The 67962-nt window shown below is 40.8% G+C and overlaps 1 protein-coding gene across 1 annotated transcript; it reads right to left on the reverse strand.

Moving 5' to 3' along the window:
- Nucleotides 1–314: 314 nt before the first annotated feature.
- On the reverse strand, nt 315–44636 carry hsd17b2 (hydroxysteroid (17-beta) dehydrogenase 2). Its single transcript, XM_060837991.1, has 5 exons — nt 44280–44636; nt 20048–20260; nt 11058–11243; nt 9087–9224; nt 315–7610 (listed from the first exon to the last, which is right to left on the reverse strand). Exons 1-5 carry the CDS (start codon nt 44566–44568, stop codon nt 7267–7269), a joined length of 1170 nt encoding a protein of 389 aa, XP_060693974.1. The 5' UTR covers nt 44569–44636; the 3' UTR covers nt 315–7266.
- Nucleotides 44637–67962: the final 23326 nt, after the last annotated feature.

Here is a 67962-nt window from a genome sequence, read left to right on the forward strand (position 1 = left end):
GTTGAAGACAGTGATTAATTGGTTACTTCATTACCAATTACATCAAGGGATACAGAGATAGCATGGGAATATGGTGTTGAGGTTGATGATCAGCCATGATGCAGAATGGTGGGCAAGCTCAAAGAGCTGAATGGCCTTCCTCCATGACCCTATGCTGATCAATACTTACTATAGACCCAATGTTTGTAATAGCATGTTGATTTGTCTTTCATTGTTAAAGAACCAGGCAAAATAATAAACAGAAGTGTAAATTTATTTCGCACATCAAATCCAAGTTTCTTCAGCTACAAATTTGAAAGCAATTTTCTGTTCCAGTATTTTACACAAGCTTTATTAAAAGTGTTCCAAATCAAGTAACATCAATATGGCTTTTATTTTGTTACAAATAAGGTAGATCTGTGTCTGTTTAACAAAACTGAGAATTATTTACAGTAAACATCCACTTATTTACTAATTCAGCACTTCAAGGTTCTTTGAGCAAGTTGAACAATTTTTATTACCCTGCATTTTCAAAAATGTCACATGGCTGTAGATGTTTACGTACACAGCTCGCTTTAAAAACAAAGGATAATAAAAACCTGGCATGTGTGCCTTGGATGAAGAAAGTTCACATTTTAAGAAGTTTCTCAGATTTAATATTGAGGTTTTAGATCAAATATTTTTAATCCTGATTTTAAAAAACACAATTTAAAACAGATATTGTTTTATCTACAAAACATTTTTCATATGCATTATAATGCCTTATCTGGTTCAGCCATTGCCACTTTCCAAAGTGGCAATGGTTCAGTTCAGGGATACTAATAGCGTGGACACATATTTAAATGTAATGCAATGTAAATTGTGAAACATAGGTGAGACAAGATATCAGTTTAATTGGGTTGAAGAGGTATATATTGAAAAAGAGCAAATCACACAACAGTGTTGAGATGGCTTATTCTGTTTTGCCATTCCATTGATGTAACTAAGCAATGTTTCAATGCATGTAATTAAAGACTGTCCTATAGGTGAGGATAATACTTTACAGGTGACAGAGAGGTGTCATTCTTTCCAAACTGATTTACAGATATGCTCAAATGTTTAAGCACCAACAAGCTGTCTTGCCAGGTGAACAAATATCAAAGATTTCATGACCAACCACACAACAAATGAACGGATGAGGTTTTGCATATTATAATTTTTTTACAGCAATATAACTCACCTGATGAATGAGATGTAATGTATCTGCATGTTCAGCATGCCAATCCTTTAAAATTGTATCTCTATATATTTCATATGCAGATATTATTTAAACTTAAAGTATCTTTTAAAAAAAAGGAGCTTTACCTCAATATTTACAAATATAACTTGCCCTCTATGTATATTAGTTTAATTGTGTTTGCCTATACAAAGTAGAAGTAATCTGAATCAAGGAATAATAATTACCTAAGTATTATGTAATCTTAAAGATTCAGTGCTTACATCACCAAATAGTCTTGTATAATTGTATAACTGGTAGCATAGACACAATGGTAAACCAACAGGTTTAATATATCAAAACCTCCAGAAATCACAATGACAACATGTTAAAATAAAACCTGTAGGTAGTTACAGACACAATGAATGGTTTATATTTTGCTGGTCATTAAACTGAGCAATCTTGACTTAACTAGTGATCTGAAAAAGAAACGCCTTTAAAATGCAACAGCATAACAATGGAACATAAACAATGTACACAGTTAACAACGACTGTTCTACATTATACACTTGCAAGTTGTATCAGTGTCTGATCAGGCTGATCTATGTCATACTTGTAAATACAAGTAGACACAATTAACAACAATGCAGTGTAACTATTAACAACATGAAAGTCTGACCAGATAATTTCTTAGCAATTAAGGTTGCATACTCAGTGCCACTTTTGGCAATTTCAAACTGTGCATTGCATTGGCAAGAAAATGGCAGCACAATTCAAGAACCCGGTATGCAATCTGACACCTGAGCACATAAAATTCGACCCTTGGTAATCTGTCATCATTTGAAGTGATAACTTTAAATACTTAGATTGTAAAGAAAAATGCTTCTATTCACCCACAGCGTGACAACGCCATAATCAAAACATTAGAAGTAGAACAGTTTCATTATTTTCACATGCAGCTAGTTGTCATATGTCTCATATTTTTCAGTTGAAGAGGTCAAAAATGTTGCAATACATTTTGCTCTACAATAAAATTAGATAAATTTACTGTGAGGTTTCATTGTAATGCCACAGTAAAAACAGATTTAGTGTTCTCATTGCCGAATAAGTGATTGTAAATACCAGATTGTTCATTACCCCTCATTTAGAGAGAGATATGGAGAGTTATCAACTGAAAACAAGACAGAGATAAATCCACACAAACAAAATTCCAAGTCAATTTCAATTATATACCATTACACAAAATACAGTCAGCTAAAACAGTGAGATTTATCATAAATATTCTCCAGAACCAACTGAAAATTCATATAATACTTCAAAATAAAATACCAAATGATGCCCCCAAATGTCCTGAAAACAAAAGTTGCAAGTAATATACTCAATTTAAATTACAATGTTAATTCGTCCATCCATTTAAAGCAAGCATGAAGATTTTGACATTCCTTTAAAATTTTTGATGTTTGTTTTCTTATGGGTGACACAAACAAAAATTAAACCATAAATATGGTGGCTTTATAACCTACTAATGCCAAAATACTGGTGCAGTACTGTTTATTCAGATAGGCTTTATGTTTAAAAAAATTAGTAAGCAACACTTGCTGAAATTACAACCTTGCACAAGATGGAGATATAAAAGAGACAGTTATTGGGTTTGATTCACTCAGTGGAGTTTATCAATTTGGAATATTTTATGGTCGTGCACTAATCTATTATGTAGTGGTTTTATTATTGCTAAGTTTAAGACAGCAGCTGCACACCATTTATTTTCTCAAAAATATCACCTTTGAGACCTGAGATTTAGAACATTCAAAACACAAACATCTTTTATGAAAATTGAAAAAAGTTATATCCCATAGCTCCCTAACGCTAAATACAAATAATGTAAAATTGGATAGGTTTACAAGCTCAGAACATTCCATTACTTCACAGGAATCTTGGAGTTAACTGAGCACATGTCTGTGTTGCTCAATATGACTATTGATAAGCTCTTCAATATTCATTCCAAGCACTGGAATATCCACCATCACATAATTTCATATTCCATACAGCACTTTACAGCTTTGGTATAAATATTTTCTATTATGATTTATTCTTTTGTTATAAAAAGCTACATTTCTTGTGATTTTTGTTGTACAATTACCTTTTAAAAATGTCAGAATGATTGCTCCTAAGATTATTTGATTGTTGTAATGTGAATAAATGTGTAGAAAAGGTAGTGATCTGAAGCTGACCCAAGATAATGAATGAACTCTACTGGTAGGGATTGCAGTAGATATAACAGAATTTCACTTCAAGTTCCTGGATCAAGAGACTTGTTATAATAAAATATTTCCCTGAGCTCGAGATAAAAAAAATTCCCCTTAATTACAAAGTCTCATTTGTTGTAATAGCAGAGCCTGCACAGAATATGAGATATACAATTAGTTTAGTAATTGAACACTTGCCTAATCAAACACTTGCCTAATCAAAATGTGACTCCATCCTGGTTAAATATGTATATTGCATAGGAATATTTCACATTCTACTGAACAGTGCACAATGTTTGCGGAATGGAAATTGATATGTAGCACATTTTCTTCAGGCCATACAACAGGCAACATCATCACAATATTTGCAGCAGAATGTCCCATTTTGAACCTGTGTGAACATCTTGGCCATTACTAATTCCATTGTGCTTTTCATATGTAAGGCACCCACCCAAAACAGGTAGTAGGCCCCTTGCATTTGTTGATCAGAGGCCTAGCAACTATTTTATTGCCCTTCTGAGAAATTGGGTCATGATGAGTGGAACATGCTGGGCCGGCTTCACTTAGGCTTTTTAGGTGGTGATATGGTGGCTCAGTGGTTAGCACTGCTGCCTCACAGCACCAGTGGCCCAGATTTGATTCCACTCTCGGGCAACTGTTTGTGTGGAATTTGCACATTCTCCCTGGTCTGTGTGAGTTACCTCTGAGTGCTCTGGTTTCCTCCCACAGTCCAAGGTTATGCAGCTTAGGTGGATTGGCCATGCTAAATTATCCATAGTGTTGAGCGATGGGTCGGTTAGGTAGATTAGCCATGGCAAATGCAGGTTTACAGAAATAGAGTAGGAGGGTAAGTCTGGGTGGGATGCTCTTCAGAGAATTGGTGTGTACTTGTTTGACTGAATAGCCTGTTTCCACACTGAAAGGTTTACATGAGTAAGTGGCCACTGCAGCCTTAGCAGAGGTAATTTTTTTTAAAAAATGCTACACTAAACTTTGGCTGAGAGGCCTTCCCAATTCTGCAAAACACATAACTATTTTCCCACTCCTCTACACTAAGATTTGTTTTTGAGCTATTGCCAGTGAGGTAAGTGTTTCCTTCAAATGCAACAGCTAACTTCTGGAATCAATGACCATTCCAGGCAGCAAATCATAAATAATGTTAACTATGCCCAAGGTTGGGATGGTCTTGAGCCTCCCATTTACACAACTATTGATTATGTGACTGACAATCAGACATAAGAATAGAAGTTGGTTGTGTCCACCAGCCAATGTAATAAATAATTGTCCAGCTGGGACTCAGAAGACTCTTCTAGTCTATTTTAACTTTAACAATGATGATCATTTTACAAACAGCAACGATTCAGTGTGTGGTTTACAGCACCACCTTTACCTAATTACTGAAAACTGTTAGAAATAGACAGAAGGTCATTCAGCATGTGTAAATTGTTTAATGCACACCCTTTATCTTAACTAAAAAGATTATAAAGTGCCCAGAAGGTTGACTACCCTACTGTATTTCTAACAGTTTAATTTTTCAACCCATTTGATCGTTACAGAGCTTGAATATTGCTGAAAATTATTTTGTCTTGCACGCACCAGGATGTTTTTCAAGAGCACAAATAATGTGATAACTTAAGTTAAGCACTAGATAAGTGCTGATTAATTGCAAGTGGACATTGAATGGTAGAGGAAAAACCATGGAGAATGCAGCAGTCAATGATGGCTGACTGTTAACTGCCAGGCTTTGTTTAGATATCAAACCCTCTTAGCCCTGCACACGGATAAAAAAAAACACCAATTCTATCCTGGGACAACACATCTATCCTGGGACAGGCTAAGCAAAGACATGCCAGAGAATTCCTAGAGGCCTAGCATTCCAACCACAATGCATAAACAAACACATAGATCTAGATATCATCTATTAACCCCTCAGAAAATGAACAGGAAATGACATCACCACAAACCCCAGGAACCCCGTCCAGGACAAACATACAAATAGAAAGCAGGAGACAACAGCTTCGCTTCACTTGGAAGTTACCACTGATGATGTTACCTAGCCAGGTAATGAAACGTCTGGATATCAAACCTACAGCTTAGCGAGCACACCTACACCCTAGATATCAAACCAGTTAACTTGACTCTTACCGGTGAAGACATTATCTTGAGAAATGAACCAGAGTCAGGTTAACTTGGTTGATATCTAAACAAAGCCTGGCAGTTAACAGTCAGTCAATCATCAACTGCTACATTCTCGATGGTAATGCTATAACAATCAGAGTCCACTTGCTAACCTATTAACAATCTCCACTCAATATAAATATTGGATTTCCCTTTTAATTTGTAGTCTTGTGAATTGTCTTGAAGATTGCAAGATGTTAAACTTTGATAAATGTATCTTTTTTCAACATATTCAGCCTTTCTGCTTCAATTGCCCATTGTACTTCATGTTGTCATCAAATAATTATTGATTTCTCATCTGTGTTAGCAATTCCTATTGAATTGGATCTGCTTTTTTGTGTGTAATCAGACACAGCAATGGGTTCTGACGCTTGACAAGCAATGATAGGCTCTTCCAGCACCCCAGATGGCTGAGTTGACAGCAGCTGATCTAAAAGTCGGGACTGTGTGGGGCTGCTAAATGCAAGGGCACTTAAGTTCTAAAAAGCCAATCCCTCCAATGTACAGCCACTAAGCCCTGCTGGAGCTCAGCAAATATGACAAATAGGGTGGGGTCAGAATTGGTGGCTCATGTTTTACTCATCTTGCCCCTCACTCCTCCCAACTGCTACCCTGAGCTCACAACATTAGCCTGTATATGCCCATCAGGTAGCCAATGCAATCCCCAAAGTGTCCTCATGCAGATTGTTCAGGGTGGGGATGGTCGTGTCAAATTTGCATGGAAGCCAGCAGTGCCAAATTGTGTATGTACACATCTTCCGTCCATACTCTGACGCATTTTAAAAATCCACTCTCCTTAAGAATTAATACAGCTTGTAAAAACAATTGTTTTCACTCTATGCAATCTTCAATTCACACTGCACCACATGTTCAAAAGTGTGTTAAGTTGTTGTACATTTATAGTTGTCATTTAGTATATATTACAAAATTAAAAAGTCATTTGCCAGTACAGAATTTCAGCATTGCTGAAAAATAGGATATATTTAGTCTAAGCTTTTCATCTTGCACGGATGAGGCCAATTTGCAAGAAATACACAGGAAAGGGAAAAAAAGACCACAGGATATAGGAGAGAATTAGGCCATTCAGCCTATTGAATTTGCTCCACCATTCGATCATGGCTGATATGTTTCTCAACCCCATTCTCCTGCCTTCTCCCCATAACCCTTTATCAACTTTCTCATCACAATTCTATCTATCTATCATTCTGCATAATGATGCATTTAGCCACTCCTTTTATTAAATGTCTCGAGCAGTCACAATAACTCATGTGACACTATGGCACAGTGAAACAGTGTTAAAAGAATAACTGAAGCCATTAAATGAAGTGGTATCTTAATAGATCTCAATGAAGGATTCTTACACTGTGAAAGAATTTCCTTTCTTTGTGCTGTGTCAACTGGAGTTGTTCTTTTGATTATAAATAGTTCATTCTATTGAGTGCAAAAATTTGCAATATTGCTGCTGAATGATTCTGGAAAATAAATGCTCACTCAGACATCAAGCTTTACAAGTGTACAATGCTTATTCTCAGATCAATACAGAAAACCTTACCTCTGAATATTTGTGCATCTGAGTAATCAATATAAAAAGTTTTCAAGATAGAATTTGTTAGTTGTTAGTAAATAGCCTGTACAAATTAGCTGTCAGTGCCAACTCAGAATGGCTTACTATCCAATTTCTTTTACTCCATCTGGTACATCCTGACCTGATTTGAGTAAGTGATGAAAAATAAAATCAGACAAGTGGGTGGGAAGGTAGCGATAGATGAATGGAAGAAAGTTAGCTGCTTTTCCAGGGGAGTAGTGGCTCTTGGGGTTTTTTGCTATCAGTGCAGTGGAGATATCATTAAGAACAGGTTGTAGTTCATCTTGCAAACCAGCCTGCCATTTACCATACGTTCCTCTAAATGCAATTATGTAGTTTTCACCATAATCTTTTTTAACATCAGGAGAGAGCTGCTGCACAATTTGTGTGTGTTGGTTGCTCCACTGATCTGTGGTACCAAATATACCTATGGAAATAAAAAAAGTTTAAAACTTTAAGTAATACATTCTTCGTAGGCATTAGCAAGAGAATGAGAGAGGCAAGCTGCAGCATTAGAAAATAAATATGTATTCTTGGTACTAAAGAGATATAATAGAAGGCGATTCAACCAATACATTTCAACAGCATGAAATCTCAAGGAAATTGAAGATCAGTGGAAGTGTTAGCCAAAGAATGAATCAAGTTTGATAATGAGTCAGAACAGAGAGAATTGAGTACAGAGCAAAATATCACCAGACAAATGTGAAAATCAGACAGATAAACATTGGAAAATATAATATTTCTGTTATTTGTTTTCAAATGTTATATCCTGATGGACCTGAGCCTGTTGGTCAATCTGTTAGCTACTTAATTTCAGCACCAAACCAATTTCTCAGCAGTTTCAAACAATCAATCTCCTATCCCAATACTTTGGCAAACATTAAGTTGCAGGCTCAATATGGTCTGGCAGTTCTGGATATATAAAAGTACTGAGGGAAATTTGGCCTGATAGAAATAGGTACAAAAAGGCAGAACGCATGTAAAAGTGTTCCAAATTGCTGAACAAATATTGCTTTTTTACTCTTCATGCTAGGTTCTTATTGTCAATTAACAACAAAACTCCTCAATTACCAAAATCCAACATTACACTCCAATGCCCAGTGTTAATTGTTCAGATATCCAAGAGCAGCTTCCCTTTTCCTTCCACATGTTTTCCTAATCAAATTAGAATGTAAAACACCCCCAAATTTTCACAAGAGATCTTCAACCTCACTTGCTCAGACTCATCATCATTCTAGCTATCCTAAAGTTACCTGAAGCTTAATATTAAACACTAGAGGTCATCCTCATACTGCTACAGACAGGGTGGGATCAAGGCAGTTAGCACTCATTGTATATAAATACTCAAAGTAATCATTCATTGTCAGTGATCCCAAGAGACATGATCTGTGCTACCAGTTTTTTTCCCCCACAACCATTAAATAATTATTTCCCAATAAATAATAAATTGATTTTTGATTTACAAAACAATGCATCACTTAATCACAGGTGATCAATGTACAACTGAAACTGGCTATTTTTTAAGCATGTCAGAATTCAATAAAGTGTGTTTTCAGATGGACTGAGCATTGACTTGAGGAGCCCATAAAAATCCATTCCAGATAGAATTCATAATTAAATTCAAAGCAATACGTGATTTCAATCAGGATTATTATATTGGCCTAATTGTATTCTCAGAAAGGCAATTCATTTATTTATCTGATTTAAACCTTCAATTCCTTGTGCTCACTACTCACATTATATAATGTATTTTACACACACATACATACACACAAATTTTAGCATTTGATTTGCACTCTCTTCCATTTAGGGAATGTCAGATGATGAAAAGAGAATAGTGAGGCTTGTGAAAATTGTCCAGTAGCTCCAAGGCTGGGGAATATCTTCCTTTGCAGATACACACCTGTTTTGAAAGCACTAGGCTGGATGGTAGCCACTTTGACTCCCCAGATGGCAAGTTCTTGTCTCAAAATATTGGAAAACATAGAAAGTGCAGCTTTTGAGGCAGCATATGCTGCAAACCCTACCATTGGTGTAGTTCCTGTAATAGAACAGATTTATAAAAGCATGAATAAAATCCTGGTCAGGCATACTTGACTACACCATGAATGTCATTTTGGGCTTTTGTACAAACTGAATTTGAAGTTTTAAGTTATGTACATATTAAAATAGTAAACTAGGAAATTCTGCCCAGAAACGTAAAAACCAAACAATTATTTAATGCTCTGAAAATCTAAAGTGTTGGATATACCATTCCCAATCCAGTTTTCCAATATGTAATCAATAGTAAAGCTGAGGGGCAAAACCCTAAGGGTGAATTTCAGCTCCCTTAAGGAGAATTAAGGGATTTGGAATTGTGGGACAAAAACCGACAGCTGACCCCAACTTAGCCAATTACAATTATAATGGTGTTTAATTGAAGCTGAAAAAAAACTGAAAACAAAAAAAATGCTGGAAATCACAATGGGTCGGGCAGCATCCAAGAGAGAGAGCAAGTGCAGTACAAATTCCAGCATCTGCAGTAATTTGCTCTTGCACTATGCTTATTTTTGAAGGAATTTGGAGCATTGAACATTTCTAAGCTGCAGGTGTTACATTCACACCTTTCCTCAGCATCTTTTCCAGTAATCTGTAATGAAAATCCAAGGTGATGTTTATAGACGAACCTTTTCCAAAAGATATGTGCACATGCATCTTTACTCTCTGGCCTCCCCAGCTGACAAACCTGGGGCATGGAAAGGTTAAGTTTGTACAATATTATCTTTACCTGGACTGATTATTCATAATGAGAAATGGTACCCACATGTCTATACATGTATCACAATCATCACCATGTTGTGTGTACACAGCTACAGAGGTGTGACGATCTCAGTGAAGGAAGAGGCCAGGAGTGAGGAGGAGACAGAGATTGGGAGCGAGAGATTGGGGTGGCTGGAGGGATAGGGTGGAGGGGAAAGGTGCAGCTGCCCCAGTCTTCAGGGCAAAGCCTTCCAGCTTCAGGAAGGGCTGCACCCAGGCAGCACAGCAGCTTGGGAGAGTGCTAGGCAGTGACCAGCTGAGGGCAGTAAAGTAGCAGAGGTCAAGGAGACGTAGTCTGCAGGTACTGCCACAGAGGGCATGTTCCACACAAATGGTTTTTTTTAGTGTGGGGATCGGAGTCATCACATCGGCTTACTGATCAATATTAGATTCGCTAAGGTATGGTAACAGGCCCTTTGGCCCAACAAGTCTACACCGACCTTCCGAAGAATAACCAACCCAGACCCATTTCCCTACCCTATATTTACCACCAACAAATGCACCTAACACTATGGGCAATTTAGTGTGGCCAATTCGCCTAACCTGCACATGTTTGGATTGTGGGAGGAAACCGGAGCACCCGGAGGAAACCCACACAGACAAAGGGAGAATGTGCAAATTCTACACAGACAGTCACCCAAGGCTAGAATCGAACCCGGGTCCTTGGTGCTGCGAGGTTAACCACTGAGACACGGTGACACCCAATCTGTGATGTACACCCATCCTGTGATGTACACAGGACTGTGGAGTTTGGAGGAAATGCTGTTTATGAGTCAGCTATATTTCTTAAAATGTTCCTGAGTCATATTCAAATTGTTGCATTCTCAATTATAAGAAAATATTAAGGGTATACAAACCTTTTTCTTGAAGAGGAGAAACATGACATGTCTGGATGAGCCCTGGCCATTTCTTTCAAAACAGACTTGCAAAATTTACTTAAAAGTCCTGTGCCTGACTGGTTCTAAATTGTATTGGCCTAATTAGAGAGAAAAGGATCTCAGGAGTTGCACTCAGTTCAGTGCTGAGGCTTAACATATGCAGTGTGTCTCAATACTTACTAATGAAGGAACAGTACCTGCCATGCTTGAGATGTTAACCAGTCTGCCTTTTGCTTGGCGGAGTAAGGGAAGGAACATTTTAGTGAGTTCCACGGCCCCGAAGAAGTTCACGTCCATGCAACGCTTGTAAGTACTCATTGGAAGAAGTTCTGCATCAGCAACAAATTCTAGGATACCCGCATTATTCACTAAAGCCCAAAGTCCTAAAACATTAAGGAACAGGATTTAGACAAGGGTAATACTGTAATACCTCTCATCATTGTTGCAAAGGAAATATAAATCAAAATTGCTTTTTCTCAAAGTCACTGGGTTACAAACAGATTCCATTCCCAAGTTGATTTGTAGACAAGTTGGAACACAATATGGGGCAATATAAAATAGCTATTCATAAAAACAAGAATGTGTTTTCATGTTAGATCTTTAAGATTAATATTAATACATTGCTGTACAGGATTGCTTTTGCGATCACTCATAAGTACTATCATTCGTAAATTGGGACTGCCTGTAAGCACATATATGATCAAATGGGGAGCATTATGAAATTAACATCATAAACCTACTTATTATTTCCAGCATTCATCAGTATGGGTGGAGTGTTCCACTCCTCAGTGTGGTGTGAGCAATGGTAAGAAAGAAGGGGCAATACAGGGAGAATGAAGATCAAATGTAAACAAAGAAAATTGTGCCAATTTTCCTCTCAGGCCTTAAATGGTGATTTCAGAATCTTGCCACTGAATAGCATCTATTTTCTTTTCATGCACTTACATTTCACTAAAGCCCCAAATCCAATTATTTATATGCTACATCACTTCTTCTCTCACTCCCTGGAAACTGCAGTGTGTACCTGCCAAACTGCATTCATTGGACCTGGCTTTCTTGCAACTTTGTCTTCAGTGCAATGGGCTAGAATGCTCCACTGACATCAACTTCCTCGATCCTTCATCCATGCAAGACAGTGTTGACAGACCACCATTCTCTTCACATCATCCCACCTGCTCTTGGACTAAGTCATATACCAATTCACTCCTTCAACACTTCACTATGGAGTTCAGAGACGCCCATGAGTTGCATGCATTGGGAGACATGTACATTATGTGTTACTACACAGGATGCATTTCATGGCTCTTTGCTACATTTCTTAGTGCTCATGCAGTTCTTGGAAGCTGCTGGTCCTCTGGGTATTTCACATTGGTCTCTTAGTGCACATTTTGCACTGATTCATGGGCTGACAGCCTCTGAGATTTGCATTGCTTTCTTAGTGCAGCATCTTCAGTCATCATTACAGGCTGCCAGCCTCTGGCTTTCAGTGATTTTAACACAGAACGGCAGGCAGACAGGCAGCATATCTCATTTTGGAGTTCTTCACTGAACAGTCAAGGAGGTAGGCGTGCGATGTCAATGTCACACCTGTATCACGTGCCAGCAGTTTACACAGCAGGCACACTGCGTGAGCTTCATACAAATAGGTATGTTCAAAGTGGAGCAGCCATTACTGGGGTGAAGGAGGATTATGATCAGTCAGAGGTAACACCACAGCCAGTCAAAGCTTTTCCTAATCCAATCCACGCAGTTGGACATAGTCAAGTTCAGGCAATTGGCCCTGTGAGAATCCAGCAATCCATGCTACTTGTAATCTGGGGATTAGACCCTATTCAGTGGTGCAGGTCAGATGCAACCAGTCTGGGTTTACAGGTAGGTCAATAGGGACGCTATTGAGACATCAATCCAGGAGGTAAGGCCATAGTAAGTCAAGAAATGACATCAGTGTGATTATAGATGCAGGGCCTACAAGGACATAGGAAATTCCAAAGTCATGAACTCTGGGCTTAAAGTGGAGCCATTAATAATGTATAAAAGAGGCTCAATAGAAAAGACAGGAGGAGAGATGTGTAGAACCATCACGGTTCTGTACTTCAATTCACAAGCTGAATGTATGTGTGCAATGTTGTGTGAAGCCCAGGCCCTAGCACAATCCCTACACCTGCATGGAACCTCAATGTTGTCCATAGTGAAGTGCAGTGCCTTAGCTGCAGTCATTAATGTTCAGTGCACCTCTAGAATGTCCTGACAGGAAGCTTCTGGGTCAGGTATATGGCTCCTCCTTCCTATGGGTGCCATTTGACACCACCTTGTATCCCCGAGAAGAGGAGGCATTTAGTGTAAGTGCTGCAGTTGTCTTGCACCTTGCCATTGAAACTGAGTATATATTTTGGGAGACACGAGCTGGACCTGGCTTTCCATTGCATGCTAGAGTCAGCATTATACTAATAATGTTGGTGGACTCTTCCATCCTTTGATGCGGCTTCTCTCTGACAAACCTACCTGCTGTCCCTGTGTCTCTCCCTGTGCATTTTGACAAAGTAATTAATGGGTGACGCTGTCAGATCATCTTCATGCCTGGAATGAGCAGGTGCCTGATTTCTAGCAGTCTTCTGAGTTTAAGAGAGCAAAGATCTTTTTTCCTGGACTAGGTGTAGTGATATGTCAGTTGATGTGTACATCAGACTGTACTCCTGAGTCTAACCTTTAAAAAGAATACCCACTGAGTTGAATGTCTCTAGGTGGAGGAGGTTGCATGTGAAAGGCTTGTTGGTGCATGTTCTGACGATTCAGTGGCTCAGGTGGAGGTGACCTCCAGAGAGGTCTTGCTCTGGCTTCTTCCTGGTGGAGGTTTGCTGGGTGCCTCTAGTTCCTGCATAAGAGGGATCAAAGCTTTTTTGGATCGAGAATGTGGTATTACTGGTGTAACCCATTACCAACTACTTCGAGTCATAGAGATGTGCACCCTGGAAACAGGCCCTACGGTCTAACTCGTCCATGCCGACCAGATATCCTAACCTAATCTAGTCCCATTGGCAGGCACTTGGCCCATAGCCCTCTAAACCCTTCCTATTCATATACTGATCCAGATGCTTTTTAGATGTTGCAATTGTACCAGTCTGCACCAATTCCTCTGGCAGCTTATTCCACATATGCACCACCCTCTGTGTGAAAAAGTGGCACATAAGGTCTCATTTAAATCTTTCCCCCTCACCCTAAACCTATGCCTTCTAGTTCTGGACTCCCCCACCCCAGGAAAAAGACCTTGTCTCTTTACCCCATCCATGCCCCTCATGATTTTATAAACCTCAGCCTCCAACACTCCAGGGAAAACTGTCCCAGCCTATTCACCTCTCTGTGTAGCTCAAATCCTCCAACACTGGCAACATCCTTGTAAACCTTTTCTGATCCCTTTCAAGTCTTACAACATCCTTCCTCTAGGAGGGAGACCAGAATTGCACACAATATTCCAAAAGTGGCCTAACCATTGCAAATGGGACAGTGGTGCAGCACAGCATAATGAAGCTTCCCTAGTTGGTTGGTGATTGAGGTCTCCCCATCTCCAAAAGCGATGCCTGCAAAAGACATTTAATACAACGGAAGTGCATGGAAGTACAGTTCATGATAATACAGGTACAGGAGAGATGAGGAGTTGTCCCCAGTATGTCTGAATGACACAAGGAAGGTTTTAGTAGTTTCAGACATGTAGTTTAGTAGTTTGGGGGATGCTGTGTGCATACAATGCATGTTTGGGGGATGCTGTGTGCATATGATGCATGCAGTAGTAAGAGCTGCAGTCCACAAGCCATGATGGAAAATCATGAGAAGCAGCAGAGTTAGAGTGAGTGATGGCCCTATGAATGTGAGGCGGCACAGAGATAATGGTGGCACTTACCATTGTAGAACACAGAAGATCATTGACCTTCTTCCTACATTACTGTGCATTCCTTTCAACCCAGAACACAGTACTGACCCAGATTGCCATCTGGGCCCAGGGTAGTTTGGTCTGAACAAAACCATACAGTCTCTCTGTGCCACTGCAGACATGGCAATATGAATCTCAGTTGATTTTAATCGAATAGGCAAATTCAACCCAATTCTGTGCTGACTCTCCTCACTGTCCTGCTGTCTTTTTGTAGCCATGTAACTTCCTCTGTTTGTTGCATTTATCTAATTTTCTGTTAAAAGTTACAAAGGTCTTTGCATCACTGTCTCCCTGTGGAAAATGGTTTATGCTTCAACAATCTGCTGGCTTTCCTTAACATCTATGATATTTTTAAATTGACAATTTATCATGACTAACCAGCACCAGAGAAAGCATTAGGATGTACAACTGGGGAATTGTACACAAGCAACAATATGCTGTTACCGTTACTGTAATTGTGATTACATTGAAGGTTTTAAAAAAAACCTTATAAAACACATCATAAAGGCAAAACTTGACAATTAACCAGCACTGGAACAATATGATAGAAGGTGATTGAAGTTTGACCAGTCAAGTAAGTTTTGAGAAGACGGTTAAAGAAGGGAACAGCAGAGCTTGAGGTGTTTAAGAATACTGTTCCATCCAGACCAAATAACTGGATATTCATCTAACAAAGGTGAAGCAGAGAAAGCAGAAGACCCAGAGTTGGAAGACACAGTATAGGAGCAAATTGACTTCAGAAACAGAGGTAGGCCATTCAGCCCCTCAAACTTGCTCCACCATTCAATAAGCTCAGGGCTGAACTGTACCTTAATTTTGTTTGCCCAGTATCACTCCTTATTCTTTGATATCCCAACCTAACTGCTGTGTTTTGACTTAGTCCTGAAAGCTTATATTGTCCTAGCATCTACAGATCTTTGGGAGAGAGAATTGCGATTTCCATTAAATTGTGTGGGAAAATGTGCTTTTGTGAGTAGATAGGGAAGAGGGAGGCTGTGAAGGGACTTGACTACAAGGTGTCCTGAAGGGAATGGTCCTTGGGAATGGTCCTTGTGAAAGGCTGGCAAGGGAGTGGAGGGGACTGTGTATCCAGTGGTGGTGGTGAAGGAAATGGCAGCTTCTGGGTATGGATGCTGGTGGGTTGTGACACAAAACTAGCCCTTTTTTCCTAAAATCTGTTTCTTGGCTCAAGGATGCTCCGCCCCTAAGTTTTTTTCAGAGGGGTAATAAAAGAGGCTAGGCTACGATCAGACTGGTTTGGTACATAGATGAAAAGGATTTTGAGAGGCCTTTTGTTTATATGTAAACAGATGAGACTTCAGGCCAAACTGGTCATGTTTTAGAAGTGACCTGTAGAAAGAAAGGGGAGTGGTCAGCTCTCTAGCTGAGCAGTTTTGTTCAGTCCAGAACTGGTTGGGAGTTCAACAGTGAGCCAAGTGGAAATTCTCTCTTCTGCCATTCTAACTTCAACCTGTAAGCATCTGACCCTTTTTTGAACTGTGTTTTAAAGGGGCTTTGCTTATTGGGACTGTTGTATATTCAGAACAGCATAATTAAGTCTAGTTTGGATAGACTGAGTTCTGTAGGGTTTTTATTCTGTTCTTCGTGTTTTATTGTGTAATTTTGTGAACAAACTTTTGTCTATTTTAAACCTGGCAGTCAACCTCGCTAACGTAATCCGGGTAACTTTCACTGTGCACTTACCGAAACAAATTACAAAGTTAAGGTCTGGGCTGCCTGCTTTAGAATGTTTTGAATGTTCTGGTCTAGTGCATAACAGTTGGTAGATGAGGACAAGGGGAACCCTATCGCTGTTGTTTGGGTTTTTTAGGGGGGGGAGGAGAAAGAGGTGCTGAACTGCAGGAGATGGTTCAGATCCAGCTGAGGGCACTGTCAACTACAGTGCTGGGGAATTCTTGGTTGAGGAATACGGTAAATATTTTGGAAGCTCCCTTGTCAAAGTTGGGGCATAATCAGAACAAATGCACCGGAGACAGAGGAACTTGGAGAACGGAATTGAGTCTTTACAGTTGATTCTTTGCTCACAATGTGGTCTTCTCTATATCGGAGAGGAAAAGAGTAGACTGGATGACTGCTTCGCAAAACACTTATGTTCAGTTTGCAAGAAAAAAACCCCTGAACTTCCAGTTCCCTGCCACTTCAACACACCACCCTGTTTCCTGGCCAACATCTGTCTCAGGCCTGCTGCAGTGCTCCAGTGAAGCTCAGTGCAAGCTGGGATAACATCATCTCATTTTCCTCTTGGGAATCCTGCAGCCTTCTGGACTCAATATTGGATTCAGCAACTTTAGGGCTTGAGCTCTCCTATGTCCCTACCCTAAGCCCTACACACCAGATCTTGTTATCCCATAGTCCACTATTACACATAACTCATTATTAGCCTATAACACTCCCCATTAATAGCTATTTACCCTCCTAGATAGATTCTTATCCACTCCTTTGTCTATCCAACTGTTCTTGTCTCTCTTTGGGCTCTACCCCACCTATCACTTACTGCTTACACCCTACCCCCTGCATTTAAACCAACATTTTCCTAGCTACCATCAACTCCGAGGAAGGGTCACTTGACCTGAAACATTAACTCTGATTTCTCCCCAGCTGCTGCCAGACCTGCTGAGCTTTTCCAGCAATTTCTGTTTTTGTCTTTGATTTATAGCATCCAGAATTCTTTTGGTTCTTATTGAAAAATTTAAAACTTGTAGGAGGGATAAACCTCCAGTCTACCAAAATCTAACAACTATGACAACTTTTTTAGACCACACAGCACACAGATTTATTTTGGCAAGAAAAACAGACAGGAATTAATAACTGGAATTAATCTGCCTTACCTATGCTTGCCTCCTGGCTTACTTATAACATCTCAAACAAAATTGCTAATATCTCTGAATTCTACTTGCTTTAATTCATGAACTTTCTTGTCCCTTAGTTTTTGTTAGTTCTGTGCAGCATTTTCAATTCTGATCACTGCAGCAATCAACAAAACAGACAGAACTTTGTCCAGTGTACTACAAGCCAGCAAAGGGGAAAAGCTGCAATGAGAAAAAATTACAGAAGGGGATCATAAACAATTGCAAAATACCAGGCAGCATACTTTTTCAAAATATGTCAGAGCTAGCAAAATGGGAGGATATGTTGGTGATTAGTTAAAAATTAATTTTAAAATTGAATTACTCAATGAGTACTAAGTATTGGAATAACTTGTTGAAAAGAATGGTCAAGAGAAAAACAATAGATGTTCTTAAAGTGCAACAACAGAGACATACAGCACAGATGGAAGCCATTCAGCCCTTAATGTCAACGCTGACTCTTTGAATGTCCCACACTTCTGAGAAAACAGTTATGGTATAGAAGGTGAATTTCCTAGGTTTTATTTTTACTTACTATTACACCATTTGTTTATAATTTACAGGGAGTTTCACTCAGACATTGCTAAAAGGAAACACATATTTAAAGCTTTTCACCTTGCGTATATCAGGACTAGGATGTATGAAAACAGGCTAGAAAGAAGGGAACAGAAACAGAAATTACTGGGAAAACTCAGCAGGTTTGGCAGTATCTATAAAGAGAAAGCAGAGATAACTTTTCAAGTCAGGTGAACCTTCTTCAGATCTAGTTCTGACAAAGGTCACTGAGAAGGGGCATCGGACCTGAAATGCTAACTCTTCTCTACCTGAGACACCACGTTCAAGGAACTATACACCCCTCAGTCTCCCCATTTGCCCCCAGGGCCCTAACCTTAAGTTTTTAAGTCCTGTCCTGGTTTGTCTTACCAAATGCAACACCCCGCATCTATCTAAATTAAACTCAGTCCTCAGCCCATTGGTTCAGCTGATCAAGGTTCTGTTGTAATCTTCAATAACCTTCTTCACTGTCCACCATACCATGAATTTTGGTGTCACCTGCAAACTTATTAAGCATGCCTCCTACATGGTCATCCAAATCATTCATATCCATGGTGAACAACAGTGAACGGTGTCAATGGATAGGTAATCCTGGGACATAAACTTGCAGTTTGTAGACTGGGTTCAAATCTTACCATGTCAATTGAGAAATTTCAATTCAATAAAAATCAGGGATAAAAAGCTAACCTAATAGCAACTATGTAACCACTGTCACTTTTCATTAAACTCATCTTGTTCACTAGTTTTCTTTAGGGTAGGAAATTTGTAATCCTTACCCAGTCTGGTCAACATGTAACTCCAGTCCCACAACATGTTTGCCCTTTTTCTGTTGAATTCAGAAGCTTAGGAGATGATCTTATCAAAGTCTTCAAGATATTAACAGGAAAAACAGGATAGATTCGGATAAGCTATTTTCACGAGTTGGGAATTCTGGAATTAGACAGCACAGTCTAAAGATTAGGGCCAGACTGTTCAGGAGAGATGTTGGGAAGCACTTCTTCACACAAAAAGATGGACGATGTATGGAACTCTCTTCCACAAAAGGCAGTAGATAGTGAATCAGTTGTTCATTTTAAATCTGAGATAAATAAAGTATTGTTAAGCAAAAGGTATAAAGGGATATGGGCCAAATATCAGTCATGATCATCGAATGTTGGAACAGGCTCAAGAGGTTGAATGGCCTACTCCTGTTTATTACCACTATGCTGGGTCAAAATCCAGGAATTCCCTCCCTAACAGAATGGTGGGTCTATTTATAGCACATGGGCTGCAGCAAAAGGTAGAAGGTAGCTCATTTCCCACCACCACTTCATCAAGGGCAACTAGGGACAGGCAATAAATTCTGGACTCAGCTATAACAGTCATATCCCTTGAGTAAATAAAAAGAAATCCCATAATCTCTCACGAAGAAATAAATCTTTATTGTGCGCCTTGAGAAAATATTCATGGAAATAAAATCTCCTGCATGTTCATTTGATTTGTCCTATTGATGTGCGATAGGTGGTGCAAAGTACATCAAATATTAATGCAAGGCTTTTCTCATGAAGTTAAATATGCTGGAAGGAGTTGAAGTTTGCCGGCTTTCTCACATCAGGACTAGGACACAAGAAAGAAATCTGAGAAAAGGGACAGCAATTTATACAGCAGGAGGGTGCTGGTTTGTTGAGCTATTGTTTCTATGGAGATACAGAAGTAACAGATAACTAGCAATCTTTCTTCCCACAACAGGCAAGTACACTCTGGTCAGGGTGTGGCAGAATATTAGATAATATTTAATTTACAATCATATGTCAGTGTAACCTACTCAAGAATTGGATTGTGAAACATTCTCAACACTAACCTCTGTTTTTGAGCTGAGATTTTACTTGTGCGTAGCTTTTAGTGATTTGTTCCAAACTGGTGACATCCAGTTGCAGCACCATAAGTCTGTTTGAGCCACTTGTCTTTAAATCCTTAGAACCAGGTCCATCTAAATACAGAACTCCAGCAAAAACAGTGAAGCCCAGTTTATCGAGGTATTTGGCCAGGGCAAATCCAAATCCAGAATCGCATCCTGTTTAGTGATAGAAGAAAAAGGTAGCAATTTCTACAGGAAGCATATAAATGTAGACCTCTTCCTGTCAGAACTCTGTCAGTGGTGAAAGCAACATCAACTAATTAAAAAGAGAAAAATTATTAAGAAATATTGTTCAGCAAAAAGAAAACTTGTTTTCATACAAAACTTTTAACAAATAGACATTTCAAAGTGTTTTACAACTAATTGAGTGCTTCTGAAATCCATAAGACCATAAGACATAGGAGTGAAAGTAAGGCAATTCGGCCCATCGAGTTCACTCTGCCATTTAATCATAATTGGTGGGCATTTCAAATTCGCTTACCCGCACTTTCCCCACAATCCTTAATTCCTTGCGAGATCAAGAATTTACCAATGTCTGCCTTGAAGACATTTAACTTTCCGGCCTCATCTGCGCTCCGTGGCAATGAATTCCACAAGCCCACCACTCTCTGGCTGAAGAAATGTCTCCTCATTTGTGTTCTAAATTGACTCCCTCTAATTTTAAGGCTGTGCCCATGGGTCCTAGTCTCTCCGCCTAATGGAAACAACTTCCCAGTGTCCACCCTTTCTAAGCCATGCATTATCTTGTAAGTCTTGTATTCTAACCCTCTTGAGTTAAATGACAACATTACATTTGCTTTCTTAATCACAGACTCAACCTACAAGTTAAACTTTAGAGAATCCTGGACTAGCACTCCCAGATCCCTAGTGCTTCGGCTTTATGAATTTTCTCACCATTTAGAAAATAGTCCAGGCCTATATTATTTTTTTTCAAACTGCAAGACCTCACATTTGCTCACATTAAATTTCATCAGTTGTCTCCTGGGCCACTCTCCAAAACTGTCCAAATCTTCCTGCAGCCTCCCCACCTCCTCAGTACTACCTGCCTGTCCACCTAACTTTGTAACATCGGCAAACTTCACCAGAATGCTTCCAGTCCCTTCACCCAGATAATTAATATATAAAAAGTGAACAGCTGTGGCCCCAAAACTGAACCCTGCAGGACACCACTTCTCACTAGCTGCCATTCAGAAAAAGAAGCTTTTATCCCAACTCTCTGCCTTCTGTCGGACAGCTAATCCTCAATTAATGCCAGTATCTCACCTTGAACACTATAGGCCCTTACCTTACTCGGCAGCCTCCCGTGAGACACCGTATGAAAGGCCTTTTGGAAATCTAGATAGATAACATCCACTGGGTTTCCCTGGTCTAACCTACTTGTTACCTCTTCAAAGAATTCTAACAGGTTTGCCAGGCACAAATCCCCTTAGTAAATCCATGCTGACTTGTTCTAATCCAAACCTGCACTTCTAAGAATTTAGAAATCTCAGCCTTAACAGTGGATTTTACCAACAACGCAGGTTAGGCTAATCGGCCTATAATTTTCCATCTTTTGTCTTGATCCTATCTTGAACAAGGGGGTTACAACAGCAATTTTCCAATCATCTGTGACCCTCCCTCACTCCAGTGACTTTTGGAAGATCACAACCAATGCCTCCACTATTTCCTCAGCCACCTCCCTCAGAACTCTATGATGTAGCCCATCCGGGCCAGGAGATTTATCAATTTTTGTACCTTTTAGCTTTTCTAGCACTTGCTCTTTTGTACTGGCTACCATACTGAACTCTGCCCCATGACTCTCCTTAATTGTTGGGATATTAGTTATGCCTTCCACTGTGAAGACTGACACAAAGTATTTATTATGTTTTTCAGCTATTTCCTTATCTCCCATCACGAGCCTTCCAGCATCAATTTGGAATGGTCCTACTTTTGCCTCTCGTTTGTTTCTTATGTATTGAAACATTTACTATAATTTCTAATATTACTGGCTCTCCTAGCTTCATATTTGATCCTCTTCTTCCTTATTTCTCTATGTTATCCCTGTTTGTTTTTGTAGCCTTCCCAATCTTCTGATTTCCCAGTGCTCTTAGCCACTTTATAGACTCTCTCTTTTTCTTTGATACATTTCCTGATTTCCTTTGTCAGCCATGGCTCCCATTATGGGTTTTTTTTTGCCTTAGTGGTTCCTCAATTCCACCCACAGACTCCAGTTACTGTTATGATGTGGAAAACATAGCATTTAATATTTGCACAGCAAACTCTCACAAACAGTTATGTCACAATGACAATGAGTGTTTTATGCTGTTAATAGTAATAATAATGGATAAATATTGGCTCAGTGATGGCAGCCTTTTATCTGGTCAGGCAATGATCATGCAGTGTTAAGCATTATCTAGTTGGGCTTAGGAGCCCCCCCTCTATTTTAGAAGTCTCTGCTGCACGCATTATAGAGGAAGGCAGTGGGCTAAGGAGGTGCAGATTTGTTGCCTTCTCCTTTCGCTAGGCTGTCTTTACAGTTCGGAGAATGTGAGGACTGCACTTGCTAGAAATCAGAGTCGAGAGTTTCTTTCAGCATCAAAAAGGCAGATTGCTGGCAAAGTGGATATGCGAAGCATCACATTGTCAATGCCAGGGCATTGAGTGTAACTCCAATGTTCTTCTTTGAAACAATGCCATGGCATCCAGGGCAGAGTTAAATATAATATTGGCATGAGTTACTTTGCTTGTGCCAAAAAAAATTAATATGGATTATTATAAAAGGTAAATATGAAGGCTCTGCCCCAAAATCCCTAATTCCTCATCACCACAAACAATATGAACTCTCAGGAATAGTTGCTGATCCTTAACTAAGTTAGGGGCCATGCTTGGGGCTGCAGTGTTACCATACATTGCTTGTGTCCTGGTGAAGAATGATTGCTCCTCCTTGCCCCACAGAGATACCTTAAAATTGACCTTTTAGTCCCTTTACTCTTCATCAAGTAGTTTTAATGAGCAGACACACTGGTGAGATGTTGTTAAAATGCTACCAGCATCACCCAATCAGATACTAACAGTCAATCTTATGGATCGGTCTAATAAAGGATCCCACCTAAATCAGATGATTGTCTCAAAAAAGTTAAAGTGCCCGCACATGGCTGTGAAAAAGTGAGCTTTATAAGTGGTTTTAATTATGCAATCGTCCTGTTAAAATTAGATTAGCATCACCACTACACCACATTATGGAGCAAGTATATAAAAATTCACTAATAATAGGGTCATTAGTTTAAGATTTAACAGAGACATTGTGACTTCCTAAGAGTACTTCAACAATTTTCATGTGCAATTTATACCAGAGATGCACTTTGTAAAATTTCAAAGAAGCATTGTTATGCACTTTCCTCAATATTCACTCAAACAGGGAGTCACACAAATGTTATAAAATGGATGATTTTGAATTGATTACCCATTATGTATCACACCAGGTAAACTTTCTATTTACTTCAAACTAAATTGCCCTCTTGTCGTGAGACACATTTTTTTTCTTATGCTCATTTTTAAGTGGTAATTTTGCATTGGGAGGAGAAATTTCAGAATTTGATTATCTGATCACTTTTAGAACACACTCACAAAAGGGGAGGCAGTGGTAAGATGGAATAATAGAGGTGTATAAAATGGGAACACACCCTTCCGTCCAATTCGTCCTCACCAAGCAGACATCCCAAATAACTCTAGTCTCTTTTGCCAGCACTTGGCCCATATCCCTCTAAACCCCTCCCACTCATTCTCATCCAGATGCCTTTTAACTGTTGTAATTGTGCCAGTCTCCACCACTTCTACTGGCAGCTCATTCCATACATGCATCACCCTCTGCACGAAAAGGTTACGTGTTAAGTCTCTTTTAAATCTTTCTCCTCTCAGCTTAAACTTATGCCCTCTAGTTCTGGACACCCCCACCCCAGGGAAATGACCTTGTCCATTTACCATATCCATGCCCCTCACGATTTTAGAAGCCTCTATAAGGTCACCACTCAGCCTCCGCCACTCCAAGCAAAATCGACCAGCCTATCCAGCTTCTCCCTATCGCTCAAACCTCCAATTCTGGCAACATCCTTGTAAATCTTTTCTGAACCATTGCAAGTTTTACAATGTTGTGATCCAAGCCAAGAACCCTAAAAAAATTTTAGGATCCTAACTTTGCTGGCTGTTTGAAGCAGGGGTACAGTGGATATTCCAGGAGCGATGCAGCTGGCCCAACCACTTTGTTTAAAACTAAGTAGAATTTCTTTACAAGATTACTGAATGAAACAAAGAGAACAGAATGTAGAATAACTTAACCTATCCAAAAACCCAACAGACTATTCCAACTTAATGCTCCAAATTCCTGCAATAATTGCTGTAAACATCCCTTGGCAAAAAAGGTAAAAATCAAACATAGGGGCTTACAGGCGAGATGTCAGAGAGAGGGAGGATCAGCATAGACCTGCTTCTTTTCGGTCCAACAGCTTCACAACTGATTGCTTGCTAAAACCAAACCAGAGAAAAGCTGAGCTGGAGAACTGCACAATTTTTCATTGTACAATTGCTTCTTTAAAAACTTGAAAGCCTTTTGCCTGAGGAAGTATGTTAGCTATAATCAAATTGGCCCTAAAACCCTTCACACTTAGATCTCCATGAGTCGTTGTGTTTATGACCCTCTAAAACCAAGGTCAACACAACCTTGTTAAAGGAGCAGTACCATCACAACATCCTTCCAATAACAGGCAGACCAGAATTGCATGCAGTATTCCAATATTGGCCTAGCCAATGTCCTGTACAGCCACAGCATGACTTCCCAACTCCTATACTCAATGCACTGACCAATAAAAGCAAACACACCAAACATCTTCATTATCCTATCTACCTGCTACTCCACTTTCAAGGACTTATGAACCTGCACTCCAAGGTCTGTTTGTTCAGCAACACTCCCCAGGACCTTACCATGTTCAACTTTAGGATCAAAAATGCATCACAGGTGAGGTATCCATTAACCGAGCATCAAAAATCAAAAAGACCATAAAACCAAAAGATCATTTTGGAAGCAGACCCAATCGAACCTGAAAATAAAACCCGGGGATATATGGAGTTCAGCCATTTGGAAAAAAGAACTTTGCATTTAGATTCATTTGGGCCAAGTGAAGCTTTTATTTTTGCAAAAGGTTGAATACAGTTTGTTGAGAAGTCTGCTTGGGTTAAGCAATTTATTTCCAATTTATTTAGGGCCTGAATGGTGAATGCAAAACAGTGAAGCCTGGAAAGCTACAAAATGGAGGATAAAATTGTTTTGGTTTACATCGGTTATCAGTTTACATATTGCCACAAAGAGAAGATTAAACTCCAACTATTGAAATTGACATATAGGTTCGACTGTAGTCGTAAAACAAAACATGGTGAACAATAAGAAACTGTTGCAGGGTCTCATACTGGTGTAGGTACTGGTGATCATTTTTAGAACACACTCAGAAAAGGGGAGGCAGTGGTAAGATAGAATAATAGAGGTATATAAAATGGGAACACATCCTTCAGTCCAACTCGTCCTCACCAAGCTGACATCCCAAATAACTCTAGTCTCTTTTGCCAGCACTTGGCCCATATCCCTCTAAACCCCTCCCACTCATTCTCATCCAGATGCCTTTTAACTGTTGTAATTGTGTAGGTACCCAACCTGAGTCAACTCCACAGAAATAGACACGAGTAAGGTTTCTTCTTTGACTCTTTTTTTCTTTCTGAGCACAATATTGTTGCACAGTTGGATTCAAATTCTCAGCCTCCACCCAATGTGCAGCTGTTTGAAATTGTGGATCTTCTGTTCTTGACCAGCATCAAAAAAACAGTGCTCTCTTTCATGGATCCAAACACTGAAAATATCCTTAATCGAAACCCAAGGTTTTCAGGTGAAGGATTCCCAATCTGGATTTATAGAATATCAGTTACTGTTGCATTACACAATTGCATTCCTTTTCGAACATGAACATAGAAAATTGCAGCACAGAACAGGCCCTTCGGTCCTCAATGTTGTGCCGACCTGTGGAACCAATCTGGAGCCTATCTATCCTAAACTATTCCATTTTCATCCATGTGTTTATCCATTGACCATTTAAATGCCCTTAAGGTTGGTGAGTCTACTACTATTGCAGGCAGGGCATTCCACGCCGCTACTACTCTCTGAGTAAAGAAACTATCTCTGACATCTATATCTATCACCCCTCAATTTAAAGCTATGTCCCCTCATGTTAGCAATCACCATCAACAGAAAAAAGGATCTCACTGACCACCAGATCTAATCCTCTGATTATCTTATGTCTTAATTAAGTCGCCTCTCAACCTCCTTCTCTCTAATGAAAAACAGCCTCAAGTCCCTCAGCCTTTCCTTGTAAGACCTTCCCTCCATACCAGGTAAGATCCTAGTAAATCTCCTCTGAACCCTTTCCAAAGCTTCCATGTCCTTCCTCTCATGTGGTGACCAGAACTGTCTGCAATGCTCCAAGTGTGGCTGCAGCAGAGTTTTGTGCAGCTCCAACATGACCTCATGGTTCCATAACTCAATCCCTCTACCAATAAAAGCTAACACATGGTATGCCTTCTTAACAACCCTATCAACCTGGGTGGCAACTTTTAGGGATCGATGTACATGGACACAGATCTCTCTGCTCATCTACACTACCAAGAATCTTACCATTATCCCAATACTCTGTATTCCTGTTGCTCCTTCCAAAGTGAATCACCTCACACATTTCCACATTAAACTCCATTTGCCACCTCTCATGCCAGCTCTGCAGTTTATCTATGTCCCTCTGTAACCTACAACATCCTTATCATTATCCACAACTCCACCGACCTTAGTGTCATCTGCAAATTTACTAACCCATCCTTCTATGCCCTCATCCAGGTCATTTATAAAAATGACAAACAACAATGGTCCCAAAACACATCCTTGCAGTACATCACTAATAACTGAACTCCAGGATGAGCATTTCCGATGAACCACTACTGTCTGTCTTCTTTCAGCTAGCCAATGTCTGATCCAAACCACTAAAGCACCCTCAATGCCATGCCTCTGTATTTTGTGCAATAACCTACCATGGGGAACCTTACCAAATGCCTTAATGAAATCCACATACACCACATCAACTGCTTTACCCTCAACCACCTGTTTGGTCACCAACTCAATAAGGTTTGTGAGGCACGATCTACCCTTCACAAAACCATGTTCACTATCCCTAATCAAATTATTCCTTTCTCGATGATAATAACTCCTATCTCTTATAACCTTTCCCAACACTTTATCTACAACCGAGGTAAGGCTCACCGGTCTATAATTTCCAGGTTTATCTCTACTCCACTTCTTGAACAAGGAGACAACATTTGCTACCCTCCAGTCTCCTGGCATTATTCTTGTCGACAATAACGGCATAAAGATCAAAGCCAAAGGCTTTGCAGTCTCCTCCCAGGCTTCCCAGAGGATCCTAGGATAAATCCCATTTGGCCCAGGGGACATACAGATTTTCACACTTTTCAGAATTGTAAACACCTCCTCCTTATGAACCTCAATCCCATCTAGTCTAGTAGCCTGTATCTCAGTATTGTCCTCGACAACATTGTCTTTTTCCAGTGTGAAGACCAACAGAAAATATTCATTTAGTGCTTCTCGTATTTCCCGAGACTCCACACACAGCTTCACACTGCTATCCTTGATTGGCCCTGATGTTACTCTAGTCATTCTTTTATTCCTGATAAATCTATAGAAAGCTTTTGGGTTTTCCTTGACCCTATCTGTCAACAACCTTCTCAAGTCCTTCCTAGCTCTTAGCTCTCTATGTAGGTCTTTCCTGGCTAACTCAAGTGCCCTAACTGAGCCTCCATGTCTCATTCTAACATAAGCTGCTTTCTTCTTCTTGACAACAGATTCAATGTCTTTATTAAACCATGCTCCCTCACTCGACCACTTCCTCCCTGCCTGACAGGTACATACTTATCAAGGACATGCTGTAGCTGTTCCGTTAATAAGCTCTACATTTCAATTGTACCCATCCCTTGCAGTTGCCTTCCCATTCCTATGCATTCTAAATCTTGCCTAATCGCATCATAATTGCCTTTCTCTCAGCGATAACTCTTGCCCTGCAATAAATACCTATCCATTTCCAAAACCAAAGTAAACTTAACCAAAAATTGTGGTCACTATCACTGAAGTGCTCACCTACCTCCAAATCTAACACCTGGCCGGGTTCATTAGCCAGTACCAAATCCAATGTAGCCTCGCCTCTTGTTGGCCTATGAACTGTGCCAGGAAACCTTCCTGCACACATTGGACAAAAACTGAACCATCTAAAGTACTCAAACTATGGTATTTCCAGTCAGTATTTCGAAAGTTAAAAGGACACAAAACAGCTACCCTGTTACTTTCATTCCTATCTGGAATAATCTTTGCTATCCTTTCCTCTACATCTCGGAAATATTCAGAGGCCTATAGAAAACTCCCAACAGGGTGACCTCTCCTTTCCTGTTTTTAATCTCAACCAATACTACCTCAGTCGAAGAGTCCTCATCAACTATCCTTTCTGCCACCGTAATATTATTCTTGACTAACAATGCCACACCTCCCCCTCTTTTACTACCTTCCCTTACTGAAACATCTAAATCCCGGAACCTGCAACAACCATTCCTGTCCCTGCTCTATCCATGTCTCCAAAATGGCCACAATATCAAAGTCCCAGGTACCAACCCATGCTGCAAGTGCACCCACCTTATTCTGGATGCTCCTGGGACAGCTAAGCTTTATTTAAACAAAGTGTTTGACAATGATATTACTAAATTTTTAAAAGCATGCTAAAATTGCCTTATTTTTACAACAATATAAGTTAAGACTATTTCAATGTTTAGAAAATAATTTGTACTTGGAACTTAGGAGCAATAGAAACTGCTCTTCACGGTTCCCGGAAAGCACACACGCCATGTGTTGACTGACTTGCTATACTCATGAGACCTAAACTTTGCCTCTGTCTGTTAATGTAGCTGCCATTAAACACATATTACTTAAATCACTTAAATTGACACATGGGCAATTTAGCACAGCCAATCCATCTAAACTGCACATTCTTGGGACTGTGGGAGGAAGCTGGGGCATCTGGAGGAAATCCATGTAGACACGGAGAGAATGTGCAAACTCCGCAAAGACTGTTGCCCAAGGGTGGAACTGAACCCAGTTCTATGGTGCTGTGAGGTACCAGTGATAACCAATGAGCCACTGTGCCACCATTTTGTTTTTTTAATCCGACCCAGACCCCCACCCTATCCGAGTAACCTGCATTTCCCACAACTAATCCACTTAGCCTGCGTATCCTTCAACTCTACGAGACAAATTAGCAAGTCCAATCCATCTAACCTGCTCACCTTTGGACTGTGGGAGGAAGCCACAGCACCCAGAAGATGCCCATGCATTAAACTCTTGGCAGATGAAATATGTGGGATTTCGTGAGGTTATGCACTTTAACAGGAAGAGTTGAGGAGCTAAATATTATTTTAAAGGAGAAACACCACTGTAAGCTCCAGGATAGAGGAATTTGGGAGCTCTAATGTATGAATCATAAAATAAAGAGCATCTGAGTTCAGTGGATAATAGGAAAGGCAAATGGAATGTTGAACTTTATTTCAAAAGGGAATGTACCATAAAAGTACCACCTTTGCTGAAACTATACAAAGCACTAGACAGAATACAGCTGGAATACTTTGAACAATTTTGGGGCCTTATCTAAGGGAAGATACACTGGCATTGGAGGCAGTCCAGAGAAGGTTCACATGGCTGATACCAGGTATGGAAGGACAGCTTTATGAGGAAAGGTTGAGTAGGTTGGGCCTGTACTCATTGAAATTTGGAAGAATGGAAGATGACCTGACTGAAACATAAGATTCTTAGTGGACTGCACAATGTAGATGCAGAAAAGTTGTCTCTCCTCATGGGAGAGAATATGGGACTAGTGGCCATAATCTCGGAATAAGGGGTTGCAGATTTAAGACAGAAATGAGGAGGAATTTCTTCTCTCAGAGGGAAGTGAATCTGTGGATTTTATTTTCTGAGGAGACTTATCAAGGTACGTGCATTAAGAATATTCAAGACTGAAAAAGATAAATGTTTAATCAATGAGGGAATCAACGATTATAGGGAAGATGGGCACGAATGTGGGAGTTAAGGATTATCAGATCAGATGAATGGTCTACTTTGGCTCCTACATCTTATAATCTTATAGGCACAGCTACAGAATCAAAAGGTGAAATGACAGAAGGTTGGAAAGCTAAATTTCACTTGCTCAAACTGGCAAGTCATGGCAAGAACTGAGCAGGGGAGAGCAAAAGTGTACATTTTCATGCTCTTAATAACAGTCAACACACGTGATACCTTATGTTGAGCAGGCATCACCAAAATTGTAAACATTAATTTTAAATGACCAGATACATTATCAGATTCATATCTCTATGTACATCGAGAAGCTGTGCCTTCAATGCCAGCAACACTTCAGCAAGATGTGATCTCTTCACTTGTGCAAAGCTTATCTCTCCACGCTTCAGGCTCACTGCCTTTATTCCTGATGAAGGGCTTTTGCCCGAAACGTCGAATTCGCTGCACTTTGGATGCTGCCTAAACTGCTGTGCTCCTCCAGCACCACTAATCCAGAATCCATCAGTATCTGAGGCCCACCATTTCCCAGCAACAGTTACTATGCAACAGCACTCAGCATGTGGTTGAAACTCCTTGGAGTCCCCATCCTAAAACTGAGCAGATATCAAACAGCCAATACAAAATACACCTTTACCAATAGAAAGTCTAAGATTTAAAGGCTTCCACATAAGTTCATGTATAGGTCGATCTCATGTATAAGTTGACCCCATATGTTTGGCCAAAAAAAGTCTTGTATTTTCCATATATCAGTCAACCCTAGTTCTTCACATTTACAGATCAACATTTATGAGGCAGTGTGCCTGCCCATTGCACTCCGCTCCAGCTTTCCAGTCTGCTGGCTGTACTGCTCCATTCCAGGTCTTCCAGTCTGTTAGCCATCACTCTTTGTTCCAAGTTTTCAGAATTACTGTAATGGTACAACAGTACAAGGTAACTGCCGCATTTGCAGTGTCAGTTTCCACTGTTTCAATTACCCACGGTTTACTGTGGCCTGATATTTTACAGGGAACGTTCCAGAACCCAGGACCAAGGGGCTGCCAGGAAGATAAATTTCCCATTTAAATGAATGGGTTCGCACCTATCCGGGGTTTTGGCTTTCCATGGTAGGTCTTGGATTGTATCCCCCGCTGGTACGGGGGGGAACTACAATACCATTCTGCCATAACAGACTGAATGGAGACTGTTATTTTGTAGATAAATATTCAATAATAGCCTTTTTTTTCCTTTTGTTGTTTTTTTTTGAGAGATCTGGCTGTTGTTTGTCCATTTTTGACTCAGATCAACCAGGAATTTCATCCCCAGATATTGGCCAAAACAATACCTCATGTATTAGTCAACAGCTCAAAAAAAACCATCTTCAAAATTTGACCTATACACGAGTATATACAGTATGTACAGAGACTGATGGAAGTGGAACAGACTAGAGTCCACATATAGTTCTGTTCATAAATGATCATTTTCTTAGTGACCATATATAGGGTAACGTGAATAATCTGTAACGTCAAATCATATTATTTGCAATTTATTTTACTGGAAAGAGGATTGATTGGGGAAACACTAATGTACCCTTAGCGTACTAACTGGCTTGCTATAGTCATGTGACTTCCAGCCTTACTGTAAATGTGTGTACAGTCTAGACAATTATTAAACACACATTACCAGCAAGATGCTGGTTATGAGTCAGAAGCCTGCAATCAACCACATTACTGGGCAAAAATAAAATCAGCATCTAAAAAGATACACTTTCAGAAATAAGACCTAGAAGAAATAGAAATGCTCCCCTTCAGCCTATATTCAAAGTTGGCAGGCCACTGTCCCCTAAAATAATCCACTTGCCCCACAAAGCTAAACCAATTCTGGCTTCTACACTTCCTCGTTATCAGCCACCACTACCACCTGACATAATCACCTACCCCACCCTTCCTTTAAACATATATATGTGATTGCTGTTGGCACTGCAGTGACCTGACCCTCCATTGCTATCCACTGGTGATGTGTCTGAAGACAGTTTATCAATGTTCACGGGTCCCTAACTCAAAAATAAGAAGGTTGCATGTCCAGAATTTGGAGTGCTGCAGGTCAATTCATTCAGATGTTGCTTCTCAGGCAATACATCAATTTTATATTGCAAGTCCCTGAGTGTTTGCACTTTTGTTTAATATCAATGCAATGCCACACCAACAGTAAACACGCAATGCAAGTGGCACTTTTTTTTCCTAAATATATTTGATGTGCATCAGTAAACTCAATAAATCAAATTTAATTAAATTCTTTAACAAGGAAAAATGTACATCTTCAAAGGGTGCTAAATTAGAAATGATTTCCAACAGCTCTCCATTGAGTTAAAAATGAAACTAACTACAATATTCAAATAATACCTTTCTGAGGTCTCATGCAGTTTTACAACCAATTACTGAGCACTGAATTGTAATTACCATTTTACTGAGGGTAATATGGGTAATCATAGCCGATGTTCAATTTAAATGATCACCATCTTGTTGTTGTAGCTTTTGTCAAAGCTTGAACAGTGTAACTGGATCACTTACTTTGTTTTGAAGGAGACTTTTGGTATCGTCAACAAAACAAAAATTGTTTTAAGAATCAGTAATTATCTGTTCAAGAGGGCATTATTTTTACCAAATGTACCACAATTTGATGCATGTTCTGTTTGATGACAGGTTTTGCAAACACGGATGAAAAAAAGGAAAAAAAAAGTTTCACTTCTCCATTATAGTATGGAAAATTTGAAGAAATCTTTGAGACACTTGTGTCCATGCAAAACAAAAACAATTATGACTCAGTCAAAAATGCACTAGCAACTGATTTCATGCTCAATGAAACAATATTCAAAAAAAACCCTGCATTTTGCACTCCAAATCATAGAATCCCTACAATGTGGAAATAGGTCGTTTGGCCCAAAAAATCCACACCAACCTTCCGAAGAGCATCCCACCCAGACCCATTCCCCTACCCTATTACTCTACATTTCCCCTGACTAATGCAACTAACCGATACATCCCTGAACACTTTGGGCTGTGGGAGGAAACCAGGAGTAAACCCACGCAGATACAAAGAGAATGTGCAAACTCCAATGAGAAGCAAAACTTAAACAATCCCCCGAGTTTCCATCCTAAAAATGGGCAGCTATCAAACAGCCAATGACAACGTACAACGTACCTTATGGAAGTCTGCCCAATTTAAAGACTATGCATGAAATGCACTCACAGAGAATGATGGAAATGGAACTGACTAGAGTCTGCATATAGGTCTATCAATTAATGAGTTTTCTTTGTGACTACAGGGGAATGATTGGAGAACTGCAAATGTACTTAGTGAACAGACTGGCTTGCTTTGGTGGTGTGACTTCCAGTCTTACTGTAAATGCCTGTGTGTATAGTCTGGGCAATCAATAAATACACATCACTGGCAAGCTGCTCAATGGGAGCTTGGCAGCTCTTTTACTGGAAGACCTTTGACCTTGGTCCTATTCTTGATCTCAACTAGTCTGCAAATCGTTTCTCTACTGGATGATCTTTATTTTCTTGGATGTCTTTCACAAGGGATATCTGTCTACTAGATTTAGAAGAATACCTATTGGTTTGTCTGGGGACCCTTAATCTCCTGAATTCCTTCAAAGAACACTTCCATGTCAACTCAGGTAGTTACTTCATAAAATCATCCATGGGACCTTCAATCTCATCAATAATCATGAGGGAACCAGATATTTTCTTCTAGTATCTTGGATTTTTGAGTCATTAAATTTCTTAACTGTGTCCTGCATCATTGGAATTTGTCTATTGAGTTCTATACAGCTTATCTTCACTCTAGATTGGGTTGGGATATCTGGTCTGCATGGATAGGTTGGACTGAAGGGTCTGTTTCCATGCTGTACATCTCTATGACTCTGTTTAGCTCAGTTGGCTAGATTGTTGGTTTATAGAGCAGTGCGATACCAACAGAGAGAGTTCAATTCCCATTACTGGTTTGAGGTTACCACGAAGGACTCTCTTTCTCAACCTCTTCCCTTGCCTGAGATCTGGTGGTCCTCAGGTTACATCACTACTAGTCACTTCTCTCTAATGAGAACGTAACTCCTATGGTCTGGTAAGACTATGGCGACACACCATCTTTGTGTAAGCAAAATTCTCAATGTGCTGATACATCTGTGTTGAAGTACACAAATGCTTTATTTCCAACTTTTTGAGTAGGTTGGACATCTTCATTCACCTCTGTAGTTGTCTTCCTAATGGTTTAGACATTTTCTCATCCTCAAGATCTTCAATCTAGAGATCTCTAACCACGATACCACTGACTGAACCCTGCTGTAAATTGGCAATGTAGAAGTGTCCCTGGTGTATCCTTTCCAAAGCACCTTCTTAAAGGAAGCTGGAATAACTGATCTCCAGTCATACACTGGTAATTTGTCTGCGATTTCAAAGTACTGTTGGTGCTCATCATGTGTATTCTCAGCCAACTCACCAGACTTTTGTTCTAGCCCACCTTCAGCACAATACTAGTGAATGACAGCATAGTTTTACTCACCCTTTTGTTCTTATAGTCAGACAGCATGGAAACAGACCCTTTTGGTCCAACCAGTTTGTGCTGACAATAATCCCCAACTAAACTAGCCCCACCTTCCTGTGCTTGGTCCATATCCCTCCAAACATTTCTTATTCATGTACTTATCTAAGTGTCTTTTAAACTTCACCTGCATCCTCCACTTCCTCTGAAAGCTCATTCCACATGTGAACCACACAGTTTAAAAAAAATAAAAGTTGCTGCTCATGTCTTTAAAATATCTCTCTTCTCACCTTAACAAATATGCTCGCTATTCTTGAAATTCTCCTCTGGGAAAAGATACCTGCCAATCATCTTATCTATACCCCTCATGATTTTAGAAACCTCCATGAGGTCATTCCTCAACCTCCTACACTCCAGTGAAATAAAACTCCCAGCCTACCTAGCTCTCCTTAAACTTCAATCCCTCCATTCCTAGCAACATCCTGGTAAATTTTTTCTCAACCCTCTCCAGCTTAATATCCTTCCTATAACAGGGCGATCTTTTTGTCAAATTTGGTTTCCTGGCCACTGATTACTTGGTCATAGCTTGGCACTGATTATGCCTCAGGTTTTTTGGTTCCACAGCACTGATATGGACTCTTGGAATCTGCTGTTTGGTTTACTCTGTACGGTGGCTTGTCATGCATATCTTTACAATGTTTAAGCCTTATAAAAATCAACACAATGTGTTGCTCTCCTGTGATGAGGTTCTCCTTTTTCTCTCAGGATTATTTAAGTGTATCCATGGTCCTCTGTTTCCAAAACTATTGGTACAGCTTTCTCCGAAGTTAAATCTTCTTTGGACTTTAATAGGTTTGACAAAGGCTCGGTAATAATTTCAACAAATGTCTCTCAGGAATTCTGATTTCAAAGCTCCTGTCAAGTTTTGCCCAGTTTGATTAATTTTCTCTGAGTTGCCTGGACATAGTTCTTCTGTTAAATTTCAAGAACTGTATTTGTTCTCAGATTAAAGTAATTGTCAAGACCTTGAAGAACTTTTTTAAAGATATGCTTCCTTTATATTTTAGGAATTTATAACATCAGCTATAGGCTTCCTCACTTATGAATATTGCATTATGAATAATTGGATGAGCCTGTAATTACAGTATTAGGCTCCTGATTGATCTCGGAACAGGGTTTGTATCAAGCTAATATTTTACCATCCAAGAGTATACCTCTGTAACAGGTATCGCAGATTCATCATCAACACATTAGCAGGATGCAAAGCTACCAAACCCAAAGTCTGTTGATAGGCTGGCAAGGGCCTTGAAAAAAAGAAGTCCATTATCGTTTTTTTCTGCACTCACTGTTGACACTCTAAGCATGTCATGTTCCCTTTGATGAAATAGTAGCGCTGTCCAAATAAAACACTTCACAATTTGAATGCTGAAGCAGAGTGAGAGCTTATTGTGGTTTTTATTTAAATAATACCATTGCCCATCAGATTTCTCCTTTACAACTTCTGTAGTTGCAATTTAATCACCAATTTAACACAAGACTTGGCAGCAGCCGACTGAAAACTAAACAATGTGAAATTGGCACAAACTTATGACTGTCTCATTAGTAACACTCACTTTTGTCATTAGTAATCGAGTAACTGGACTGCTGTAATTGTAGCACAACAGCTGATTTTTTTTTCATCTCATATCCCTCAGAAATCCCAGTTGATCTTGTAAAAAGGCATACCTACTAAGATGTGTTGGAAGATTTCTGGAACTCAATTATGTTGGGAACTATAGTATTGAGCATTCAATCAAAACCCTTTATCCTCCCCATTTATCTCAAATATATTGTTGAAAAGTTAAGGGATTTAAGAATGAAGGGGTCCATTGTTGGTTTAAAACTGAAGTATCCAAATGAGGTATATAAGGCCATATAGTGGCAATGTGTCCTGCAATCTGACCAAACAATATCCAGTCAACTCTGTGGGATTGTGACAAGGTCAGCCAGGACCTCAGAAGGTAGGGTGAAATGTTTCAGGAAAGCCAGTGTCAGAATAAGATTCCTCTAAGCAAGAGAAACGGCTTACTTCAGGGGATAAAGTTTGGTGTAGGGACCACAGGAATGGCCCTGCATGGCTAAGAGGCATGGTCAACACGAGGTCAGGTCCAATGATGTACAAAGTTCGGGTAGGTGATGCAGTCCTGAACGAACAAGCACGTAGACCACATGGAAGCTGCAAACTCACAAACAGGGTAGAAACAACACATATCTTGCCCCTCAGAATATCCAGAAAGGCTATCATATGCCGTAAGTTCTCCACTACCATCTAGTGTTGAAGAAACCTCAGAATCTGAGATGGACATGGCAGATATTACAGCCTCAACACCTTTATCACCTGAAGAAGAAAATGAATTTTGTCTGAGACACTCCAGGCACAATAGATGGGCTGCGGTCTGGTACATGCCTCCCACCCCGCATCCAAGGCTGAGTCAGAGGAACCAGGTCAGGTGTGAAAATGCTCCAGGAATGCATAAAGAAAAGCATCAGGCCGATGTCCCCAGACTTAGAATGGGAGGGTTGTAGTGATTGTAACAATGTCAGCCAGGTGGACCTCAGAGTATGAGTTCCCTGTTTCAGGCGGTTAACCTGGTTCAATCAGACAGCTCTGGCTGACAGATAAACAGGCGTGTCAAAGGTTTTGGTCACTCACAGCTGGTTCAGAGGAAGCTGGACCAATGTAAATAAAGGGTCACTTGGTGACAGGTGATTTAGTGACACCTCCTGAGGACATCCTGCTGGATGACTGGTGCTTGGCACCCACTTTGAGCCAACAAGTCTCTTCTGAACAGACATCCAGTGAAGATGTTATTTCTACATTTGAAAACAATACATTCCATCAAGGGGAGTACAAAGTTAAAAAATCACACAACACCAGGTTATAACTCTGTGTTATTTCAAATCCCATTATTTTTGCAGTTATATTTTCTGTCCTTCAATTATCATAGCTAGATCGTAGAATCCCTACAGTGCGAAAACAGGCCCTTCAACCCAACAAGTCCACACCGACCCTCCGAACAGTATCCCACTCACACCCATTCCCAATTATTCTACATTTGCCCCTGACTAATGCATCTAACTTACCATCCCTGAACACTATGGGCAATTTAGCATGGCCCTCTAGTTAAATGTTCAGAAATGGCAATTCCTTGCACTATGAAGTAAATATCTCACTAGATGAATAAATCTAAATTAGACAACAGAATTTCTTTGTTTAAAGCAGAATAATTGCAGCATTCATTTCAATTCTATCTAGCCTGTGAGATGCCTGCACACCTAAATAACAAACAAAGAAACTCATGTTGAAATAATCTTTTGCTCAAACAGGATAAACAAGAGTGAAAGGTTATTATTTATCTGATCAAGCACCCTTATGCTATCAATGTTGCCATGCAGCTACATTTTACAACCTTTCTGTATTCATGAACTTATGACACTAACATCTACCTCATAAATGTCATTTACAGGATCACTCCAAAATGAGACAACAGAAGCTGAAAGTTAAGATTAGCAACATGTATGCAACATCAATATTATCACATGCTCTGAAGGTTCTAATATTGCTGATTTAAAAGTATCAACATGAACACAAAATGGCACTGTAATATGAGAAACATAGGACAAAATCATTCTATTTTGAGAGCAATAATTTCCACTTCAAACAAAGTCCGGGTACTACACAGTATTAAGGGGAACTACTTTAGTCCCATGTACATAAAACAATAAAATATGAAATGAGAAAAAAAAAGGTATTTGACAATGACATTAGCACATTGTAAACTTCCTAACTCAATCCTGGATTTTTAAAACTGTCATGGATAAGGTTAATGTCGCAGGTATATGTTATTAATGTAAGGTAACTGCCTTAAACAGTAACATTGATTATCTTCATAAATGCTATGCAAAGTGGGATTTTTGAGCTGGTCAGCAGAAATGGGGTTAATATGATTCTCAGATGCTGAGCTTACAAAGTGCAAAAGTAGCTATACTGCAGCTGAGAGTCACACGTTTGTTCTAGTAAACAATATCACAAACACACCTCCTGAGGACATCCTGCTGGGTGACTGGTGCTTGGCACCCACTTTGAGCCAACAAGTCTCTTCTGGACAGACATCCAGTGATGATGTTATTTCTACAACTGAAAACAATACATTCCATCAAGGGGAGTACAAAGTTAAAAATCACACAACGCCAGGTTATAGTCCAACAGATTTATTTGGAAGCACTAGCTTTCAGAGCGCTGCTCCTTCATCACAACCACCTAATGCTAGTGCTTCCAAATAAACCTGTTGGACTATAATCTGGTGTTGTGTGATTTTTAATTTTGTACACCTCAGTCCAAAACTGGCACATCCAAATCAAAGGAGGTAATCCTGATTTACAAGTGAAAGGATTTTCTCTATTGTGGAAGGCATGCGTGGATGTGGTCTAGTGCCATTTGGTTGTGACAATGGCCTGCTCCATTTATTAATTACATTACATGATAAGAACAGAAGAAATAGCAACACGTTGGTTTTTTGGCTCCTTGAGCATGATGCTGGTTATCTGGTGTCATTATTACAATGTCCTATATTCCAGTCCTTCTTAATAGTGTCAGTTGAGATGATGCTGTGACTGTACCACAATCAGAATAGTATATAAACTGCTTAAAATTCTGGAGAAGCTTGCTGGTGTGACCAGTACAAGCTTGTCTCAGCACCAACACAAATAAAAACCACTTGAAGTGTTGACTTATGACCTGATATTAAGTGTTTATTTCAAATATTCCACAAAAACTCTAATAAAGGCAAACTGCTATGGACGTTAGACATCTGAAACAAACACTGAATGCTGGAACAATTCAGGAGATCTGGCAGTATCTGTGAAGAAAGAAATGGGGTTCACATTCTGCACCTGGTCTGACTCCTTTTCAGAACTGATTCCCCCTCGCATTACTTACCTGACAACCTAAACCTATTCATCTCGCATCCTACCCCTACCACTTTACTAATCCGTCCCGTGGGGCAGCATGGTGGCTCAGTGGTTAGCACTGCTGCCTCACAGCACAAGGGACCCGGGTTCAATTCCCGCATTGGGTGACTGTCTGTGTGGAGTTTGCACATTTTCCCCGTGTCTGTGTGGGTTTCCCCCAGGTACTCTGGTTTCCTCCCACAATCCAAAGATGTGTTTCTAAAAGAAACACTATGTGAAGGCTATATGAGCCTTTATGGGAGGTAAGGTGTGTAATACAAAATAACACAATGCATTCCACATGAAAGCAAAATAGCATGAAAGCTGGCCAGGTGTATTGGCCCTGCTATATTGCCCATAGTATTAGATGCACTAGTCAGGGTAAATATAGGGTAGGGTAGGGGAATGGGTCCTGGTGGGTTACTTTCCAGATGGTTGGTGTGGACTTGTTGGGCCAAAGGCCCTGTTTCCAGACTGTTGGGAATCCAGTCTAATCTGCTACCCTACCCCTAGTCCTCTGGCATACTACCCTACTGCTACCCAGCTAGCACCCTACTGCTAGTCATCTAGTATCCTTTAATCAAATTAAATTTAAATTTCAGGTTGATTTCTGTGAAAAGAGGGGTAGTTTACCTTCTTCTGACGATTCAGCCATGGAAGGACTTTCAGAATGGAAGTACAGCTCTGCATTTCTAAGGCAGAAACTCCTCTCAGAATTGGGGAGCTCCCGCATATTGCTTTTTTAAAAAAGGGCCAAAGTGGTAGACTGTTTGAGTGAGACTGCCACACCTCAGGTAATCCCAGTTCAATAATTCTTTTCCCCATTCCACAGATCTGGCATGACCGGATTGAGATTCATATTCAGATGTTTGGCTTTATATCAGACTTCAAGCTTCTACAGTATTTTGCTTTCATGCGGAATGTATTATGTTATTTTGTACTCCACACCTTACCTCCCATAAATGCTCATACAGCCTTCACATACTGTTTCTTTTAGATCCATTACCATGGGTAAAATCTAACATGGTCTTTGAGCAAGTGTATACAAAAGATCTAAGGCAATTTTAATGTTTGAATATGAACTAAAGTTTTAGGATTTTTCTGTCTGTTCTAACTTGTTAATGTACATATTAGAATCTTGGATTATTTAGATTTGGGCATCTAAACTGCATTCAAAGACCGAAGGTTCAGACCTAACATCATCAATTGGTTTGTAAATGATAAAAATGTCACTGTGAAGAGCAATAAAAAGAAGTTCAACCTTTAATATAATCAGAGTATATGCTCTGGACTATTGTATAGTATTGCATGTCCTAAGAGTTCAAAAGCAATTTGGTATTTTTTTCCTGTAATGTAAAAGCATCACAATTAATGCTACATATGATACGACCTCTACTACTTTACATAATCAAATCCAAACAACAGCAGGGTTTAGAAATTAAACTGAATCCATTCTTATCTTGCTGATAAGAAATGAATTTGGCAGATAAAGTCAGAGAGTCATACAACACGGAAACAGACCCTGCAGTCCAACTTGACCAACGCCAACCAAGTTTCCTAAACTGAACTAGTCCCATTTGCCTGCAATTGGCCCATACTCCATTAAACCTTTTTACTCCAAGTACCTGTCCAAATCGCTTTTAAAAATAGTACATGCCTTTACATCTTGCTTTGGCACCCTAACAGATTTAAATTTCAGGTTCCATATACACCCTATCCTCTGTGAAAAGTTGCCACTCATTTTTTAAAATCTTTCCCCTTTCACCTTAAGACTACACCCTCTAGTTTTGGATTCCCCGATCCTGGGGAAAAGTGTTAAAACAGAGGCTACAGGAGTGGATTGTCACTCATTCCAAAAGATGAGTGACTTAACAGCAGTCTAGGTTTGTTCAATATATCGTTTCAGTAGCTTGACAGTGTCATCCTTTGCAATAAATTGTGGCAAATGATCCTGCTCCACAGCTACCTGATAAAGGAGCAGGTGCTCCAAAGCTGGTACAGGTATTCAATGCTTTATCCAAAATCCTTGGGCTAGTTGTTTTCCTGAATTTTTCAAATTTCGGAATAAATAACATTTTCACAGTGAATTTTTTTTTTGAAATTACCTAACAGCAGATGCACATGTGAATGGGATGAGCTCTAAGACACAATTGATGCCTGCCAGTGCTAAGTCATGCCCACAGCTGATTGACATGGTTCGATTGGGTGTGGAGTTGGATCATCTATTCACACACCAAAATGGCGCCTCACACTCCATGAAAAAGATTTTGGATTTCAGAGCTTTTCAGATTTCGGATAAAGGATTGTGTACCTGTACTTGCAAATAAACCTGTTAGACTCGAACCTGGTGTTGTATGATTTTTTTTAAACTTTGTCCACCCCAGTCCAACACTGGCTCCTCCACATCATGACTCTCATCCACTATCAAATAGATCTCCCTGAAATCGTGAAGGGAGCTCTCTTCTCAGGAATAAGTGAGATCAGCTTGACGGCTTGTTCTGAGCCAGGTTTGCTCCAACCCAACTGTACCTTTCAGACTTCTCTCCAGCTCAACCAAATAAGATCAGCCTGTGCAAGATGTATAGTGAAGCATGCAGATTTGTTTTAAACAAGACTTCCTAGAAATCACATATTCACAGTAAACTTTCAATGACCTCTTTTAAAGAAACCATTTCACAAAGCTTGAAACCAATTGCTTTTTTTACAATCCTTCAAAACTGAAGTCTTCCAGCAAAATTAAAGTGTTTTCATAACCGCATGTTTGAACTAGAGAAAATCAAGATTTTTTTGTTTAGCTGGTTTTAATTTTAAATTTAAATTATACTGCAGCTGTTTGACACTGTAATCTCAGATATGCTGTATGATTGGGAGGTCCAGGTTATAGTGCAATGGTTGTTTGCTGCAAGTTACCCAGTGGTTGGCTAGAAAGGAGATTTGCTTGTGTGCATACAGTTGATTAAGTTTTAAAATCTGGGCGCTGTGACCAACAATGTCAGTTTATTCCAAGCATCAGAAGCTTTGGAAAGTAAAGTAAGTTTATAAAATCCCAAACAGGATTAGACCTGGACACTTTTAAAATCCAGCTTGACATGACAGTGGACTTGTGGAAACTCAAATGGGTAGAAGGCAGTCCCTTGGGAATGTGCTTACAAATTAGATCAGGAGTTGGCTGCTAGTTTAAATAGCATTTTCATATTATGAGCACCATCAAACTACTTTGCATTTAACTCCAAAAACAGTACAAACAACATCTTTCAGAGTTTCAACTGCACTGTGCTGAAAACCAGAGTGACCAATTCTTTGTGTTCATATTTAACAACACTCTGCTCAGTGTTTTACTGTGCTGTATAAATTGAAAATAAACGTTAAATTGAAGCTTGTAAAAGCATTGACGCATTGGTGTTTTATTTATTTAGGAATCCTATGGGAAGGTCAAATCTGTATAAATTCTGGTATAGGGTTTACTGTAATGGAGACAATTGTTAACGCTAGGTCATGCAATGTCTGCATGGGCGGATAACATATATCACTGCTTGATCCACTTACAAGGAGTTGTTATAAAAATACTGAAAGGTAAAATGATACTTAGAGTCAGTGGCAAACATGAGTTTCAATTTGCATGTATTAATCCAAACATTTTGCATAAATTCTGTCTTTTTACCATGACTGTAAACTAAAATCCATTATTCTGATTTATTTATAGTCCTATCTGACAAGCTCAATGCATACATCAGTACATGCAATATAAGCACTTTCCCTTAATTACAAACAGCAATGGTTAATCGATGTTGTGGTGCTATCAATTATAAATGTTCTCACTATTCCACATCCAAAGATTTAGTACATGTGAAACATTATAACTGTGTAGCTGCTGTACTGCTCCCTAGACAGGGAAGTAGCTAAACATTGGAGAATGAGAAAATACGAGCAGATCAATAAAATATTTCAAACCAGGAGCAAAGGGGCCTCAACAGTAAAGAAGAAAGCTGAGTGGAACCGTAATTTCAAGAGGAAAGGGCAAAGATTTAAAGTTAAGGTAACACGGTCAATAAATTGAATGGGGAATGTTTTTTCTTAACGCACCAGTCCGCCTAGAGAACGAACTTTGTAAGAAAACAAACAAAACAGTCAATACATTAAAGGAAAACAATTCCATAATTAAAACATAAAACAAACGCGGGAAAGGAAAACGAGTGAAATAAACGAAAAACGAACAAGAGAACACACGCATCACCGAATCTAGATTTTTGACAACCACTTGTATCTGCAACCCTCTTCCTTAGTTTTGAAGTGTTTAATTCTCAAGGAAACGATTTTTAAAAACGAAATATTAACATCAAAGTGTCTCCACAAGGTTACTTTAAAAAAAATGCTCACGAACTGATCGGGATGATTTCTTTTGTTGCACGAATCGCCGCATGGGAAAAGAGACCCGAGTGTTTCTCGAAGGCCGGTGTGGGAGTGAGTTACACTTACCTGTGATTAGAATGGCCTTGTCCTGGACAGAGAGCAGCTCACTGTCCGGCAACGTGCAGTACCTGAGCAGACAGGCCAGCGAGAAGATGCAGAGGCCGGGGTAACCAGGCAGCGCCACGAAGCACACCCACTCGGCGAGCAGGAGCAGCAACAAGCTGAGGGCAGCCCGCACTCCCATCTGCAGCTCCTGCCTGAGGAGGCGGTGGATCACCGCAGCACCCAGCACCACCGTGACCCCCGCGTACAGCAGCGACAACAGCAACTCGGGCTGCCCACTCGCCTGCTCCATGTGCTCGCTGCCACTTCTCCTCTCTCTCTCCCCAAACTCTCCTCCACTCTTTCCCAAACTCTCCTCTCTTCCTCCAACTCTCTCTCTCTCTCCCCCCTCCCCCTAACTCTCCTCCTCCAGCTCAACGAGGCTCCTCCTTCCACTCTCATCTCAGGGTGGGAGAGGGAAGAGAGGGACACACGACCGCAAGGTTAGACAAATACTGTATTCCCAACCATACATGAAAGCATCAAGTTGTGAGGACAGTTTGCATTGCCTTTTCTAGCACTTGTATGGAAGGTTAATGAGTGACTCTAATTGAGAAATTTAAAAAAGGACACATTGATATTAATGAGTCTTTCGGTATAGCCTATGTCCTCAGATATGGGAAGCAGAATTTTAAAATTGGAATAAGGTCATTTCATTCAGGGGTAAAATAGGAAAGACTTTTACACAGATGTTAGCGGAAATCGGAACCCCCATCGTCAACATTGAATACTACACCGGTTGAAGACTGGATTTGATAAATTGTTGTTAGGCAACGAATTTGGACTAAAGGTGAGCAAATTGCGTTCCGATACAGATTAGCCGTAATTTAATTGAGTGGTAGAACACGTTTTAGGGAGCTGAAAAACAAAGCATTTTATCAGTACCCAACAATACAGTATTTGAGTAATAATTGATGCAGTAAATTACAATGCAGTACTTAAGTAAAATCTCAGTGAACCTAAAGATCTGCTATTTATCATATCGTTCTTTTTATCTGTTCCTCAAATATAGTCGTCGGTGTTTCTCTATATCTGACTCATGCTAGTAGTGATTATACAGTTAAGTTGACCAGCATATGAATAGAAGGCCTGTCTAATTCTGGGCTTCTTGCTGAGATATTTGTATCATGGATAGTCACAGATGAGGTGCCAGAAGATTGGAGGGGGCTAATGTGGTGCCATTGTTTAAGAAGGGGGTAAGGACAAGCCAGGGAACTATAGACCACTGAGCCTGACATCGATGGTGGAGGGAATCCTAAGGGACAGGATGTACTTGTATTTGGAAAGGCAAGGACTGATTCGGGATAATCAACATGGCTTTGTGCGTGGGAAATCGTGTTTCACAAACTTGATTGAGGTTTTTGAGGAAGTAACAAAGCGGATCAATGAGGGCAGAGCGATAGATGTGATCTATATTGACTTCAATAAGATGTTCGACAAGGTTCCCCATGGGAGACTGATTAGCAAGGTTAGATCTCATGGAATACAGGGAGAACTGGCCATTTGGATACAGAAGTGGCTCAAAGGTAGAAGACAAAGGGTGGTGGAGGAGGGTTGTTTTTCATACTGGAGGCCTGTGACCAGTGGAGTGCCACAAGGATCGGTGCTGGGTCCTCTACTTTTTGTCATTTACATAAATGATTTGGAAACGAGCATAAGAGGTACAGTTAGTAAGTTTGCAGATGACATCAAAATGTGTAGTGGTCAGATTACAACAGGATTTTGACCAGTTGAGCCAATAGGCTGAAAAGTGGCAGATAAATGCGAGGTGCTGCATTTTGGAAAACAAATCTAAGCAGGACTTATAGACTTAATGGTAAGGCCCTAGGGAGTGTTGCTGAACAAAGAGATCTTGGAGTGACATTTCATAGCTCCTTGAAAGTGGAGTTGCAAGTAGATAGGATAGTAAAGAAGGCGTTTGGTATGCTTTCCTTTATTGGTCAGAGTATTGAATACAGGAGTTGGGAGGTCATGTTGCGGCTGTACAGGCCACTGTTGGAATATTGCGTGCAATTCTGATCTCCTTCCTATTGGAACGATGTTGTCAAACTTGAAAGGGTTCAGAAAAGATTTACAAGGATGTTGCCAGGTTGGAGGATTTGAGCTACAGGGAGAGGCTGAACAGGCTGGGGCTGTTTTCCCTGGAGCATCGGAGGCTGAGGGGTGTCTTTATAAGAAGTTTACAAAATTATGAGGGGCATGGATAGGGTAAATAGGCAAAGTCTTTTCCCTGGGGTCGGGGAGTCCAGAACTAGAGGGCATAGGTTTAGGGTGAGAGGTGAAAGATATAAAAGAGACCTACAGGACAACATTTTCATACAGAGAGTGGTAAGTGTATGGAATGAGCTGCCAGAGGAAGTGGTAGAGGCTAGTACAATTGCAACATTTAAGAGGCATTTGGATGGGTATATGAATAGGAAGGGTTTGGAGGGATATGGGCTGGGAGCTAGCAGGTGGGATGAAATTGGGTTGGGATGTCTGGTCAGCGTGGACAGGTTGAAACTGTTTCCATGTTAGACATCTCTATGACTCTAAAGCTGTAATGAGGTGGTATCAAGTTGACTGAAGGCTGTGATGGAGTTAGGTGAGGAAGGAGAATGCATGGCAGGCCAAGGTTGAATGACCAAGGGTGTAGGAAATATATATAGTTTGAAGAGATTTGCACAGATCTGGGAAGATAATGTTGACATGGGCATTGATTTTAGATTGAGCACCGAAGGACAAGGAAATGTTGTAGGACAACAAAGATTGGATAGTCCAGCGCTAGGAAGAATTCTCATCTCAATCCGAAATAGCATCTTCCTTATTTTTAAATTGTGCTCCTGGTCCTAGACTTTCACCGCTGAAGCCAAACGCCAGCTCGCGGACGCCTCCTCTTATCGCCCCCTTGACCACGACCCCACCTCCCACCACCAAACCATCATCTCCCAGACCATCCAGGACCTCATCACCTCAGGGGATCTCCCATCCACCGCCTCCACCCTCATAGTCCCACAACCCCGCACCGCCCGTTTCTACCTCCTGCCCAAAATCCACAAACCTGCCTGCCCCGGCCGACCCATTGTCTCAGCCTGCTCCTGCCCCACCGAACTCATCTCCCAATACCTCGACACGGTCCTGTCCCCTTTAGTCCAAGAACTCCCCACCTACGTTCGGGACACCACCCACGCCCTCCACCTCCTCCAGGATTTTCGCTTCCCCGGTCCCCAACGCCTTATTTTCACTATGGACATCCAGTCCCTGTACACCTCCATCACCCATCACGAAGGACTCAAAGCCCTCCGCTTCTTCCTTTCCCGCCGCACCAACCAGTACCCTTCCACTGACACCCTCCTTCGACTGACTGAACTGGTCCTCACCCTGAATAACTTCTCTTTTCAATCCTCCCACTTCCTCCAAACTAAAGGAGTTGCCATGGGCACCCGCATGGGCCCCAGCTATGCCTGCCTCTTCGTAGGATATGTGGAACAGTCCATCTTCCGCAACTACACTGGCACCACCCCCCACCTTTTCCTCCGCTACATCGATGACTGTATCGGCGCTGCCTCGTGCTCCCACGAGGAGGTTGAACAGTTCATCAACTTTACTAACACCTTCCATCCCGACCTGAAATTCACCTGGACTGTCTCAGACTCCTCCCTCCCCTTCCTAGACCTTTCCATTTCTATCTCGGGCGACCGACTCAACACAGACATCTATTATAAACCGACTGACTCCCACAGCTACCTGGACTACACCTCCTCCCACCCTGAACCCTGTAAAAACGCCATCCCATATTCCCAATTCCTTCGTCTCCGCCGCATCTGCTCCCAGGAGGACCAATTCCAACACCGCACAGCCCAGATGGCCTCCTTCTTCAAGGACCGCAGATTCCCCCCAGACGTGATCGACGATGCCCTCCACCGCTCCTCCTCCACTTCCCGCTCCTCCGCCCTTGAGCCCCGCTCCTCCAACCGCCACCAAGACAGAACCCCACTGGTTCTCACCTACCACCCCACCAACCTGCGCATACAACGTATTATCCGCCGCCATTTCCGCCACCTCCAGACGGACCCCACCACCAAGGATATATTTCCCTCCCCTCCCCTATCAGCGTTCCGCAAGGACCACTCCCTTCGTGACTCCCTTGTCAGATCCACACCCCCCACCAACCCAACCTCCACCCCCGGCACCTTCCCCTGCAACCGCAGGAAATGTAAAACTTGCGCCCACACCTGCACACTCACTTCCCTCCAAGGCCCCAAGGGATCCTTCCATATCCGCCACAAGTTCACCTGTACCTCCACACACATCATCTATTGCATCCGCTGCACCCGATGTGGCCTCCTCTATATTGGTGAGACAGGCCGCTTACTTGCGGAACGCTTCAGAGAACACCTCTGGGCCGCCCGAACCAACCAACCCAATCACCCCGTGGCTCAACACTTTAACTCCCCCTCCCACTCCACCGAGGACATGCAGGTCCTTGGACTCCTCCACCGGCAGAACACAACTACACGACGGCTGGAGGAGGAGCGCCTCATCTTCCGCCTGGGAACCCTCCAACCACAAGGTATGAATTCAGATTTCTCCAGCTTCCTCATTTCCCCTCCCCCCACCTTGTCTCAGTCGGTTCCCTCAACTCAGCACCGCCCTCCTAACCTGCAATCCTCTTCCTGACCTCTCCGCCCCCACCCCACTCCGGCCTATCACCCTCACCTTGACCTCCTTCCACCTATCCCACCTCCATCGCCCCTCCCCCTAGTCCCTCCTCCCTACCTTTTATCTCAGCCTGCTTGGCTCTCTCTCTCTTATTCCTGATGAAGGGCTTATGCTCGAAACGTCGAATTCTCTATTCCTGAGATGCTGCCTAACCTGCTGTGCTTTGACCAGCAACACATTTGCAGCCTAGACTCCCCAACAAGGGGAAATATCTTAACTGCTAATACTGTGTCTATCCTTTTAAGTATTTTGCAAGTTTCAATGAAATCATTTCTCATTCTTCAAAACTCCAGAGAATACAGGCTTAGTTTACCAAATTCTTGTCATCAGACAGTCCAACCATCTTGGGAAAAGTCTGGTGAACTTTTGTTGGTGCCCCTTTATGGCACTAATATTCTTCCTGAGATCAAACTGCAGTGCAGTACTCCTGTACTCAAATCTGCCTGTTAACATTCCATTAGCCTCCCTAATTGTTTGCTGTGCCTGCATGTTAGCCTTTACTGACTGATGGACCCTTATCCCTTTGGACATCTACACTTTTAAGCCAATCACTATTCACTGCACACTTGTGCCTTCCTCACAATAACCTATCATTTTTCCACATTATACCTGCCAAGTCCTTACCCAATTACCAAGACTGTCAAAATCCTCCAGAAGCTGTTTTACATCTTCCTCACAGCTCAATTTCATAACCTCTGCAAATTTGAGAATATTGCATTGGGTCCCCATGTCCAAATAATTGATGAACATTATGAATAGTTGGGCTCCAGATACTGATCCTTGTGGTTCCTCACTAGTCACAGTTTGCGAATATGAGAATGACCCATTTATTCCTACTCTGTTGATGGGCGGCACGGTGGCACAGTGGTTAGCACTGCTGCCTCACAGCGCCTGTAGACCCGGGTTCAATTCCCGACTCAGGCGACTGACTGTGTGGAGTTTGCACGTTCTCCCCGTGTCTGCGTGGGTTTCCTCCGGGTGCTCCGGTTTCCTCCCACAGTCACAAAGATGTGCGGGTCAGGTGAATTGGCCATGCTAAATTGCCCGTAGTGTTAGGTAAGGGGTAAATGTAGGGGTATGGGTGGGTTGCGCTTCGGCGGGTCGGTGTGGACTTGTTTGGCCGAAGGGCCTGTTTCCACACTGTAAGTCTAATCTAATCTGTTTCTGTCTCTTAGCCAGTAGAGCACCTACTATACCATTGTTTGATTTTTGCTAACCAACCTCCAGTGAGGGACCTTATCAAAAGCCTTTTGAAAATCTATTAACTGCCCTATATCAATTTTGCTAGCAATATCCTTGAAAACTTGAATAATATATACGACAGGAGAAAAGAGGGCTTTTTTTGACAAGTTGACTCTGATTGGCCAAGGCTTTGCCATGGAGAAAGCAATGGAACAGTAAACTCTGCAAGGTCAGAAGTTGTTCATAAGAAGATGCATGGCTTGAACATATTATTTTTGTTTGCAGAGAAGGGGTCTTATGGTCTTATGGGTCCTGCACATGAATTAATGTTACTCTAACATAAATTGTTACTGTAGCTGTTAGCACCATCCAGATCATTAAGCAAGTAATGCTTAATATCTAACTGGAGATGCTTTGTGTGGAGTTTTCCAAGCACATTTGGTTGAGTATGGTCTGTACACTTGTCTTTTTCAAACAACCAAAGAACAACACTGTTTGATTTGATCAGTCAATCATTGAGATATACATCCTACATATTAAGCATTGGACTGGGACTGAAATTCATACAATACTTTGCTTGATTGTGTGGTGGACAGACTATATTTTTGGAAAAATTGACAAGTTGATTGCCCATTCATTGTAGTTGAAAGACATCATTAAGTTAGATTATTTTTAAATATGACAGAAATATTTTCAGCTGACTCATGTTAAGTGTTACTTTCCCTTTCAAATTGTAACGTCAAATCTTCCCAAAATGACTGTTCTTGCAATGTTAAAATATAATGTCTTGGATATTTGCTAGTTCCATATATACACTCTTTCTTCGATTTATTGTGTAGACTTTACATCAAGGTTACAATGAACATTCACGACTATGCTGGTGGAATTTCAAAAGCTCATCTTAGCATTAGAATGCCTATGACTGTATGCAAAGGTGTGCACACATAAAATATTTGTGACTGTACACCTAAATACACACTGATTTCAAAATTTCTAATTGCACGTAGTTATAGTTGTATAACTATATCATATAATAAATGTTATTATAACACACAAATGCAGTCAGGTAGACAGGTTAATGCCAAAAAGGGTAGGAGGGTTAGGCAGTTCGTGCGGGAGTCTTCTGTGGCTTTCCCCATTTCAAACAAGTATGCTGTTTTGGAAAATATAGGGGATGGTGGACTTTCAGGCGAATGTAGCATGAACAGCCAAGTTTCTGGTATCGAGACAGGCTCTAATGTAACGAGGGGTATATCAGGTTCCAAGTGATCGATCGTGATAGGGAACCCTCTAATCAAAGACACAGACAGACATTTCTGCGGCCAGCAGCACAAAATCAGAATGATGTGTTGCCTCCCTGGTGCCAGGATCAAGGATGTCTCAGAGAGGGTGCAGAATGGTCTCAAAAGGGAGAGGGATCAGCAGGACATCATTTTATACATTGGAACTAAAGACATAAGAAGGGAAAAAGATGAGATTTTGAAGGGAGAGTATAGAAAGCTAGGCAGGAATTTAAAAAGGACGTCCTCAAACAGAGTAATATCTGGATATCTCCCGATGCTACAAGCTAGTGAAGGTAAGAATAGGAGGATTGAGCAGACGAATGCATGGCTGAGGAGCTGGTGCAGGGAGCAGGGTTCACATTTTTGGATCATTGGAATCTCTTCTGGGGTCAAAGTGACCTGTACAAGAAGGATGGATTGCACCTGAACTGGAAGGGGACTAACATAATGGCAGGGAGATTTGCTAGAGCTGCTCGGGAGGATTTAATCTTGTAAAGTTTGTGTGGTGGAGGGGGGGACGTGGTTTGAACCCAGGGAAGAGATCAATCTGAAACTGGTACAGTTGGAAAAGGAAGCAAGTCAAACAGTCAGGGCAGGCAGGAACAAAGCAGAAAACAAGATAGGATTGAAAAATTAAACTGCATTTACTTCAATGCAAGAGGCCTAACAGGAAAGACAGATGTACTCAGGGCATGGTTAGGGACATCATAGCAATTACAGAAATGCAGATCAGGAATGGCAGCGTAAAGTTCCAGGATACAAATGCTATAGGAAAGATAGAAAATGAGGCAGAAGAGAAAGGGGAGCAGTGGTTTTCGTAAGGGAGAGCATTACTGCTGTACTGAGGGAGGATATTCCTGGGAATACAACTAAGGAAGTTATTTGAGTGGAACAGAGAAAGGATGATCACTTTATTGGGATTGTATTATAGACCCCCCCAATAGGTAGCGTGAAATTGAGAAAAAAATTTTAAGGAGATTTCATTTATCTGTAAGAATAATAGGGTGGTTATGGTAGAGGATTTTAACTGTCCAAACATAGACTGGGACTACCATAGTGTTAAGGGTTTAGGTGGGGAGGACCTTGTTAAGTGTATACAAGAAAGTTTTCTGATTCAGTATGTGGATGTACATACGAGAGAAGGTACTTGACCTACTCTTGGGAAATACAGCAGGGTAAGTGACTCAGGTGTCAGTGGGGAGCACTTTGGGGCCAGCAACCATAATTCTACTAGTTTTAAAATAGTGATGGAAACAGATAGTCCACATCTAAAAATTGAAGTTGAAAATTGGAGGATGGCTAATTTTGATGGTATTAGGCAAGAACTTTCAAAAGCTGATTGGGGCAGATGTTCACAGGTAAAGGGACAACTGGAAAATGGGAAGCCTTCAGGAATGAGATAACAAGCGTCCAGAGACAGTATATTCCTGTTAGGGTGAAAGGAAAGGCTGGTAGGTGTAGGGAATACTGGATGACGAGATAAATCGAGGTTTTGGTTAAGAATAAGGAAGAAGCAGATGTCAGGTATAGACAGGTGTGATTGAATGAAGCCTTCAAAGAGTATAAAGGCAGTAAGAGTTTACTTAAGAGGAAAATCAGGAGGGCAAAAAGGCAACATGAGATACCTTTGGCATATAGGGTTCAAGAGAATCCAAAGGGCTTTTAGAAATAGATTAAGGACAAAAGGGTAACTAGAGAGAATATAGGGCCCCTCAAAGGCAGCCTATGTATGGAGCCACATGACATGGGGGAGACACTAAATGAGTATTTTGCATCAGTGTTTACGGTGAAGAAGGACATGGAAGATATAGAATGTGGGGAAATAGATGGTGACGTCTTGAAAAATGTCCATAATACAAAGGAGGAGGTGCTGGATGTCTTGAAACACATAAAAGTGGATAAATCCCCAGGACCTGATCAGGCATACCCTAGAACTCTATGGGAAGCAAGGGAAGTGATTGCTGGGCCTCTTGCTGAGATATTTGTATCATCAATAGTCACAGGTGGGGTGCTGGAAGACTGGAGGTTGTCTAACGTGGTGCCACTATTTAAGAAAGGTGGTAAAGAAAAACTATAGACTGATGAGTCTGACATTGGTGATGGGGACGTTTTTGGAGGGAATCCTGAAGGATTGGAAGTACTTGGAAAGGCAAGGACTAATTAATGATAGTCAACACGGCTTTGTGTGTGTAGAATCATGTCTCATAAATTTGATTGAGTTTTTTCAAGCAGTAACAAATTGATGAGGGCAGAGTGATAGACATGATTTATATGGACTTCAGTAAGGCGTTCAACGAGGTCCCACATGGTCAACTGGTTAGCAAGGTTAGATCTCATGGAATGCAGGGAGAACTAGCCATTTGGATACAGGACTGGCTCGAGGTAGAAGATAGAGGCTGGTGGTGGAGGGTTGCTTTTCAGACTGGAGGCCTGTGACTAGTGGTGGATCAGTGCTAGGTCCATGAAGTTTTGTCATATATAAATTATTTAGTTTAGTTACCCAGGACGTATAGTTAATAAGTTTGCAGATGATACCAAAATTGGTGGTGTAGTGGACAGCAAAGAAGTCATCTCAGAGTACAATGGGATCTTGATCAGGTGGACCAATGAGCTGAAGAGTGGCAAATGGAGTTTAGTAAAATGTGAGGTGCTGCAGTTTGGAAAAGCAAGGCTGAGCAAGACTTATTCACTTAATGGTAAGGTCCTAGGGAGTGTTGCTGAGCAAAGAGACCTTGGAATCCAGGTTCATTGTTCCTTAAAAGTAAAGTCACAAGTGGATGGGATAGTGAGGAAGGTATTTGGTATGTTTTCCTTTTTTAGTCAGAGCATTGAGTATAGGAGTTGGGAGGTCATGTTGCAGCTGTACAAGACATTGGTTAGGTCATCTTTAGAATATTGCGTGCAACTCCTTCCTATCAGAAGGATGTTGTTAGGGTTGGAGAATTTGAGCTGCAGGGAGAGGTTGAGTAGGCTGGGACTGTTTTTCCTGGAACATCAGAGGCTGAAGGGTAACCTTTATAACGGATAATAAGAGTACAAGGGGCATGGATAGGATAAATAGACAAGGTCTTTTCCCCTGGGGTGGGTGAGTCCAGAACTAGAGGGCATATGTTCTGGATGTAAGTTTGCTCGCTGAGCTGCAAGGTTTATTCTCATCATCAGCGAGCAAACTTACATCCAGAAATTCGATCTGAGCTACAAATCTTCTCAAAACTCGCTAGAGAGCGTAGGTTTAGAGTGAGAGGGGAAAGATATAAAAGGAACCGAAGAGGCAACTTTTTCACATGGAGAGTGGTGCATGTATGGAATGAGCTGCCAGAGAAAGTGGTGGAGGCTGGTATAACTACAGTGTTTAAAAGGCATCTGGATGGGTATATGAATCGGAAAGGTTCAGAGGGATATGGGCCAAGTGCTGGCAAATGGGACTAGATTAGATTACTTACAGTGTGGAAACAGGCTCTTCGACCCAACAAGTCCACACCGACCCGCCGAAGAGCAACCCACCCATACTCCTATGTTTACCCCTTACCTAACACTACGGGAAATTTAGCACGGCCAATTCACCTGACCCGCACATCTTTGGACTGTGGGAGGAAACCGGAGCACCCGGAGGAAACCCACGCAGACACGGGGAGAACGTGCAAACTCCACACAGTCAGTCGCCTGAGGTGGGAATTGAACCCAGGTCTCTGGCGCTGTGTGGCAGCAGTGCCACCATGCCGCCCACTAATTTGGGATATCTGGTCAGTACGGGTGAGTTGGACTGAAGGGTCTGTTTCCATGTTGTACAAATCTATGACTCTAAATAGTATAGTAGGTTCACAAAATATTTGAATATTTGTATATTAGCATAAATGTATATAGCTGTATATGTATAAGACACACACACACACACACACACACACACACACACACACACACACACACACACACACACACACACACACCTCTTCCTGCTTTGAAGACTGAAGCAAAGGTCACATTTTCTAACAGAGATTAAAATATTTTCATTCCACTTTGTACTTTACCAAGAATAATGTGTATTTTTTAGCCTGTCTTTGAGAAAATAAACTTTTAAAATCTTACACTTGTTGTGTGAGTTGGCAAAATATATGGCAAAACATTATTTTTGAACTTTGAACACAAACTTTTTCTATATTTTCTAAACTTATCAAGTGAAGTAGCAGTGATAAGAATTTGAACCAATCAATATTATCACAAATCTACCAGTTACTTGTATAGAAAATGCAAACTGTAAGAAAGATAACAAGAGCCTGGCAGTTCAGTGATGTCAGGTCAGAAGATTAATTTGTTACTTAAGTTTTAATGAGTTGTTTCAGCATTTGGGAGTAGGTAAAACATTGTTTAAGTTATGTGATAAGTTGATTATAAATATAATTACAACTTTATCATTCCATTTAAAGTAAAAGTTGTTTTATATTAAGACTTTGAATTTCAACAAATGAAGGTAATTGAGGTTCTTCCGGAGTACAGGTCGATTTGTCTTCAAGGAATATTTTAACTATTGAACTCAAACAGTTTTGGATATGTTCTGATTGATTCAGTTTTCCAATTAGTTTAATTTATGATGAAAATATTTATGTAGTATTGATCATACACATTTTCTTCTCAGATATTTATAACCTTGTTACTGGAGTCATCCGGAATTCCAATCATAGTTTGAGTCTTGTGATGGGACTGTGCTGAAGCTGGAGGAGAAAGTGAGGTCTGCAGATGCTGGAGTATCAGAGCTGAAAATGTGTTGCTGGAAAAGCGCAGCAGGTCAGGCAGCATCCAAGGAACAAGAAATTCAACGTTTCGGCCATAAGCCCTGATGAAGGGCTTATGCCCAAAACGTCGAATTTCCTGTTCCTTGGATGCTGCCTGACCTGCTGCGCTTTTCCAGCAACACATTCTGTGCTGAAGTTGTATGTGTTCAGCATATATATCATTGTGAAGGGGGCCTTCAAGCAGAAAAGAAAGAACCTGAATTTATATGGTTACTTTCCATCCTCAGGATATTCCAAGGAATTTCACATTTGAAGTGTAATGTGGGGAAGTACTATGTGCATATCATTGGATTAGCTCAGAATGGATGGGGATTGAGTCAGCAAATTCTGATCAGCCAATTAAAATATTTATTTATGAATTGTAGGCAATGAGAAGCCATTGCTTCAGCGTAAAGCACCTATTACTCTCTCATGCTGTTTTTATTAATTATGTCACCCTCTAAGGTCCCATTATTGTGAAGATTTTAATTGACAACTAAAAAACTCACATAAAATAGCAACTTGCCAGTTATAGTCTTGGCATCATAGAGTAACAGTTTAAAATAGTGACATGATAAGACCAGTGGCAAATTAATAAATAAGTAACATCACAGAAAAATTATTTCTGTGATTTCTAGTAATTTTACAATAATGTTAAGGTAGATTTTTATATCCGTGAGCTGATGGTAGTGGAAGATTTAAACATCATTGTAATGAGATCAATTGTACTAAGATCAATCTGAAAGCATATCAAATAATGCAAATGGATCTAAGGTCAATATTCTTCAGATACAATGTTAGTTGACAAAGAAAGACAGAGCAAGAAGCAAATAATAAGAAAATACAAAAAGAACTGAAATACTACATAAAGTATTTATTTTGCTAAGAAAGGGTAGATAATGATTGAATTTTTTGTGTAAATGAACTGAATGAACATATTCACAACATTTATACTGTGATTATTTTACATAAATATTGCAACCTCCACAAATTTCAATTCACATGATGTGATTTTCTTTGCTTCTCTAATAAAACAACCATTTCTTTTGTGTTCATGCACTCAAACATTTACCTAAAATCTAAAATATCTGATTCCACATCATTTGAAATGTTCTTTTTATAGAAAATAAGAGTGGACAGTTGTAATTTGCAAATTTTTGCTGAACAGCAGTTTGCTGGGAATGTACCGGTATTCTCAGTTGGAAACTGTTTTCAGATGTTTCTATGGGATCTTTGGAAACCCAATTCAATAATTATGTTGGTGTCAAAGGGGAAGGCATTTAAAAACCTAAATAAAAACCAAGTTAATATAGAACATGCTATACTCATGTACAAGGATCAAGTGTTGACAGTTTCAGTAGCATTTGAAATAATCTGTTAAACATTCTGCAAATTGGAAATGTGTAAACCAATGCATATTTCCTATAAAATCTACTTGGTTTTGATTTTCTGATGAAAATAGATGTTAGACATAATTTTCTGGCTGATATTTGATCAACTGAGCATTCTCTCAGCAGTATACAGTTAAATAATAGGAGTCTTTTTAATGTTTTTGTCATGTGTTTGAGGCCAAGTTGTGTGAATGTCAACATGTTCTCTGTTAATTGATTTATAATTTCCCTTTCAAGTTATGTTGACTGGAGAATTATGCTTACATTAACTGGTGAGAAAGATCCTTTGAAAATAATAATATTGTATGAGGGTAGGTGGTTACTGCGTATATATTCCTCACAGGGCCTTAGAAATTTCTCCATGAAACATTATCAAGAATCATTTAGTTCTCCTTCTACCTCCTTCTATCAACAGTGATGGTACAACAGAAACTCTAATGTAAATAGTGTAAGTCCAAAGTTGGTTGCACTTCCTGAACATAGTACACTAACTATATGTCATGACTCAATATTATTATATGACCTACTGTTGTGAAAGAAGTCACTTGAGGTGAGTATCCTGAAATAACCTAGGAGAGTTACACTGGAGAGCACATTCTTTCCAAGACATGGTGCTGTTTTTGTAACTTATCTGTTACATGGTCTCCACCTGTCGTGACATCCTGAGCTGCTTCATCTGTCTCACTAAATAATAAATGAAAGGTATCGGTATCAGCACTGCCTCTTAGTATCAATACAAGTTGCTATAGATTTTGCTTTGTAATCTGATGAATGAGTTGTTCCAATGATAGTAGCAGATCATGTGGTTTGTGGTCTTATATAGTGTATGACCATTATTAATGCCTGCACAATGTTTTAGCGATTACTTTTACTGCTGACAGCATACAAAATATAAGCCCAGAATACAAGGATATAGCTGTGTATACAGCACAGTAGCATCTTTTTTTATAGTTTTATTGAAAACAGAAAATTTTAAAGATTTCTTACAAAATTACGAAAGTAATACAAAGAAGTATAAACATCAACATAAAATGAAATATATTTTTAAAAAACATAAATAATAACCAAAAAAGAAAGAAAATCCTAACTAACTACTAATCTATCCTACAAACAACCAAAACACAAAATAGAATATCATACATTACTAGCAATGAACAGCAAAATAATTAAATAACTAGATGCATGCTCAAAATAGATTTACATCAAGTCATAATAAACACATATTTATATGGGATTCCTCCTCTCGGGGGGGTCCCCGAACCAGCCAGAACCATTACCACAGCTAGACAAAAGCTCTGGACAGTATGGCTGAAATATCTGTGTCAATATAGTTCAAAAAGGGCTGCCATGTTTTATAGAATAATTCCATTTTTTGGTGCACCATATTTGTAAGGAAGTCAAGGGGGACATATTCCATGATTAAACTGTGCCAGTTCGAGAGTGCTGGAGGCCCTTCAGCTACCCAGTTCACTAAAATATTTTTCTTTGCACAAAAGAAAAGAATGGTAAATAATTTCCTCTCGTGCATATCCAGGGAGGGAAAATCTGAAGAGCCCAAAAGCAGGGACACTGGATCCAATTTAACCTCCGGACCCAAGATCCCTCTCAAGGCATTCGCTACTCTATTCCAATTCCTTTGGATCTTATGGCGTGTCCATAGACAATGTGTGAGAGTGCCAATTTTATTTTGCATTTAGGACACATTGGGGATGCTCCTGCCTTGAATTTTGTGAGTCATTCAGGTGTCATAAGAGCCCTGTGGAGTATCTTTAATTGAATAGCCTGAGTTCTATTACAAACAGAGATCTTTCTGGCATTTTCCCAGATGTCCTCCCACATTTCTGATGAGACCTCCAACCCTAATTCTTGATTCCAGATTTAAATAACCATTCCGTGTCCTTAGCTCCTTTATTATATAATGAGTGATAAAGAGTACTAACTGAGAGGGGCCCCATCGGCCATTGCACTCTCCTTTCCCTATCTGATTTGTAGGGGTTAATTATCAGTGTGGTCTTCTTTTGTATATAGTCTCGTATTTGAAAATACCGAAAAAGGTCCCTGTTAGGCAGTCCAAACTTCTGGTGCAGCTACTCAAAGGACATCATAACCTCCCCATCGAACAGGTCTTCCAAGCAGGAGATAACTCTGAACTTCCAAGTTTTAAATGTAGCATCTGTCACCCCTGGCTGAAATCCTGATGCTCCCACTATAGGAGTATAAGGAGAGGCTTTTTTGCAGGTTACCCTGTCACATTATCCTCCAGGCTTTAATTGTATTTAATACAATAGGGTTTTTACAATAGTCCATAGTAGTTCTCATTTTGTCCATAAATAAAAGATTGATGAGGGGACATTTTGCTTGGGAGGTCTCAATATCTAGCCAGATTGATTGTGGGTCACAAGAGACCCAATCAGCTACATATGACAATAAGGAGCTCAATTGATACCTCCTAAAATCTGGAAAGTCCATTCCTCTCCTTATTTGTGGAAGCTGCAGCTTTTCTAATTTAATTAGGTGCCATCTATGATTCCAAATAAAAGAGCTGAGCCAGCCGTAAAGCTTACGCAATGCATGTCTTGGTAGCACAGGGGGAGCATTCTCATAGGGTATCATAGACGAGGTAGAATATTCATCTTAACTAGGGCTATTCTGCCTAACCAGGATATTGGGAGATCTTCCCAGTGTTGGAGGTCCTGTCTTATTTTCTCTAATAAGTGCACAAAATTAGCTTTATACAGCTGTGCAAATACTGGGGTGATAAAAATACCTAAGTACAGAAAACTTTCTAGTGACCACCGAAAGGAAAAGCAAGATCCGTCTGGTAAATTAGATACACAGGCAAGACCTCCCAATGGCATGGCCTCCAATTTCATGAAATTGATTTTATAGCCTGAGAACACACTAAATAAATTGATCACTTGGATTAGGTGGGGCACGGATATCAAAGGATCACTTAAGAGGAGGACATCATCTGCATATAGAGTGATTTTATGTTTGCCCGATCCAACCCTTGGGGCCGTTATGTTAGGGTCAGTTCGTATAGCTTCCGCCTGTGGTCCAATCACTAGCGTGAATAATAATGGTGCAAGAGGACATCCCCAACTACATCCCTTGCCAACACTAAAGCTATCCGAACTTAGACCATTCGTAATCACTGCTGCTTTGGGATTGTTGCATGACACTGAAACCCATTTACTAAATGCTTCTCCAACACTGAACCTTTCCGGTGTATAAAAAATATATGGCCATTCTACCTGATCAAATGCCTTCTCTGCGTCCAAGGAGACAACTAACCCCGACATTGTTCCCTGTTGGCAGGCTTGTATCATATTTAAGACCCTTCTGATATTATTAGTTGACCTGTGGCCTTTTATAAACCCCATCTGGTCCTCTTTTATGATGTATGGTAAGACCCTCTCCAATTTTAATGCTAACATTTTAGAAAGAATTTGGAAATCCACACTTAGTAAGGATATGGGTCTATATGATGTGCAATCTTCTGGGGCCTTTCCCTTTTTAAGAATAAGAGAGATATTTGCTTCTCTCAACGAAGGCAGGAGGCAGCCCTGACTATGTGACTAATTATACATATTTATGAGTGGCCCGGCCAGTTCCCCTATAAATTCTTTATAGAAATCGACCTGAAATCCATCTGGTCCAGGTGCTTTGCCACTCTGAAGCTGCCTAACCACGTTGAGTACTTCATGGGTTGTCAGGGGGGCATTCAAGATCGACACCTGCTCTGAGGTTAAGCCCAAAAGAGTCAAATTTTTAAAAAAGGATTCCATCCTCTCAGTTCTATCCTCACAGTTCTGCGATTTATACAGTTCAAAATAGAACTTTCTGAAGGCTGTATTAATCTTCTTACGATCACAAGTCAGGGTACCAGCACTTTCTCTAATGGACATAATGGCTTGAGGAGCCTTTTTCTTTCTAGCAAGGTATGCAAGGTATCTGCCAGGCTTATCACCATGTTCATATAATCTCTGCTTTGTGAATAACATTTCCCTCTTTGCTGTTTGGGTAAGTGCAGTATTCAAGGTTGCCCTAAGGGCTGTGATCCTTTGTACCTTAGTAATGGAAGGCCTGTTAAGATACACTGTCTCAGATGCCTTCGAGTGAGCCTTGAGCTGGCGCTGTTGCTCCCCCTTTTGTCTTTTCCGGGTTGCAGAATATGAGATGATCAAGCCTCGTGCATATGCCTTAATGGTATCCCACATCATCGAAGGGTTACTGGCCGTACCTGAATTAATTTCCCAGAAGGTTTTGAATTCCTGCAAAAAATACTTTATAAATTTGCTATCCTTCAATTAGAAGGGATCCATATGCCAATGTCAGAGGCTTATCCCATCATCCCTAATCTTGACTTCCATATATACTGCGGCATGATCAAAAATAGCTATGTTACCTATTTTACAAGACAATATGGAATTCAAAAGGGTCGAGGGGGCAAAAAACATATCAATTCTGGTATGGCACGTGTGTGGGTTAGAGTAGAAAGTGAAGTCTCTACCCTGGAGATGAAGACACCTCCATACATCCATTAGCCCAAGCTCCTTATTCAAATCCGCCAATTGTTTAGATCTCAGAGATATACCTGTAGTGCTCTTAGGTATCCTATCTATCTCTGGGTCCACAATACAGTTAAAAATTTCTCCCATAATTGTATGGCGGACTCCAAGATCCATCAACTTAGAGAACCGCTTCCATTACAAATTTAAAGGGGTGTGCAGGAGGGGCAATAAAGATTCAAAATTCCATATTGCTCTCCATGTACTAGGGCTTTGATCAATATATGCTAACCAGACTCATCTTTTATCTGGCTTAACATTTGGAAAGGAAGATTCTTCCAAATAAAAATGGCTACTCTCCTACTTTTTGAACTGAAAGAAGAGAAAAAAGCCTGATCAAATCCACCCTGTTGTAGCTTTATATGTTCATTGTCAAGTAGATGTGTCTCCTGTAAGAGAGTTACATCAACCCTTTCTTCTTTGAGACTTGATAATACCTTTTTCCTTTTGATTGGTGAATTACTCCCCTTGACACTCCAGGTGCACCATCTAAGTGAATGGCTGGCCATGATCATCCAGGCAAGCCCAAGGTCCCCCAGGAGGAAGAACCCCACTCAAAGAACCTTGGATAAAGACTGGAAGAATTTCACAAATACAAAAATTCTTTAAAACATTTAAACCAACACAATTAAAAGCTATTCCTAAGTGAAAAAAAAAACGCAACACATATTTGAAAGGAGACTTTCCCTTTGCTCCCAGGGGCATAACTACCTATCGATAACTTCTCCGAGCTAGGGCCCTGACCTCGGCCCAGGCATTATAGAGTGGAGTAGACAAATTCAAATATTTTATAAAACCAGATTTAAAAGTGAGTAACCCCAACCCCACCACCTCCACCACACACCCCCACCACACCAACATCTGGGTGCGTTAGCAAACACAGTAAAAAAAATACATAAAATTACAATATTACAATCTCAGCAATTATTAGGCAACTAAGTAAAATGAGGAAAGAAGAAGATCCCGCTCTTAAGAAAAGGGCAAGACAAAATAAACCCCCCTCGCCCACAAATCGAGTAATCCGCATGAACTATAAAAAGGAAACCAAGGAAAGAGTAAAGAACAAGCCCCCCCCCCCACCCCCGGGGAAAAATGAGTAAAAGAAGGATGATAAAAAGGGGGGCAAACAAATGGAGGGCAAATAAAAGTCATTATCCATATGGTTCAAGTCCCTATTTAAGAGAGTCCAAGAATTATTTTGCTTTTTCCAGCGACCCAAAGTTGTAAAATGATCCTCTATGGCTGAAGCACAGTGTTGCTGGATAATGCATGGAGTATTGGATATTTAGGTCTCTCAGATACTTCTTCGCCTCATTGAATGCCCTCCTTTTGTAGAGCACAGCTGGAGAGAAGTCCTGAAATAACATTATTCTGGAGCCCTTGTGCATCATGGTCTGGGGATCCATCCCCAGGACTCTGGAGGCCTCCAGGAGCATCTGTTTTTCTTTGTAGAATTGGAGTCGGATTAGAACCGGTCAGGAGCGCTGGTCCAACCTGGGCCTGCATACAACAACCCAGTGGGCCCACTCCACCCGCACCCATCTGGTCCCGACTCCAACTTCAATAATTGTGGGAGCCATCGCCCAAAAAGTCTACAAGCTGGCCTTCCTCTTCCCGTTCGGGAAGGCCCAGCAACAGAATATTTTTCCGACGGTCCCGATTATTGAGGTCGTCGATGCACTCCTCCAGGGTCTGGATTCGCTGCTCGAGAGCCCGGACCTGACCCACGGATGACTCAGCAGCCATCTCCGAAGCCGCGGCACATTGCTCCACCCCTCCGACGCGCTGCTCAAGTTTTTGAATTTCTTGGTCATGCTTTTGCAGCATGACTGAGATTGACTCCCACCTGGACCGGGACGCCTCAATAAGAGTGTTGATCTTCTCTTGAAGCTTGGTGAGCCCGGAGATCATGCTCGCCTTCGCAGGCAGCCCTCTAGGCAGCCACGGACATCTCTGCTGCTGCGGGAGGGGTCCCTGCCTGTTACAAGCTGTGGGAGTTTTTGCCTTTAGTCATTTTAAAAACAACACCAAGCTATCCAAGTTTGATGTAAGATAACTAACCATGGTGGGCAAAAACTATTTTAAATGATTGAAAGGGTGAGGTGGAGGCGAGTACCCCACTTTGTCCGAATCTTAAGCAGAGCACTGCAGACTCAGATTTGCTGGGTCGCCACCATCTTGAATCCTCCAACTCAGTAGCATCTTAAACTTTATTCATTAACATTTGGACGTGCCAGTGTTGGACTGGGGTGGACAAAGTTAAGAATCACACAACACCAGGTTATAGTCCAACAAGTTTATTTGGAAGCACTAGCTATCAGAGCACCGCTCATTCATTGCAACCACCTGTGATTAAGTTTATACATCAAATAACTATAACTTTTAAATGTACCAGCTCCAGTACATTTTAATTCAGTATATCTAGCTTTTACTTTCACCCAGCCATCCTGTAATTTCCCGTCCCCAGTCACATTTTTGCAAGATGCTTGAAATTTAGGATTTTGTCAAAATACTGAGAAAATATAGTTTATATTTAAACGAGGCCAGTAAATTCTAACAGCTAAATATACTGGCAAAGAAAGATGATTAGACTGAGAACTCATGGTCGACTCTAATTGTTTGTGCATTCTGATCAAGAATAGGAAAGATGAGAAAGGACAATTATAAACATCCATAACGTTAAAGCTTTAACCGTTTAAAAGATGATAATTCAGTTCACTATGTTTCTATGTGTGTCCAGAAGCAATCATTCTAATATGCTGTTAAATCTACTGTCTTATATGAGTTGGTAGGAGAAAGTTGAATTAAAAAATGATAGAATCTTTTAAGCAACTTAGCGAGTTGCATAGTAAAATCAGGCGAGATGGTCATCTTGATGTCAAGATCATCTCGTTGTAACTTCCCCTTCGCTCAAGTTATAGGGTGAAATTCTCTCCAGGGAGCAGTGAGTTCCCCATTGATACTCATTATCATTTGTTAAATGACCTGTTAGCAGCCCAACTCGCTACAGATTACAATCTTACCAAACAAACTTTGGGACATTTCTGCAGGGAGAATAGCATGGATACTTGGCAGATTCAACTGGCTGCTTGCTCCAAAAGGTCTGCCTTGTTACCCTTGGCCAAACTGCAAAGCAGGACATGACCTATGAGCACCAGCCACATATATCCTTCCACCACAGGCACCCAATACCCAATCTGCCCATCAATATTACCCTGGTCTCTTTGCAATGCCCTGGTATTGTACCCTGCATCCCACACTATGTAGCAGGCCACAGCAGCAACCAGCAGCACATAGCTGTATTGGATACAGCTGCTGCACAGTGAACAACTGCCAGTGGATCTGTCAGAGCACATTCACCTGGTGCAGTGTGGCCAGAGCATGCATAACTTGGCCTGTCTTGCAGTGACAATAGACACAGCCTTACAAGCAGGCATGTGTCTGCACACTGCAACTGTACTCAGTTGAGGGTGCCTACATCTTACCATGCATCAATAGATAACATGAGGCTGCCACCTGTACCATGTTAGAGACAAGAGAAATTGCAGATGCTGGATCCAAAATAGACAGGCAGGAGACTGGTAGAACACAGCAAGCCAGGCAGCATCAGGAGGTGGAGAACATGACATTTAAGGTGTAACCTTTCTTCAGGACATCCATCTGCTTCAGGGAGCAGATCATGGTCAGTCCTTTGTCTCCATAGGGCTGTGGCTGGAGGGTAGCTGGAGGGGAGGTCTACCACAGTTGGAGACACGTGGCTACCAGTCAAAGGTCTGGGCAGATGCCCGTCACTGCCAGCCAATCAGGCTGGGCCATGATAATCCCATCATCACCACCCTCAGTAATTAAGGGGGAAAGCGGTGGACTTTGGGGTCCAACATGAGACAAGCGCAGATTCATCTCCCTGGCTTGAGTGATGTTCTGAGGAAGTGTGAAGCCTTTGGGTGTTGATGGAATGGGTAGTTAAGGGAAAATGGAGTTGAGATCTTGGGGTTCTCAATAACCTGTTAATGCTAAGGCTGAAAGCTAGTGGCAGACAACTGCGCACTATCATTCCATCTGGAAGCACATGGAGAAGGAGAAGCAAGAACACATTTGGCATGGGAAAGCTAAAAGAACTAAGAAGTGAGTGGAGGGGGATAAATCTACAACTGGTCACTAGGCCAGAAGCACATTGGCATCGCACATATGATATGTTGGTGATACAGGTTTGTATGTTGTGTACTCATTGGCCAGCATGTAGCAATGACTGTTTCTATATGGTGCACCTTTTTGGCATCATCATTGCTGGTGAAATGCTTGAGGTAGAAACTCCTATATACTCCACAACTATCCGACAGTGGGCCATGTTGCAGGAGATGGGGAGTATATGTTTCAGAGTAAGCCAATGTCAATGTAAGTGCAGTGCCTACCTTGCTCCCACATGATCTATTTAATGCTCATCACATAGGATGCCTGCTTTGGCACAGGTTTAAGCCTCAGTGGTGCACCGGGTCTAGTACTGTCACTCCAACCTTCCTGCACAGCTGTAGTATGACAAGAATTGCCCTTTTGAAGATTGCCCAATTGCCCTCGGGTTTGCTGACAGAGACATGGCTCTCCTGGTGGACAGGGCAGTGAAGCAGATAGATTACCTCTTTCCTCAGAGCTGGCATAGGAGATTATGTTGCCAGACCCTAGTTTCCCAAGAGTGCCATTTGGGTCAATGTGATGTCCACAGACTGGAGAAATGCCCAGCAATGCCGTAAGAAGGTAAATAGCCTTTTCCGCTCTGCGAGATTAAGTACCACCATCTTCTTGCTGATATCTCAGTCCACTTCGTCTATTGCACCCACTACCCATCGAGGCTCAGGGTCTACCATTCTGACTGTTGTATACAGCATGTTCTCTTCCCCTCTCACTCATTCCAAACTCCCAGAACACTACCCTTACATATTCTCGGTTCTGCTGACTCACTCACTTGGAACATCCCACTCCCTTTCCTTCACTACAGCACTCATGGTTGCATCAACCACTTTCGTCTCACTTATACCCATCCAATGTACCACAATAGGGCAACGGGAGCTAAGATGAGTGGCAGGGTGCACAACATCCAACTACTTGGATGTGAATATGTGAGGTATGGTTAGCAAATTTGCAGATGACACCCAGTACTGTTATCGTAGGTACAACAGGACCTTGATCAGATGGGCTGTTGGGCTGAGGAGTGGCAGATGGGGTTTAATTTAGAAAAATGTGAAGTACTGCATTTTCGGAAAGCAAATCTTAACAGGACTTATACACTTAATGGTAAGGTCCGAGGGAGTGTTGCTGAACAAAGAGACCTTGGAGTACAGGTTTATAGTTCCTTGAAAGTGGAGTCACAGGAAAATAGGATAGTAAAGAAGATGTTTGGTATGCTTTCCTTTATTGGTCAGAGTATTGAATACAGGAGTTGGGAGGTCATTTTGCAGCTGTACAGGACATTGGTTAGGCCACTTTGGGAATATTGTGTACAGTTCTGGTCTCCTTCCTATCAGAAGGATTTTGTGAAACTTGAAAGGGTTCAGAAAAGATTTACAAGGTTGTTGCCACCATTAGAGGATTTGAGCTCTGGGGAGAGGTTGAAAAGGCTGGGGAGGTTTTTTTCCTGGAGCGTTGGAAGCTGAGGGGTGTCCTCTTGGAGGTTTACAATATCATGAGGGGCATGGATAGGATAAATAGTCAAAGTCTCTTCTCTGGGGTGGGGAAGTCCATAACTAGAGGGCATA

Source organism: Hemiscyllium ocellatum, chromosome 17 (genome assembly GCF_020745735.1).
Source record: "Hemiscyllium ocellatum isolate sHemOce1 chromosome 17, sHemOce1.pat.X.cur, whole genome shotgun sequence".
Classification (NCBI taxonomy): Eukaryota; Metazoa; Chordata; class Chondrichthyes; order Orectolobiformes; family Hemiscylliidae; genus Hemiscyllium; species Hemiscyllium ocellatum.

Bases quoted from the DNA above. Each gene is read 5' to 3' on its own strand.
- hsd17b2 (XM_060837991.1), bottom strand. From the start codon at position 44,568: ATGGAGCAGGCGAGTGGGCAGCCCGAGTTGCTGTTGTCGCTGCTGTAC. The intron at 20,261-44,279 runs GTAAGTGTAACT...ATCACTAAACAG, and splicing joins CAAGGCCATTCTAATCACAG to GATGCGATTCTGGATTTGGA. The intron at 7,611-9,086 runs GTGTGTATCTGC...TTATTTCCATAG, and splicing joins GCCTAGTGCTTTCAAAACAG to GTATATTTGGTACCACAGAT.